The 62,442-nt window shown below is 40.8% G+C and overlaps 3 protein-coding genes across 4 annotated transcripts in view; 1 reads left to right on the top strand and 2 right to left on the bottom strand.

Moving 5' to 3' along the window:
• Positions 1-20,451: 20,451 nt before the first annotated feature.
• On the bottom strand, positions 20,452-28,041 carry jcadb (junctional cadherin 5 associated b). Its single transcript, XM_030074888.1, has 3 exons — positions 27,716-28,041; positions 21,485-25,386; positions 20,452-20,505 (listed from the first exon to the last, which is right to left on the bottom strand). The coding sequence occupies exons 1-3, from the start codon at positions 28,039-28,041 to the stop codon at positions 20,471-20,473; spliced, it is 4,263 nt and encodes a 1,420-aa protein (XP_029930748.1). The 3' UTR covers positions 20,452-20,470.
• Positions 28,042-43,001: 14,960 nt separating this feature from the next.
• kcnj9 (potassium inwardly rectifying channel subfamily J member 9) lies at positions 43,002-59,303 on the bottom strand. The gene is made up of 8 exons (XM_030074889.1): positions 58,871-59,303; positions 57,529-57,960; positions 53,168-53,381; positions 50,336-50,537; positions 48,734-48,926; positions 47,543-47,740; positions 46,247-46,377; positions 43,002-45,019 (listed from the first exon to the last, which is right to left on the bottom strand). The coding sequence occupies exons 2-8, from the start codon at positions 57,827-57,829 to the stop codon at positions 44,753-44,755; spliced, it is 1,506 nt and encodes a 501-aa protein (XP_029930749.1). The 5' UTR covers positions 57,830-57,960; positions 58,871-59,303; the 3' UTR covers positions 43,002-44,752.
• Positions 59,304-59,815: 512 nt separating this feature from the next.
• eif3f (eukaryotic translation initiation factor 3, subunit F) overlaps positions 59,816-62,442 on the top strand; it is a 16,615-nt gene continuing 13,988 nt past the window's right edge. For both annotated transcript variants that reach the window (XM_030073843.1, XM_030073842.1), the window contains exons 1-5: positions 59,816-59,970; positions 60,410-60,480; positions 61,583-61,662; positions 61,754-61,891; positions 61,983-62,074. In XM_030073843.1, coding sequence (XP_029929703.1) covers positions 59,859-59,970; positions 60,410-60,480; positions 61,583-61,662; positions 61,754-61,891; positions 61,983-62,074 — 493 coding nt within the window. In that variant the 5' untranslated portion in view covers positions 59,816-59,858. The remainder of the gene's footprint in view (positions 59,971-60,409; positions 60,481-61,582; positions 61,663-61,753; positions 61,892-61,982; positions 62,075-62,442) is intronic.

The following is a 62,442-nucleotide window of genomic DNA, read 5'->3' as shown; positions in this document are numbered from 1 at the left end:
AAAAACTGCTTGTAGTTGCTTTAAGCTTGCTCTGGATGTAATGCTGAGACTGTATCCTGCAATGTTCTGACATCTTGAGAAGGGTCTACAGACCGAAACATCAACTTAATACAAATACAATCAACACATGCAAGTCTCCAGTCTGTTCTTACTTCTTTCTTTTTGATATATGCCCTACATGGAGACTGCACCAAATAAAGGGCTGTAACACCCCTTTTCCATTTATTAATGAATTAGATAGTGCAGCAAAGTAGCCTCGTAATGTCATATAATGTCATAGCAAGCTCAACTCTTTAACTGTCTAAAAAAAGAAAAGAAAAAAGTGTAAGGACTCCCCACAGAGAGCCTAAATCACAAAGACAATGCCAGCCAAAAGATCATCCTATTTCCCATGTAGCCCACTGGCAATCACACAGCATGAGCACAGAGGAAAAGCAGCTACATATGCAAACACTTGGAGCAACATCACATTGCTGCAAAAAGGGCAGATTGACAGCAAACACAGGAATTCTGCACCGACTGACAGAGTGATGTTTATATCGCACTACAGTCACAGATACTTTGCTAACAATAATGTTTGGCTGACAATGTAACTGACAGAGTGGAGATGAGATAACTGTCACAGAAAAAAATGGTTAAAAAAAAAAAAAAAAAAAAAAATGGTAATGTGATGCTCTACACTGACTAGACCAGACCGCTTCATAACATAAGCACGCTGCAACTTGATGCCTTTCATCGTCCCGAAGGAAATTCACTTTGCCAAGGCCGGCAAACACATTCCCATCAGTCTTGACAGCAAAACAAAATCTATCTATATCTGCATTTATTCAGATCAAAACAGTCCCATGAGATTTTTTTTTTTTTTTTTCATAAAATCTTTACAAGGTGTATGTGAGACACTAGATTATGTTGTTGTGGAATGATGTTTCTTCAGTGTTTCAGTGTTTACAGTTTTTGCATTACTCACTTGGTCTACCATAGTCTCTCTCTTGTTCATTCATTCCCTAATATTGATACTGGTAACCAGTGATCTACTGGTGTATACAGAAGTGGGTAAGCAGTGGCCACACCTACACGGATACAGGTGGTTTTGAAAATGAAACTTTGTTTCTCTTTTTGTAGAAAACAAATCCATCCACATACGAGTATTTTTGAAAATGTCCCACACAACACAGCACAGAACACAAACATGCACAGGTTATGTGTGTACAGCCAAAGAAGCTCAGGAGTGACTGAAGCGCTTGGTCATTCGTTGGGTTACAAATTCAAGTTCAAGTTCTATTTCTGCGAGTCCACATGCTGTTTTGAAAGTTTGATATTGCTTACAGTGATGAATACTATAAGTTCAAGAGTCATGTCAGATTAAAACTATAACAAATGCAACATTAGATAAAATCCCTGCTTGTAGCGCTTTATTTAGAGAGCAGGCTAGGGGACATTTATAATAAAGACTCAGTCCAAGAGACACACTCCCCCATTCTCTCTTTCTCCCTCTCACTCACTCACACCCCCTCTGTCTCTCTTACACAAACTCTGATGCTTTTCTCACCCTCCCCTCCCCGTCCTTCCCCAGTCGGCCTCCGCTCCCTGTAGACGCCCCTAATAAGGCAACATGTGTTGTGAGTGGCTGCCTGAAGGAGAGGTCACCCTTTCAGCCAGCGGGCCTGCTTGTGTTTACCAGGCAGCCGTCTTCATTTGCTGCATTTCCTTTCCCACTCTTTCTCCCTTTCAGTTCTCATGTGTCTCTTTTCTCATCCTTACCATCCACCTAACTCCCCACCTTGCCCCTTCCTTTTTTCTATGAACTGCCTCTCACTCCTAATCTCTCTCTCTCTCTCTGTGCATTCTTCATCTTTCATGATTTCATTTCTTACGTCTCCACTTGTTTCTTCATATGTCTTTCTCCATTATATTTCTAATCGCTATATTTTCAGCAACCCCCCCACATGCACACACACACACACACGCCCCCACTCCTGCCCCCAAGCCCCTCTTCCTGGCAGCTTTCACAGCAACAAACATGATACCCCTTCCATGTTCCCCCACCCACACACTCTTTATCTCCTTGCCGCCTACACGTAAATTTCCAATTTCAAAACAGGCGTCACGTCATTCACGAGGGTCCTTCTTATAAATAAGCCACGCTAAAGTCAGCTGGGATGTGTTGCTCCCTCAAGACCGCTGCAGTAAACAAGTGGAGGTGGAATATGAGGTGGAGAAATCAATGAGATGACAACAAGGGAACTTGTGTCAGACGTCATGGGCCCTACGTAGAACTGAGGACGGATTGTGCAGAATTTGTTATTCAAGTTAACAGCAATTTGTTGACAAATGTTTAGGTCATGTGGGAATGGAGGGGGGGGTTATGGCCCCATGGGTTTTTAGCATCTCACTTGCACAATATGCTAATTTCTCTGCTTTGTTCCTTGTTTATCATAAGAAAAGTTTATTTTTTATGTACAAACAAATCTTCAATAAAAAGCCTGTAAAGGTCTGAATGCCAATAATTGAGGGTGAATGCAAAGTAGTGGGAGGATGGGGTTTATACACTTTGGCCTGAGAGTGGCGCTAAAGGAAAGGTCATGAGGTCAGAAAAGTTGATAGGGTTCCTCCTGTGGGGAGCATGATCATGCTTTCAAATTTCAGTGCAATCTGCTCAATAGATTTTAGGTATCAGTTTTGATATTACTGAAGTAATCAACATTGAGAGGAATTGTTCCTTGGGGTGCATGAATACACTCGCCCAATGTCATGGCAATCCACTAATTAGATTAGTGATATCTCGTACGCAAATTTGACACTTTGGCCTGAGGACGGTGCAAAAGAGAGAATTTATCCTCTGAGGAGCATGAATGTGCACACCACATTTCATGGCAATTTGGCATTAGATTTACATATATGTCGCATTAAAGTAAAGAGCTAAAAGGACAGACAAATGAATGGATGAATGGAAGGACTGAAAACCATTCTTAGGTCCCACCTGGCACTGGAGCAAAAATCTCAGTCATATTAAAAGGACTTATAAATGTCTCATTGCCATTTTGGTGCAATGTGTAACCACTATGATGTGAACACATCAGTGATAATGTTCAAATTCAAATCTATTCCTGTCTGAGTGACACAGTGGTGATACAGTCTGTTACCATTTTTTGTGGGGGTGAATAAACAACCGCCATACGTTGCTTAAACAGCTGTTATGCTTGCTGAGGCGTGAGCTGTGGAGCTCAGTACGTTACTACACACAGAGTATATAGACTGTGGCATTTTCCTATTGAAACCTTATGCCATATGATCCTTTGTTCCAGCCCATCTTCATACACCACAAGCTTTACTTGTGCTTAATACTGCGTGAGCATTATGACTGAGTGGCGTCAAGGCCAGCCCTCTGTTTGAGCCTGCTGAGCTAAAACCACCGCATGATCTCACAGATCAAACACAACGCATCAACATACAGACAAGGTCCGTGCTCAGAGAGGCAAATTAACACTAGCCGCCAGCCAAGTGCCAGTAAATTTAGCTTAGGAATGCTCTATAATTTTTATGACCATTTCTATTTGGATGGTGAAACGGTAAAAGTGGTTGAGAGGTTTCTTCTGTCAGTAACTCACCTCAAGCCAATGACCTAGAAAATCAGAATAACTATGGTGTTCAAATAAAACTCTTCGTAGAAGGGGTCAAGCCATTTGTCTTAGAGGCATAGAGTAGGTATATAATTTATATGCTGCTGCTGGTTAGCCAGAGAGATTTAAAAAATATACATGTTTCTCTTGCAACCTGATATCCTGTTGGTTTGCACTTGTGATCTTTCCCTGCATGATGTCCTGCCCAGTCCTGTGTCGACAGGAACAAGATAAATCAAGAAAGTAAGAGTCCATTTCATAAAACTGATAAATGGTCAAATGGTCAAAACATAAATGGTAACATAACCAAAACTAGTGTGACATGCATTTTCCTGTTCTACAGGGGTAGAAACAAAGTGACAGTATACAGTAGCATCACATACTGTAGTATCACTGATATACATTATTGTGCATGACATACAGAGGAGAGTGGACTGCACATATCACTCTGCTCTCCACAGTGCTAACAGAACTGTCAGCCTTGTTTAACCAAGACTATGATGAACCCACTGCAGTCTGTTACTGGTTGCTTGCTCAGCACAGTCTTGTGGCCTTGAAGTGTCTAGGGGGAAGATGCTGTATGAGACGGTTCATTCAGTGTGAACATGATGGATGATGCTGAGAGCATGCAGCAGAGAAATATTCCTGCCTGGTTTTAGAATTTATGACCAATTCAGACTCAGGCCAGTCTACCGTACATTGCTCAGGCAGTCCTGGGTGGGAAATTAACACGAATAACAAGGTGGCCTTTTTAGGAAGGCTTTCCTAATTGTATGTCTTGCTGCCACCTGCAAACACATGTCGGTCTCACGTATGAGTCCAGAATGACATATAAGTGAGTAGAATATTAGTAAGAAGAGGTGATTTTTTAAAAAAAAAAAACTTCTGATAGGAGTGTCATGCCATTTTTGAAAAGATCAGGGCTTGAGAATCTTTAAACTAAATGTGTTTTGTCCTAACTATGTTAGATTACAAAACTGACCAAAAAAAAATTTTGGTAATGCAAAATTTTTCCTTTGGTTTATCTTAATTTGTGCCAGAATGGAGAGAGTTATCACTCTACACATTAATGGTTTACATTGTTCAATTCATTATGTAACTATAGAGGCCAAGATCATGAATGTACACCTAACAGTTAAGGGGGTATTGTTGACTTTTGGGTACATCGTTGCTAGAAAGACTTGATGGACATATGATTTACAGACATGTGCCTGAACACTGGTTGAGTGGAGGATCAAACTTGCAATCTCTGTGTCAGCCTTCCGCCAACAGCTTGGAAAACAACTTGGCAATAACTCAAATACACAACAAAATGACTGAATGAAATTAGCATATTGTGCAAATGACTTTTCTTAGTCTGGATGAAATTATGGAGGTTCACTTGGTAAACTGGAAATAACAGTCAAGTTTTAATGTGAAAAAAAGTTCATGTCGTACAATATGACGTAAGGGGTGAGTCAGCAATGAATGTATCAAAGTCTGCTTTTTTAATTCAGTCTTGTTTGGAAGGCAGCACTTTGATATTGTAAATGAGATTTCAATTACCTCTCAGTGCAAGTTCAGTCAGAAAGTCAGAACTTTCCCTTGCTGTCTTGGGCTGTCAGTTGGGACAGATCAGCGGTTTGCGTCGCCTGGTCATATGTGTCCAATAGCGACACACCTCCAATGTTAGCATATCATGTTCCTGTTGTCTTTTGAAATACATTTCTCTGCGCCTTGAGTGTTGTCAAGCTGCCAATCAGTACATCCCATCCACATCGCATCACCAGATCCATCAGTTCCTTCATCCTCATTAATATCTTAAGAAGATATTAGCCATCTTTACCACCATCTTAGAAAAGCACTATATAAGTTCAACTTATTATTATTATTATTATTATTATTATTATTATTATTATTATTATTATCATCATCATCATCATCACTTTATCTGTTGTAATAAACAAAAATATTTACTTCATTCACTAGTCTCTCCTGATTGAAATATGTGAAAAGGTTTAGTGGTGATGAGCGGTTCTTCCTTTTTATTTTTCATTATTTTGTCTCCATATTTGTTGCAAGGCTCTCATTGTTGTCGCGTGTCTGCATTAAACTTCCTGAAGATCACAATCAAACAGTACAGACAACAGACTGTGACCTCTTTCTTCTTGGATTTTCTGTTGATGGAGTTTGAGTTTCTGTAGGTGTCACTCTTTTCTTTGTCTGTTTAGCCATGGTGGCTATCACTACTTATGATAACAATACAGTTGTTTTCTCAGGTCTGTTCATTTCAGACATTTCTCCTTTGTTCTGTTTACTCTTGAGAAAGATGCTCCAGACACATGGGTGTTTCAGATATTACATGTACAAGCTTTCATAAACCGGACATGAATTGTAACTGTCTTTTTAACGACAATAATGGGAAATAAATGGCTACTTATTTCTTTGAAAATGTTTCAGATTATTACTTTAAAGGCAAATTCTAACTTGCACTTTAAGCGTCAGCACGGCTCCACTGATACACTGTTCAACAAGCTGTTACTGTGACCTGCCTTTATTAGGAGACACTCTCTCTGTTTAGGTTAGCCTGCACAAACACACTAATGTACACTCACACATAGACACAGATACACGTGCACAGAGACATGCACACACACAATCCAAACTCTAGCTCTCTCTCTCTCACACACAGACACACGCATGCACACACACACGCACAGGTCAAGTGCGGGCCTGAGGCAGCCGAGCTGAAGCCTCTATCCAGCCTCCTTCCTTAAACATTTACTCTGGCATCCCCCTCTCCAGCTCCAGGTCTGCGTTCCTCTCTGCTGCCTTGCATCAACTCTGCCTGACACTCGACGCATGAAACTGCCTGCTCTGCTCTTATATGGGTATCGATGAGCACAGAGCCCAACACTGGAAACAGAGCTCTGCAAATCATTAGCAGAGTGAGGGAGACAGAGAGATAGAGACAGAGATCATGACAGGGAGGGAGAAAGAGGGAGTAAAAGTAAAGAAGGAAGAGGAGGATTTCATACCAGAAATGGTTACTTGACTGTCCTGTTTTAAAGCTACACTGTCCAGAAACATCTTTGCATTATATAACACTATGAGGTAATAACAATAAAGTAGGTGAGTATGTCAGATTGATTAATCAAGTCAACCCACAGCTTTCAAGTTTAATTCGATGTGACATATGCACAACAGTATGTTTCAATGTTGTCACATTGTTAAGTCTTCGCTTCTTTAGGCTAGGAAGGCAGCTATTCAAAAACAGCTATTACTCAGATATGAATACATGTTGAACAGATTCATCCTATGAGATATCCACATTCCCAACATTCACAAAACCTACTGATCATCTTGCAGACAAATAGCAATACCACCCCCTAATATTGCCAAAGCAAATCTTTCAAGGCAAAGCAGAGTTACTTAGATATATCCATGCAGTCTATGTTTCTAGGTAATCAATATTTAAGTAAGCATTCATGACTGCAAGTAAAATGAGTAATGACAGTAGCAAGTGTAATTTAATGCATACATGTGAGTAAGCCTGTGAGCGAGTAAGCATGTGTTTAAACTGATATCAACAAGGATTTATAAAACCTCCTCAGTGGTTTACATGTTATCTTTTATCTTGAGTGTTGCTTTGTATGTACTTTGTGACCACTCCTGGTGCTACTGTTTGCACACTAGGAAAACCAGGTTCCTGTTTTGTTGACATAAATGTTCTTCAGCACACCATGAGCATGGTGGTGATATGTAATACACATGCATGTGTAAATAATGTCAAAAATAAGCCTTTGCAAATGTCATTTGAGGTAGGAAATGCTTTCAGCATGCTTATGAAGCCTCAAGGACACACACATTGCGTTTTGGTGATAAATTTTGAATGGAAACAAAACCAAGGAAGAATGAACGAAGAGCACTGCCTTTGCACACTGATCTCAAATCACAAAACAAAATACGTTCTCCTCAAAAAGTAATTGAGGATGCAGTTTAGTTATATGAGAACATAAATTAGAAGCTCTTGGGTGCCTCACTGGCATGCTGCTAGCATATCTAAGCTAAACCAAACTGTGCACAAAACATGATGGAAAAAGTTGAATAGCATTTGTACTATGCAGTTATGCCCTATTACAAACATAGCGGTGACTAGGAACGTGCTAAAACACAGAGACCGATCAAGAGCTAATGTAAAGGCCATGATCCAGTCCATGACACATGTAACCACAACAGCAATCCACACATTCTGATTGAGGCTGGCTTGTTTCCAGTCCAGCAGGCTCCCAGCAGCCTCTGGAAATCTCCCTGCCCTCTGACATACTGGGTGCTGATGGTAACAGTAGACAGCGGGGACAATCAGAGACGGTGCTGAGTACAGCTCCAGGGATAATTAGTGGATGAGGCCACACTCAGCAGCTTCCTGATAGGTGAAAGTCGGTGAGCTGGAGTCAGTCGTGTCTAACATGAAAGGGATGCAGCGTGTTGAGTTTTTTTTTTTTAAAGAGGTTAATGCCAGTCGTCAAGTGCTGGACAGGGCAAAGGGTGAGAGGTGAGCACCCACTCTGAAAGGTGCTGCTTTAAATAGCAGGAGAATGGAAAGAGGAACTACAAGATGCCCTCAGTGCATGGCTTGTGTAGTCCATTTTTATTTATTTATTTATTTTTTTTAACAATTTCATTTTCAAGATTTAAGTGCTGGTGTTATCCAGAACTATGTAGGAACTGACAGACGTTCAAAGCACGATGACAGGCTGATTGGCTGTTGTGAGAATTGAACTTGTCTTTTCAGTTATGGGAAACTCTAACCACTGCTGTACTAAGGAACTCTACCAATACTTTTGCTAATTCATCTAAAAAATATCTAAATTTCAATAATTCTGAAATTTCCAAATATCAAGAGTATGGCTGAACAATATATATTTTTTTTATCATATCATTAGCTAGATATGAACACACATGATATGTGTCTCAAAAGGCAACAATATGGACAATATCAAATTTAGGGTTAGGGTTAGGCTAGGACAGTGATTGGTCTGTTCTGATCAAAAAAATATTTTGTCAAGTGACAGCATTTTCTACATCCAGTTGGAAATATTATGTGGTTGATTAAAGAATGCTTAATTTTCACTGTTGCTACACTTAAAGTTTCAAGTAGTGTGAACCCATAGTCATATCGTCTCACTATTGAGATATTTGGCATAAATATCGAGGCATGAAATTTTATCGCGCAGTCCTAATCAAGAGTCTGTATTTTTTTTTTCTAAGAGAAGTGTTTGACTTTGCAATACTCTCTATAATATTTGATATCAAAGTTCCAGGACCATAGCCAGACCAAAGCAGAATGACTAAGCAAGACAACTCTTTACTATTGAGCCTAGTTATTTTTGCATTATTTTTGGCATGATTCTTTCATTTATAATTGAGTTTTGTCATACATACTGTTTTGAGTAAGTATTAGCATGCAGAGGCAATTTTGATTACACACAAGATGATTATAGAAGAAGTTAGAATGAAATAAAATTAAACAAAAGTTGAAATATGAAAATAATGTCAAATATTACAATATTATAACAAGAAATATTGTGATATTAAACTTTGGATATCGCCCAAGCCTAATTATTAGCAAGTCATGCTGGAGGAGATATACTGTACGTGTGCACATATTTATACTTTTTAATGAGACAAGCTGACTTTGAGCACATGTGTTGGTGCTGGGTGACAGTGAATGCACTGCAAGTCTGCATGCTTATTTTATAGACAGACAGAGTCCTGTGGCAGAGAGTCAGGTATGGAGCCAGTAAACCTGTCTGTTTATTTTGATGGAAGCAGCAGGTGCAGGACACCAAGCAGCTGCAGCATGGAGCCACACACACACACACACACACACACACACACACACACACTAAGAAAACAAAACTGTGGAGAAATGAAGCCTGGCCAGCGTCAGAACAACACCCTAGCCAAACACATACCAGATATCTATCAGCTGCAAACACATACCGCTATACAGCCATAATCTGGAGTGAGGAATGCTAATACCCCTGTGGTTACTTGAGACTGTGCAAAGCAACAAGAAGGAGGCAACCCTGGGACTCTACCTTCTGTCCTCCAGGGGACAAAATTAAAATCAGACACAAGTCAAGTGCTGGCGAAGTTTGATTTTGGTTGCAAAGTTTGCCTGCTCTATCAGATACTGTAGCAGGTAAACAATTGCTCTCTTCTGTAATGCTAAATCCAGTTTGGTAGGTAAATTAATGATACTGACTACTGACTTCTGGAATTCAGTCATTACCTTGATTGGTGTGTGAGACCAGCTTGTGTCTTACATCTTCACTCATCCTGTAGACTTAAAAAATGTTCGCAAAATCATCATTTTTTTTTTTTTTTTTTTTTTTTGTGAACATGACCAGCAAATATCTATCTTTCAAGGGATTACAGATAAAACCTCAGCCACTGAGAGACACTTAGATATTTTGGATGGATTCATACTTTTAAGTAAATGAATTCAAAATATTACGTTTTTTATATTTTTCATTTTTTAATAGCCTGCTGCTTTTCAAAATTAGCAAACCACTTTCACCATTATACCAGCTACGTTAATGGAGAAAATACTCTCCAGAATAGCTTGTTGCCTACCGAAGTGACAGGTAGTAAATATATGCCCCTATTTTTCATATTTTAGATTTGTATATAATGTTTATTGTGTCTTAAATGTTTATTGTCTACACCGAGGGTCTGAGAGAAACGCGATTTCAATCCTCTGTATGTCCTGTACATACTGTAAAACTGACAATAAAGCTGACTTTGACTTTGACTAAACTTACCAGCAATGGTCAAAATCTCCTCCTTTTACTGACTTCCTATAGTACCCAGAGGAATAAAATATATGAGCTAAAACGCAACATGAGGGCATTTAGCTTCCACAATTATCTTATTATCTTTCAGTAAAGTACATGGTTTCTCTTAACTTCCATATAAAGCATGGGAAACTACAATAGCATAAAGGGAAACTGTGCAGACTCTCATAACCGAGCATCATGACTTAACAAGGCCTTGAAGTGATGTGTAGGCTTTGTAACTAACTGTAATTGTAGCAAGACTTACTGTGCCTCAGATCCAATTCAGATGACACGCTCAACAGGTGACCGGGTGCAATGCTTCACAGGTGAAGTCCATTTATCCTGATAAAAAAAACTTCAGAGCTTTGAAACCAAAACAACAAAGGGCGCTATTCGTCCCTTACAGGGAGTGCAGGCAGTGCTGAGGAGAAGGAGGCGCAGGTGTGAGAAGGTAAACCCAAACCGAGGATCCAAAGTCATCCACCGTGAAGCAGATCCAACCTCAGCAGCTGACAAATATAGCCTGGTGCTTTCCCGCTAGCTCTGCTGCACCGGGCCAAATAAATCAGTCCAGGAACAGTGCAGCACAGAAGAGAGAGGGGAGAGAGAGGGGTAAGCAGTGGAAGGGTGAAGGAGTGAGACAGGGATTGAAGGGAAGGAGGGGGGATGTTGAGAAAAAAAAAAAAAAAAAAACAATAGAGGTGTTAAAACAAAACAGTGCTTCCAATGGTTCCTCAAACTATTCCAAAAGTCCACTTTTCATGGGTTGGACTCTAAAAAGGATTCCTCCATTCAGCTCTAAAGACCAACTGTGCAGTTGTTAAAATGTTCATTCTTGTAAAGCAGGCTCAGGCCTGACAGTTCAGACTGACAGTGAGAGGCGTGCAACGCTGCTTCCACGGGGCAGGAGGAGTGTGGGCCAAAATCGGTGTGGTAACCTCATCCCACAGCAACCATGTATGGGCTGAAGAGAGCAGCCTCGATAGCGGGGCATCTGCCATAAATAGCCAGGGAACGTCGGGCTCCCAGTACAGAGGAATCGAATCAGCTGTTAAGACCATGATCCAGCAGTGCAGTCTGCTCCAGCCTCTGCAGGAGCTCCTGGACCACAACAAGAGGGCCTGACAGGACAGGACTGGACCTGCAGAACACCAAAATATTTCACAACACTTTGTAATGCAGCATGCTTTATCAGTATCGAAGTATACACTACACTTGAAAGTTCATGAGTTCATTAATATTACACAAACCATGTTGTCAGAGAGAGTGCAAGAGTTAATGCCATAGGAACATCAGTTCATTGCTCTTTCTAATTGACAGCAGCAGAACTGAACATAAAATCCTGACTTTGGACCAAATTATGTCATATAACAGTTATATTATGGGAGAAATACATGGTAGAGTGTCTTAAGTCTCTCTCTCCCTCTCTGTCTCTGCCTCTCTCTCTCTCTCTCTCTCTCACACACACACACACACACACACACACACACACACACACAAGTTTCATAAATATTTATGAAAGGTTGTACCACCATAACAATTGCTTTAATCTCCAAAAATGGGAATGAAAGGGAGCTGGGCATGCAAACAATGTTTTGCATGTTGCTTTCACACAATGTTTATGCAAAGAAAGAAAAGAAAGGAAAGCAAAGGAAATTATAAAGCTTTAAAATAAATGACACTGCAGTTTCTTCTTAGAGCAAACTGAAAAGAGGAGTCAACGTTTTAGCTGCTGCAATTCAAACTTGTCTTACCAGTAAGTTTGGACTTGTGCAGCATGCTGTCATTGCTGACAGTTTGCACTTGTGAGCATGTTTCTGAGCTCATTTGCATGGATGGATGTTGGCCCAGTTGGCACACATGCAGGTTGTATGTATGTTTGCACGAGACAGTGTGAGTGTTATGTGTTAATATATAGACATAATGCTGTTGAACAATAGTAGCTGTGATACCAGATCAAAGCAGGAGGGAGCTCCAGTTCACAAATCTCTACCTTTGGAGGAGAAGGGACAAGTTAGAGCAAACCAGACAAAATAATCTGGTTAGGAAAAAAATGTAAAATAATCTGTCCCCTCCGCATCATGTGGTAGAGAAGCAGCAGGGTCAGGTTCAAGGTTTTATGTCCCTGGACAGTGCATGGAATATCACTGCTGTTTTATGAATGTTTGTCGCCATCTTGTGGACTTTAGGCAGCTATTGCACCACATGCAACCCAAAATCTCTCACTTCCCCCTACAGTAAGAATAAAGTCTCAATGAAAATCTTTCATTAACACAGAACAGACTGGGAACTATTGAGCCTAATGTGTAAGATCTCCTGGTTTAATGAATAAAAAAAAAAAAAAAAAAAAAAAAAAGGCTGGGGGAGTGGCATATATTCTGTGCAAAGGTTATTTGGAAATGTGTAAAGTGATATACTGAATATTTATGTCTTCACAGGCTCGATTGTGTAATGACGATGGTGTATTTTGCACAAACTGCTGTAATACGTTGAAGCATCACATTGTTGGTTTCTTTATGTTCAAAACTCCTCATTTGGTTTATTGATATTTACATTCTATTGGTCCCTGCTGTATTTCCTCTCATAGATCCTGGAAGTTTCATCTCAGTTTATCGGCCTCTCACGGTTTTTAGGGTGCGGCGCCATACAGTCTGTGTGTAAAATGAATGAGGAGTGGCGGACGAGAACGACAACTGTCAGCGTTGCTTCATGCTGTATTAATGGAGTTTCTTATTCCCCAGGTGTCCCGGAGCGGGCAGGCTTGACAGGTGCAGAGTAATAACAGATATGTAGTTTACTTACCGACGGCTGGCCTGCAGACTGGCAGCTGTGAGGGAATGCCAAATGGAGAGACAGATGCCCTGCGAAGTCCAACGAGTACAGTATCCAACTGAGGAGCTCCACTCCCCAAAACTCCAGTCTGACAAAAAAATAAATAAAATAATAATAAAAAAAAAAAAAAAACACTGATTTTTCGATCTTGTTTTGCGAGCAAATGTGTTCAGATTACTAAAAACTGATAATTATGGCAAACACTGTGGAAATATTCAGTTAGTGAATACAGTATATATATATATATATATGTATATATATATATATATATATATATATATATATATATATATATATATATATATAGTATAATAGAGTTGTCAAACAGTAGCGGAATGAGGTTAACGGTCACCAATACATTTTTAATCTTTAATCCTAGTATTAATAGTAGTATGGTTGTAGTGGTGGTAAAAGTAGTAGTACAGGAAATAGTAATAGTTAGTAAAACCATACCTTGTGTAGCTTGGTAATGTGTATTTCGCAGCCGTTTAAAAAAGTTTAAAATTTTAAAAACTGCAGCATCGCGAGCTCCAGAACATCCAGAGTAACGGTTGACAGCGGATAGCTAACGGCTAAAAGTAAATTCGGCTAAAAGCAAGTGCTTTGTCGTCATTTAAGGTATTTATTACTGTGTGCATTTATATGTACATGAATTAATATGTGCTTCAGGTTAATGATATTCATGTAAAGTGATGCTGGCTTTGTCTTGAGTGGAAAGAAAATCACTGGTCCAAAATCATCAGCAGCTGTCTCTGTAGGTAGCCTGGCAAATGTTATTTCCATATTGCTTTATTGTTGTGTGATTTACTAGTGTGAGGCTTTCATGTAGTTAAGTTTGCTTTTTCAGTGGAGCAAACGATACCATTTTGGCTGCCAAGATTTTGACCTGTAAAAATAGAAAATAGTCCCAATTGTTTTGTTCCGGGGAAGCCTACAAAAAGCTAGGTAGGTACATTAGCCCAAAATGTGTCTTGTTGTTGCTTGACATGGTACTTCTTGTAGCTCTTTTAATCATTTCTACCTTCATGTCAGGGTTGCCAGGTGTGTGAGACAAAAGCAGCCAAACAGCAACTCAAAACCAGCCCAAAAACCCGCCCAACCTGGTATAAAAAGGGCCCAAAAATCAGCCCAATACCAGAACTCAAAATATGCCCATAAAAATCCATAAATGTTGCTTTTAAAGTCCAACAGCATTGCTATAATTGCAAAATGCACTATAATATCTATAAAATAACACCATAAACATTAGAGGCAATTTCCCAAAACAGTTCTTTCACCTATTTAATATACAGTATATCAGAACTTAAAATATAATATGGGATACCTTACTTCAGCTGACAGGCACTGGGCACGAGTGGTGCTGATGATGTGATTGGTCATGTGCTGACTGGCCTCACACAGCATTGGCATATTATTTGTCTGTGGAGCAGGTGACATATGTGGATAGTTTATATGCTGATCTGGCCTGGAGTCAGTTTGACAGGATTTGGGTATAAACATTAGTCATTCAAAATATGAATCTTTATTCATGTCTGCCCAAGCCCAACCCGCGGACAAAATTTGTTACCTGGAGCAACACTTAAAAAGTAGCCCAATTTGGCGGAAAAAACGCGGACTTGGCAACCCTGCTCACACGCCACACCTTGTATTTCTCACGCAGAGAAATTACCAGGATAACGCCCAAGTTGCTATTTTAGGGCCCTATAATTTCCGCAATCACGGAATCGCGGACAGAATCGTGGAATTAGCCAAATAAAACGGAATCTATTTTTAACGGGGAATATCGCGGAATTTGACATAATTTGAATGAAATGCTGTTTTTGTGTGGAATATGAACGTATGTCTGGCAAAGGCAAAGAAGATTTCGAGACCACAGCAGCGCACTGACATAGATTGTGTAACAAGCGAAGAGTTGCCACTCCGCTCTATTTTCACTGGCTAACAGCAGCACACTGGCTTAGTTTGTCTATTCAGAGAAGCAGTATCACTTCGGCTTACATTTCAATCTATGTTATCACATGCACACTACTGTTCATTCATTGGTAGCTGAATTGTTAGGTCTGTTTGATAAGTAATTTACATTTTTTAAAATAATAATAATAATTTAACATTTTGTTAAATTATTGGAGTCAAGGCTGCAATAAACTTAGTTGCTCATCAAATGAAAAACAATGTTTGAGTAAAAGCAAATTTCAACAGAACTATGCTCTTACCACTTTGACACACTGCTCATTCACTTCACTCTCTATTGGCACATGTTGAAATTTGCCTTTTGAGAAAAGTCTTCAGTGAATACAATACTATCTTTAACCTGGCGGTTGTCGCTACCTGATGTGATCAGTGCAGTCAGATGTGGTCATATTAAGGAATGTCTGAACTTAAGCATTTTCCCACAGCTAAATAAGGTTTCTGTAAGTCATGACACCACTCATCATTTCCAAGTAGATCACTGCAGCTATAAGACTGCTGCTTTTTCTTCTTAACAAGTAGAAAGCCCTTTGTTAGTTCCTCCTGTGTTCACAAGCTGCACACTCAGTGCTCACTCTAAAATCACCACACTGACTACAGGTCATACCTGCTGATGACAAATAATCGATTTGGTCACAATAATAAAAAAAAAAAAAAAAACATTTAGCAGCTGTAACCAAACCTTAGGGGAATGAAATTAGTATTAGTCTTATCTAAGATAAACTCAGTTTATCCATGTTTGCTTTTCCGAAGTTACTCAGTGGGTGATAGTGGAAGACAGTGGTTGTACTGGGCAGTGTGTTGTGAGTAACTGCTTGAATGTGAAGTGGGGTGCTGGTTGTTGGAAATAAACGTACTTGCTCAGTCAAAAAAACAGAGGAGACGAGAAGCTGTTCTCAGGGCTTTGCTGGCCTGGAAAGATAAGATGAATGAAAAGTCTTGAGCTGGGTTTTGTCTTTGCAGCCTGATCAGAATAATGGTAGAGATGAAGTCACATATAACACTTGCTGACGATTTCTAATCATGTTTTTTTGTTAAGCTGTTTTGACAGTGAGATTATAGGAATGCAACACTCTGCCCATCTAAATGGCCTGTGCTTAATCATTATATTTTATTTTATGTGCTGTCTTTGTAATGATGCACTCATTATCCTGATCCTGTATGTATAAAAAGGCAGAGTGGTGAAGTGGTTAGGCATTTTACACTCAAATTTCTCTTTCTGCCTTCCTTCTGTCTCAGAAAACTGCTCTGCCAAAGTGTCCTTGAGCAAGCACCAGGGAAGGGGGGAGGTGAAGGGAAAGTTTGCATATATGAGGATCAAAGCAGTAGCCCATCATTATAAAATACAGAGAAAATACTAATAGGACAGCCCACTCTCCTTTAAAAAAACAGACAGCAGACAGAAATTCAAACAGCGACTACGGATGGATGTCCTCCAAGCCTCGGAGAGCATGCTGGGAGGTTTTTACAAGGTTCAGCTCAAGTATTGTCTTGCCAACGCTTTGATCCAACAAGCAGAGCTCAGTGTGACAGTCTGGCAGGGTAATTGGGCTGAAATTGGCAATACACAAGTAAATATGTGTGAAAATACACACACACATGCACACACATTCTCTCTCTCCCTATAATGATTGTAGAGTTTAGACATGACCTGAAATATTAGTTTTGGGGAAAGGTGTCAACAAAACTCAACCGGAATTTTATTTTAAAATGAAATATAAACAATTTGAAAATTTGACATCACTCTGACAAATCACTCACTTGCTGAAAAGAGAGTAAAACTCATCAATTATGGTTGATGTTATTGGCTGCACTTTAACTTACAAAAGTAGAAATATAAGTTGTGTGTATTCTTAAAATCTCTGAAACCAACAACAGATGCATTACTTTCCCAAGCGGAGGTGTAACATTTTCAAGTGAAACTAGTCATGATGATGTTCCTGTAGGGCAATTGATCACAAACACAATTTTTCATGCAAAGAGTTTATTTATGAATCAGACCGCAGTATCATACAACAGTAGCACAATCATATGACTATGGATTATGCTCATATTTATAGATACAAAGATAAAGGTATGCTGTAAAAGAAAAAAAATGAATGAGTTCTCTTTTGATTTACTCTAAAAATAGCTTTTAAATACTTGGCATAGTTTTGTAAATCAAATTATGAAACATAATGTTTTGCCCACTGGTTTTACTATCGGAGTACCAAATGCAAATATACTTTATGAAAAACATTTTTTTCCTCCTCTCTCTTGCATTTCATGCAAGGAAGAAAAAAAAAGATGTCAGTGAGTACAAAAAGCACTTAAATCTCGTATGAAAATAGAAAATATTACAAGTGTGCATAATCACTTCATGTTGCACATAACCTGCAGTACAAAAAGTCAAATGACACCATGTTCAAGTGTACCTGACAAGCCAATTAGTGGGGGGGCGAATGTACCGAAATAGCCATTTTAGTGTAGTCAGGGGCAGTTTACATACAAGACTGAGATGAGGCCTGTCAGTCTTAAAAATGAATTGAAAATGAAATGTTAGTAATTATGGGTGTGCCAGCTTGTCCTCCCTGTGATGCTGACTATGGGCTTATTTTGAAACACTGAATCTTATCCTGTTGTCAATAAATGTATGCTGTTAGCACTGTTTGAAGTTCACAGTTTTGATTCAATGTTCCTACAGATAAACAGCATGAAGGGCAGACACTATCCACATTGCTACTGTACCTCTCCAGCTTGAGGAATGGCAGAACAGTAAGTTGTTTGTAAAAACCTAAGATATGAAACAGTGCTTAGTAAGTTAATATTTGGCATTGCCTGGAGTATAATGTAATGCACACATAATAAGGCGACATGATTATTCCAAATTTACAGTAAATATGTCAGTTAGAAATACTGAGACAAAAGTCTGAATTGATAAAATGCTACAACTGTAAAATGCTACATAACAATTAAGTGAAATTTGATCCATGATTGAACAATGAGGGATTCATTCAAATTGGCTGTTGATACGTCACATTAATGCAACACTGCTGTTGCCGAAAAACCACGTAACTGCAAATTTGGTGTCATAGTTTTTCCAACCTGAATTTGAAGTGTCCATGGTTGATAATATGTTGAGTGGCTTTGAAAGGCTTCAAGGCTTTGAAATTTGTTAAAACCCCATTATAGTAATCCAAAAAATGCATGGGGCTCAATTAGAAATTAAGCAGTTTTCTTCATACTTTTCGCAAATACGTGGTTTTTGTCTGAAAATATCATAATGCATTGTATCCTTGACTGGCAAGAAGTGTTACTGACAGCAGAGCAGTTTACACAAAATGAACACGCTTCAGAAAGAAAGAAAGAAAGAAAGAAAAAGTTTTCAGGAAGGAAAGAAGGAAGGAAGAGAAAGAAAGATTTTGGCTGCATGGATAAAACAATGTATTTTCCCAATTTTATTTCTAAACATGTTGCTATGAACCAACAACAAAACAGTACATGATTTGGCTTGGAAGACATACAAAGACAAAAATAAGACACAGGCCATGTCTGACCATCAACATAGGAAATACAGCTGAGATGGATTGATGTATCAAATATCACAAGGAGCGACCAACATCAACTCTTCTGTTAGCATATGAAAAAGCACTATCAAATAGGAAATCATGGCACAATCAGAAATTTTCCATCAAGTCAAGACTCGCAATGATGAACCCTATCGCTCACTAAACCAAATTGTGTGGTAAAGGCACACCACAGGGCCATCCCTTCTTATACCATTCTTTTAGTTTTTAAAGCACTAGAAAAATTATGTATACTCTTAGTATGATAGGCCTACTATACAGACATATGATACTTTCAGCTTGATATAAGTGTGGAGAAATAAAATTTCATGGCTAAATACAAAATATCTCTTAAAATATTTAAAATATACTTTATTTTGTACATTATGCAAACTGATTAACAATTCAATGATAACAAAAATAAATATTCGGTGAAATGCCGTCTCTTTTCGATACAGATGTATGAACATAGATATCTACCATGAAGTAAGCACCCACCCCACGCCCATATACCCTGACACGATTTCATATCCCTGTAATATGATTTGAATGACATGTTCACATTAAAACTCCTGACAATGGTTCCTACAGGTAGCTCCACTATACCACTGAGCTGTTTGTACAATATTGCTCTAACTTTTTTTGTTCTATATCCATATAAACCTCTTTTTTTGTTTTCAAAGTTGCCAACTTCCACTTCAACTCAAACAGTGCCATTATTGCTTCCTGAAATTACCTGGAAATGGGAGCTATACATCAGATTGATCTGTGAACTAACCAGACACATAACCTGATCCAACCGAGAAGCACACATCTGGATACAGAAGGCAACTCTCCCTCTCCCACGTAGAACCAATGTGTCGTAGAATACGTCATTGATCTATCATGTCATACGGTATAGAGTCACTCTTCATTGAAGAGCTCCATGGGTTATGGTTACAGTGTGTTGGAAAGCAATGAGCAGGGCACAATGTCATAAATAAAAAAAAAAAAAGGCTGATTGATCTGGTCTGAAAATCAAAACAGTTCTTGAGCCAGAGACAGTGATGTCCAGTTCAAAAACAACTGTCGCTTCACCACGACAATCAAAAATGTAGTTAATTTTGGTGTAGTTTGAATGCAACAGAACAGCTTTGCGACAGTAACTCTCCTATGTCTACGTTAAGTAAAACATACGTGCTTACATTCATATTCTTAACAGCTCGCCCGTAAACAAACAGATTCGCTCGTTATGCAGAGAATGACTCGACTGTATTCACTATGGACATTTCAGAAGTTCTAGTATGCACGACAGAATTGCATAATGTCTGCCAATGAGAAAAGCATAGGGAGAATAGAATAGAAAGGACAAGCCGCTACAAGAAGACTAACTAGTAGAAACCCTATAAGAGGATGGGTTTGGGGATGGGGGGCAGATGGGGTGGTCAGTTTGTTTGATTGGGGTGGGGTGGGGGTAAGGGGTGGGGTGGAAGTTGCCCCCCAAGTTGAGGGGCACCTCCCTTTGGCAGTGGAACAGCACTCTTAGTAGTCAACGCGGCGCCGAGGGTGAGGGTGTACACAATGCTCTTGTCGGACAAGAAGGCCATTTCAGTGTCAGGATGAGATGAAGGCATTCTAGTAGGCAGCCAGGTCACAGTGTTGGAGCTAAAAACCTCAGATGGAGATGATGGACGCAGTCTTTCTACACTCTCTCCTCTCGGCTGGGGTCATTGGGTTCTGGGACATAAACAAGAAACATTCCTTCAGAGAAAGTGGCTTTTAAATCTTTATAAATGTACAAATAGAGGCTTGATGTATTGAAATCATAAAGGCAGACTGAGGTGCATGCTCATAAAAAGCTGCTGGAACAGCAGTTTGAATTCTTACAGTGGAATAACGAATTTGTTAATTTTTCAAGCGTGGTGTCCATTCTTTTTTATTTAGTTGTCCTGTGAAACAAATGTCAGTGATGTGGTCAGTGCGTTGTCAGTTCACTGAGTAAAGTGCAGGACTTGTACTTCAGGCAATGGCACCATCTTGTGGAAATACCTTTAACAGCAAGACCTATGTTACCAGCTTCTTCCAGTTTTGATAGAGCATAAATGAAAAATTAATCATATAAGGAAAATTCCACATACATTTTGCTCCCATACCCAAATGAAGCTTCAACTCATATTAAGGTTTATATTTTGGATGATTAATATTGGACTATCCATAGGACATTGTTTCAACTGTCTCTGATAATGCAATTTGATTACTTTTATAGAAAAAACAAACCCAGCATGAAATTTTAGTGGCATTTGCCAATAGATGATACTATGAGAACCTATTAATTTTCCAAAGAAGCCCTCTCGTTATTGTTTCATACTAATGTTTATAAATATTTTTCAAACAAAGAAATAAGTTCTATAAACTTATTTGACTTGTCAGTATTTAAACGTAACTGTTACATTCAGCCGTTATTTAATGGGAAAAAGTAATGAACAAGTATTTATATATAAATAAATATAAATAAATGCATTATGATTTTTTCTCTTTTCACCGGATGAAATCTGTTCAGCCTCGGTGGCTAATAACGACCTGAAGATAAATTTGTCTTTTACTTTTGATGCAATCCGAATAATTTTGAGATACACATAGCCTAACTCTTTATGCTTTATATAATTATAAACACTATTGACGAATTTCATCTTGTCTTATTTTTATCTCATCTTACCTGAGAGAGATGACGCCTCCTCATCTGGCAACACTGTCTCTTCAGAGACCTGCTGAGAATGGGTGACCTCTTGATCCTCCTCCTTGTCTCTCTGGGGAGCAGAGAGGGACTCCTCCGCCTGTCCACCCCTAGCTTCTTCCTCTGCATCTGCCTCCCCCTCCCCAGAGTCAGTACTCCTGATGCTGAGGTGCCTCATACGAGACACAACGTCCACCTCCTTCATCCGTGCCAGGCGCTCAATTGCCATCCGGCTCGGTGAAGCAGCCAGCTTGTCGTACAGGGATTCTATTCGCGAAGGCCCCCTGCTCCTTCTCTCCCCCTCCAAGCTAAGAGACAGCCTGCGGTCTGGGTTTGGGGGAACCGAAAGCGGCAGTCTGTCCGGCGGAAATTCTGGTAACCCTGGATGGTCTCGTCCCAGATGGGTGCGTAGAATGAGTCTATGCTCTGGGATGGCAAATGGCTTCTTCTCTTGCTCCTGCTTATTGTCAGGTGCCGTACAATGGGAGTCCTGTCCCTCACACCCATCTTTCACTTCAGCTGTCTGTATGTCTGCGCTACCTTCAGGTGTATCTCCTGTAATGGCTTCGCTCTGTTCTGATTCCACTTCCTTGGTTACTGGTTCACAAACACTCTGGTCCCCTGTTTCTTGAGAGTCTACAGGCACATCAGTCGCTAATATGCTGGCTGCCCCCTTTTCTGTAGACTCATTCTCTGTTATGCTCTCGGCAGGTTTAATCTCACATAGGTTGTTTAGGTCTTCTGCCTCAGCACTGTCTGTTTTCTCACCCCCTCCTACATTGTCCTCTGTCAATGAATGCTGCTCCCTTGTTTCAGCACACAAGTCAGACCCTGACTGATTTGAGCCAGACTCATTGGACTCCTTTGTTTTTGTATCCTCAGCTGGACTTTCTAACGCAGCACACTGTGGTGGACTACCATTTTGATTGGCTGAGCTGTCCGAGCTGTTCTCCTCATGGAGTGGAGGCAATGGACCCTGTCTCATCTGATTCTCAAGTTCTCTTTTACAAATGGGGCACTCCTCCTCTGATTCAACACTCAGATCTTGTGGAAGCTCTGCATCATTAGATTTGGAACTGCCTGCAGACACTTTATTGACATCCGTTGAGTCTCTAGACTGACGCAAAGCCTGGCATATGTCCTCATAATCAGGAGGACTTGTAAGCGTGGAGGCATCCTGCATGGGCTGTCTATCTGCCCAGGGCACCTCAGCTGCTGTGGTGTGCGTTGTTGGGCTAAAGTCACAAATTGGTGTCTCAATAGGCTCATCTGGCAGGTCTAGTTTGACTGTCCTACCATCGCTGCTCCGCCTGCGCGAAAGATGCGCAACAACCCTGTATTCTCTGAAACCTGTCTCCCGAGGCGGGACAGGTAGCTCCTCCCTAAGCTGCTTGCTGAAAGTTACTGACTTCGTTGCAGGTCTGGAGAACGCACTCTTGACCTCCCTGTACTCTGGGTCAACAGACCAGCTTACTGCACTGCGCCTAAGGCTGCTGGGCTTGTTGAGGGGTTCTGACGTCAGTCGAATCTTGATACGCTCAGGGATTTGCACAGAACCATTGGGGACTTTATTGCTGGCAGTGCCTAGCTCCAAGATATCTTTGTAGGCCTCATTGAGGTCCTCGATGCACTTGTCAACACTGGGCTGTTTGCTGCTCTGCTGTTTCTGATCCTGGAGTTCTTTGTTGATGTTCTCTAGCTCTTTGACAGCATCCCACGGTCGCTGGCTAGCCGGTTTCAGCAGGAACTGCCCGAATGCCTCCTGCCCACTGCCTGCTGCTGGTTTGGCCTCCTCCACATTTCCTGAGGGTGGTGCTGCTGGCGGCTGAGCTGTGCTCTTGTTCAGCTGGTTGGAGAAAGTGGCGGTTAGGGAGAAGGCGCTGTTACTGGACAGTTTCAAGCTCTTCACCCCTTTTATAGGAAAACTGAAGGCAGTGCTCACCACACCACTGCCATCATGGGGGGCATCAGTGCCTTGGGGGACAGGGTCTTGTTGTGCTTCCTTGTTTTCAGGCCCTGGAGGGGCAGGTTTTCGGGCCTCTGGGCTAGTTTGTGTCTCCTGGTCTCGATACTGGTTTGCAGGCCAGGATCCCGACAATTTCAGCTCCTTGTAATGGTTTATTTTAGGGGGTCTACAGGGTATTTTTTTCACCACTTTGCTGCTCGCTCTGCTGCTTGTTTTGCTGCTCGCTATGCTACCAGTTAGTGCTTGCAGCTCAGCCTCAGCTGAAGATGTGCTTTGGAGACTTTGGTTTGTTAAGTGGCCAGTTTTGTTCTCAATAGGACTGTCCGTTCGGTCTGGTGGCTTCTCATTATTGTTATTCTGGTCACGTGGTGTTCCACTGAGCTGTGGGGTAACAGGGACAGACACCAAACAAAATATTGTCTCACTAAGTTTCTTTTTTAGATTCTTGGATTTATCTTTCTCTGGTGGTTCAGGCTGCTCTACCTTTTTTACTTCTGTCACAGTTTCAGACACAACCTGGTCCGCCGGCTTACATGGGGGAGGTGGTGGTTTACCCAGAATGGATGAAGGAAAAAACTGACTACGGCTTTGTTCAGGAGCTACACTGTCACTTCCTTTATTTATTCCCCTGTTGGACCATCGATTACTGCTGTCGTTGTCATTGAGAGATGTTTTGCGGCTGTCGGTATTGAGAGCTAGCCCCTGTTGGGGGGGAAAGGCACTATCATGTGTAGATTGTCCTAAAACCTTAGCGCAGGGAATCTCTTTGTTGATGTTCCGGATCTTGTCCGAGTCAGTGAGAGAATTTCCGCCAGGCCCTCCTGAGATTTGCCTCACTCTTGGGTCTTCAATGGGTAAATAACGGGCATGACCCGGATGTTCTTCATGACCAGAATATACCTGTTTCCGATAGGATGCACCTCGCTCCCCATAATGTTCCAGCCACGAACCTCCGGCCTGTCTAGAAAACCACCTTCCAGGGTCTGAGCTGGGCATCTGCATGTCTCCCCTCCATCTGAAGTTTGCCATTTCATTGCGGTTGGTTGGAATTGCTCTGGGGGGTGGGGCTCTTTTATAAGATGGGGGTGGGATGTAGCCAGGGGGCTCCATACCAAAGATGGCAGAGTGTTGTGCGAAATAGTCTTGTCTCAGTTCCCCACCCCTCGGATAATAGACAGATCTGTCTTTTTGTTTGGCACCCTGGTCTATAGCAAGCATTTCTGCGCTACCCCTAGTCTGCTGGTGAATCTCATATGACGGAGGCTTTAAAGGCCTGCTGAACCTGGGCTTTGGTAAAAGTGCAACATGGCTGCTTGGCCAGGCATTCCTCCCCCATCGGTCCCTGCCAACAGCACCACTATAGATATACCTACTATAAGGCCCAGAGAAGACAGTGCTGCTCACTCTCTGTCTATCAGGTAAGCTTGGCCTGGATGGAAGTACGTCTTTGCGTTCAGTTCCATCAGGCGATAAAACTCTGGGGAGAGACTGCGACTTTGCTTTAGTTCTGGGGTGGAAAGAGCCGTCAGTAGTCCTCAGGCGGTACAGATCCTGAGCCCACCTGTCTCCTTCCCCATCAGACAGCTGCCTTCCCAGGCCCACAGCCGGCTTCCACTCCTCTGTGCCCAGGCTCTGGCACTTCCTCTCCCCGGTCACCCTCAGCTGACCAGGGGCTGCATCAGGATCCCTCAGCCAGGAAATGTCCTCCCATAGCTGCTGCGCTTGCCTCTCTGCCCTGTGTTCATCTGGTCCTATTAGGGCCTGCGGCCTCCATGCTGTAGCAGAGGCCCTCAGCTCCCTGCCATCAGCATAGTCCAAAAGGACGCTGAAGTCCTGGCCTCGCCTTCTCCAGTAGGAGACGTCCCTCTCTTCATGGCTCAGTGGCTCCGAATAAGTCAAACTAGGAACATCATAGAACCTAGGAGGACAGAAACGCTTGGTGTTAGCAAAACAGTCATACAGAGTGAGAAAGGTGTATTTCTCATTTATAAAATGAATTTGTATCTGTAAATTCAATCAATAAAACTTTGAGTACAAAAAGCGGGATAAATAATTTGTGAAAGAGTTTTGTGCAAATCGTCTTAATAGTTAAAAGTGTGACATCACATAACAGTGAATGGGGGATAATCTTTCACACAAATATAGAATATTAAACAATCTGTAGTCCTCAGATTGCATACGTTTGACTAAACATCTTGATCCTCAAAGCTCAATAAAATGAATGGAAAGGTTAATGAGCATTCCCCCAGATCCTATGATAAAACAATCAATAATACTATCAAACTAACATGATCAAATCAAGAATATTGATAATTATAACATTTTAGAAGAGACACGTCTGTCCCAGTAAAGCTTTAGCTGTTTGAGTATAGTAGAATTAGTCTTTCCAACAAAACCTAATATAGGAGGGCCAGCACATATAAGACGGAAGTGCTTAAGTCAGCGGCTCCCAAGTCCCTTGAAGACACCATGAAATTGTGCGGCTACTGCAATATGATCTGCATATTAAATTGTGCTGACCTTATTCTGAAAGCTGGTCATCTGTAAAGCGGCCGAGGCTCTTAAAGTCTAAGCAAAAATTGGATTTGTTTACAGGGTTGCCATTATACTTTGCAATGTGAACTGATGAAACAGAAGAACTACTTCTTCCTAGTGCATTCTGTCTAATTGATCTCATGGCTGAATTATAAAGATCAAACAGTAAAAGAGGTTTTATGAGAACTATAACATAGCTAAATCAAAATAGTCCTTTCCAGTACAAAAATCTGAAATTATTATTTAATTCAGGAGAAATTGAAAATAAGAAGCCTAGAGGGTCTTTACGATTGCCAGGCTAAGGTCAATATGTGATATCTAAAACCATTGTAATAATTTTCTAAAAGGTTGTTGGAACTGTGGATTCCTACTGTGTGACATATGACTCCTGGCAGGTTCATGCCAGTAGTTATGTTATGTAGCAATGGTGCCTGTGGGAAAATTAAAGTTTTGGTTCCACATATGTCTCTGTTTAGGTCAAGATGTGGCTCTAGTACAAGCTGTACTACTTAGAATGATTTCTTAGGATTCGAAATCATAAAAGAAACATTAACTCCAAACATTAAATCTTAATTTATTTGTGTTCAAGAGGGGTATTTTGTTAAATTACACAGTATTACACAGTTATTTTAATTTTCTAATTTTCTCAAGTGGTGGTGGCAGTTTTCTTGTTGTGGTTGAGTGAATCCAGAGGAAACCCTGAATATCGCCCCTGAATATCTCCAGGTCATCTGTCACATCCAGGAATTTTTTAAGCCCTCCTGACAACAGTTAGTGATGGACGCCATTGCAATGATGTAAGTGATTGTGGGGCTCTAATCCTGGTTGATAGTCATGAAATAATTATGATGAAAATGAATTCTTTAAAATAAAGAATAAAATGAATACTGCTACTCTATCAAAGTATTATTCATATTTATTTAACTGCCACCCAAGGTTGGTGATATGCAGTCAGCAGTCTCTCCTATCTGACAAAACAAAAACACACATAAAAATAGAAATGAATAAAATGTCCAGTCTAATAAAAGATAAATGATGGAGAAATCAAAAATGAATCAATTACAATTAACCTTTCAAGTGATCCACTCATCTGTACTGAAATGAGAGGAAAAATCAGTGCGTTAGTCACTGAACTCATTCATTTAAGCAGCGAAGTCAATGGATCATCCTCAGCAGCATATGCTACTGTATGGCTGAGGGGAGCCGCGCTGTGCACACTTGCCCAGCAACATGCTTACATCACAGAGCACGTGCTGGGCGTGATTCAGTGTGCCAGTGTTTACAGTGGAGTGATTACGCGCCTGTCTTGAGGCATGTTCAGTCCTCCTCAGCTCACTCGCTGTCTAGTGCTGCTGTTTACATCTGCCTGCCTGGAGGAGGCTTTGGAGACGATACTGGTGCATGGGTGGGCTCCACAGAGAGACAAGCCAGCTTTTTGTTCAGGCATGTAAACAAGTCAAATGTGCGCAAAGGCACCTTTCATAATTTCTCATATCCCAGCATAAGATAAGGCAGTGGTGCTGCTGCAGCCACGGTGTTCTGCAGCTCTGGAAGGAGGGGAAAGGGAAGAGGAGGAAAAAAAAAAACCCTGCGCAGTGCAGACTCGGCTTTGCATGCAATACCAAAGGGCCCCAGCGATGGGAGGGTGGGGGGGAGAAAAAGGGAAGGTATGGGGTGTGGGGGATCGCAAAAGGGAGGGGAAAAAAACTCACCCACTATCTGTGGCGAGAGAATCACCCAAGGGCTGAGCGTCACCTAGGTTACCGCTGCCGGCTTCTTTTCTCCTTTGGTTCCTTTCCCCACTCTCGTTGTCTGTGGAGGGGTAGCCCTTCCCCAGTGCCTGCCTGCTGCCATAGATGCCAGTGATAGATGCCCCCCGGTCCGCCTCATACCCGTTTAGCGTCCCACGGCCGGCCCTGTTGTCCACAAGTTCACGCTGGCAATCAGCAGGGCGCTTGTCATAAGGCGTGGCAGACGGAGGGCCGCTCCTGGGCAATTTATATCCATGCGAAATGAGGAGGTCCTCCACACTGTACATGGTGGTGTCTCTCGTTTCTGGGCAGGAGGGCAAAGGTGTGTGTGTTGCCTTATGCGCAGTGCTGCTGGTGGAAGCTGGAGCTTGGTTGCTCAGCAGAGGCCATCACTGAGGGGAGCACAGGGGAGGGAAAAGGCAGCATTTGCACAAATTATTCCTTCATGCACGCTTCAAAGAGGATTTCCACACATCAGTGTGTGTTTGGTGCTGGAAAACAGATTTGTGTTACTTTTTGAGATATGTTAATGTGTTGCTGTTAACAAGTGCTATGTAGAAAGCTCAAAATTAGTGCTATCCAAAATTGAACGAATGGACATGTTCAGACTAACACATTCTTTTGTGCAGATATTACTGTGTGTGAATCAACTCCAGACTTGCAACATTTTTTTTAAACAGGAATAACATCAAAGATATATTACTCTCATTTAGCACAGCCTGATTTATATATTTGTGAACATGAAGAACTTCCCCAGACCCAGAAACCAGAAAACCTAGATCTCTGTTATCAGCCATACCCTTTGGTGTTCCCTCATCTATACCATCTTCCCTATCCATTGTCTAATATAAGAACTGTTAAATTGAGTGCTGTCTCTTTCTATTAAAGCTCTGTCTGCCTAACACCCCTGTCATCCTTTGTCTGGGATGAATACAGGGGAAAGCAGTCAACTTCGACACAAATGGGTTTTCAGAGGTAGAAAGTTCATCAGTCAATATAATCACGCTTATTGTTCTCCAGGGATATTCAAAGTGCTGTCTGGGCAGATGCTCTAAACTATAGCTGTGTTCAGTCGCATATTTACAATAGCAAGAGGGACAACCGCAAATGTCTTATATGTCAGCAGACAACAAAGAACCTGAAATGCTGCAATACCTTTACATACCTCACCAACTATTTGGTCTCTATCACATCACCTAATCTTCGAGTAATCTCTACCTAAAGAGTTTGCATCATACTATTGTTCTGTTGGTCATTTCCTACAATTTTTTCTAACTACACTGTATGGCAAACTACTACACTGTACACAAAACTTGGATATTAAACATGATGCCCCTTGTACCTATACCATTCAGTATGTGTCAATACAACAACATTGTAAAAATGCTACTCATCTATTGGCATCGCTTGGCTATCCAGGTTTTTCTAGTTCTGATTATCAAAACCCAATTGAAAGTTCATCTCTGTCTTGTACTAATCACTTCATTTCATCAGATGGCTGACTGCTATTCCCATCACAGCTATTATAGTCAACAAAACCTGAAATTAACACTGAATCTGGCTGTGAAAAGACTTTGTTCCATTTGACAAAAGTCAAATGGAACAAAACCGAAGCAAAAGTTAGTGGAAAAGCTAACATTTTCCCTATGCAAGTAACTGAAACTCAGCCAAGTAAAATTAATTTCAGTTCGTCCTAGAACTGAAATTAATTCAGTTTTTCTTGATTGAGTGACATTTTCATGTGATATTCCTGACTCAACTCATTCTATTTCTAAAATATACAATAAAGGAAAGAAAATTTGTTATGTTTTATGTGCCACTTGTTTCAAGACACCAGGCATGCCAATAGGCAGATGCTGCTCAACAACAAAGCATCCAAACTATGCTTAATGTTTTCAACATTCCTCTCTGACCATAGCCACAGTGTCATTTATATTTAAGGCAAATAAGTTCAAGTTGTTTTAACAAGGCTGCTAACATTACATTCTTGAAAAATAATGCAACAAGTAGTTAAAAAGTTTTGCAGTGTGGCTGCATGAGCACAGAGCTGTAGAAATTAGTTAATTCAATGTCACAAATCTATTTCCTACATTGTTTGTGTATGCTTGCGTGTATGTGCGTGCGTGTGTGTGCACGCGTGCATCAGGCTGTGCGTACGTGCATCCATGTTTAACCAGCCCAGCCTGTCTGATATATTAATTAGTGGCTATCACAGTCTGTCCCGCCTGGAGATGACAGTGGATGGCTTATAAAACAGTAACGCTGTGATCAAAGGCTTTGCACACATTAGCATTTTGGCTAATCGGGTTTGGACTTGAATGGTGGCTCACCGTTCACTTTCCATTATAAAGTTGTCACTTAAAGGACAAACTATGTTGTTGAATCAAAGATGTGACCACTGGAATAGATGTGCATGCTGCTACACCAGTTAAGTTATGGTGATGTTTTGCCAAAAGTGATCATGGCAAGCAAACTTCTATATTGATGTCCTTTCCTTGTCAGTGAAACCACAGTATTCCATCCATATTATTTTTCATGAATAGATGAGATTATAACATGTTTATGGAAACAGGAGAGAAGTACCGTAATATTAGAGAACTTAAAATAATTTACAAGTGATTGCTTTGTTGATATATTGTATGGTGAACTCTTGACCATCCAAAGATACACAAAGAGCTGAAAACTGTATCTACCGTAAAACACTATCCATTTTGAGTACCTAATATTTAGGAACAATCAGTGATTTCAACTTCACTAGGCCCAAATAAACCTATACAACACATATCATCTGTAATTGGTATGCCTTTGTTTTACCTAAAAATCTATTAAACATGATTTTTTAACTCTTTTCTGTTAGTTCAATGAAAAAATACACTAGTAATACATTATGCCGACATAATGCATTTTTCTAAAACAGTGTTTTAGAACACTAGGATTTTCAGGTAAAATAATCCCCTCTACTTATAGTAGTTTTACACTGCTGGGATCATAAATACTGGTGTGACACTACAACTTGAATTTGTATTATGCAGTAACTCTGCTACAGTCAATCAGTAAAATAACATGCAAATGCTCAACTGTCACATCAGTGGAATATATTAACTATAGTTTTGAAAGCAGCAGAAAAAAAAGTTGGACAAAATCACCAGAAAAAAAAAAAAAAAAACATTTTTGAGCCATTTACATCAATTAAGTAAAATATCTATACTAAAACAAATGCTTCCTTTTAAAAACCTTTAAAAATTCCATCCCCTTCTCTTGACCTTAAGGTGACCTTAACAGTCATTACTCCATAACTTTGTCCACTTTGCCGTTAGGAATTACCCATGATCAGGGAGGTTCTTTTGTACGGTATGATTCATTGTAAACCTATGGATCGGCCTATAGCCTGGAGATAATTAATGCTGTCCAGCTGTATAAAGCTCAGCAGAAAATCTCCACATCACAGCTAGCCTGGGTGTAACTATCTTGTCAAGGACAACACATGTGAAAATGGATTAGCCAATCATGAATGTCACTGTAACTTCACTGACTAGACAAAGAGTTGCGGGTAACATCCAAAAAATCAACATCCTGAAATCACAGGGCTTCTGCTGAGGAAGTCCTTCAACTATTCATGGTTTTTCAAGTGGAGCAAATATCAACAGCAGTAAATGCAGCAAAAATCAACTCAAGGGCTTCTTGAATTAGCCAAATCCAGAAGCAGGCATAGCATGTTAAGATGGACTCTGAGAAAAGTAGCTTGTACTTTAACTCAGAGTTTCATTAGAGGGAACTGAACAAAAACAGCCACTGCCCCTTTTCACAAGGTCATGACTTGAGATGATTGCAGGGGAACTTTTTGCATAGCAACAACAGAACAGACATAATTAATTACAACACATCTAGTTTTCCGCATGCACATTAGAGACTCAGTGCAGAATGCAATGGTTTTGTGTGGGGGTAAAGCTAAAAAAATAACAGCAATTGTTGTAAAAGTCCTGTTTGAGGTCATTCATAATCAAATAAGCATTGAGAATTGAGCCCATTTCTGCTTGCAGAGACATAGATCAATTTTTATATGGAGCCCCCTAACAGATAACTTCCCAGTGCAACAAAACATGCACAATTTCAAGTTGGGAACTGAGTCTGAATTGACTTTAAACTTGCTTCTACTGACCTGTTCCCTCCTTCCCCTCCCTCTTCTCCTCACTGTGCTGAGGGAGGGAGGCCCCCAATGTACAGCCAGGCCTAGCAGTCTGCATGCACAGGTAGTGGCCACTGTAACACATCAGCACTAGCAGGCAGCACCACCCTAACTGCTAAGGGAGTGTACCTACGTCTTACCTAGTGACAGGGAAAACAGAGCGCCTCAGATCAGGGTAATCAGGATAAAACTGCTTATCTAAACTAATTAAAAGAACAAGTTCAGCATGTCTATAATTAAAAGGAGTTTGTGCTTTAAGTCCACTTGATTCTCTGAAAAACATCCTCATCATCATCTCCCATGGATAACACACTGTATGAATGAATAATGGTGTGAAATAGATCTATTATATCATAGCATATGGGTATCAATAATATATCATTACTGTTGGAATAGCTGTGTATGCATGGATACAGTATGTGGTATGACCTACTATAGCCTTGTTATACTGCAGTGTTATATGGCACAGCCTACATAAAATTGACTGCTATGAAATGATTTTTCAAATCAGCTTTGCTCCCAATACCATCTACCCTGCTTCGCCCAGTGCCGCAAGTCCAGCGCCTAGGAAGAAAAAAAATCTCTATACCTGCACGCACTGTAAGTTGAAAATATAGTCAGCGGTCATGTTTTGACGAAAGCTGCCTGGCCAAATCATAACCCCGTTGCAATTTGACATCCTCCCCGAGAAATGCACGCAGCACATCAGCGAGCACACATCCCCGCCACGCCACAAGCAGCGGCTCGGCGCTGATCTGTCGAAGGGCGAACATTTTGAGGTGTGTGCAACTTGAAGCGCGGTTAATGATAAGGTTTTTGCAGATGCGTCTTCGCTGACTGTGAGTGTTTACCAAGACCCGCTGCCCTGCGCTACCGTGGAGGCTACGTGAGGCACAAAAAAACACAATCAACCCCTCCCTAGAAATAACCCGCTGTCGGCTGAGAGGGGAAAAATCTTGCAGCAAGGCTGCCATAACATTGCAAAACGGCTGTAAGGGCGTAGTGACAGAGAGACGCATACCTGGGAAGATGCTTGGCGCGGCCGTCGCAGTTCCCCTGCGCCCAGCTTCAGCTGCTGAGACTGAGAGCACTGCACAGAGCCGGAGTCGAGCATGCCTATTGGTAGGCAGAGACGCGCTGGTTGCTGGCTGCCTGAACTGGGCTCTCCTCACTACAGCTGAGGTGGGGTGGGCTCCTCATATGCAAGCAGCTACAGAGAGGGATGTCAAAATGGTTTCTTCCAAACTGTTTCTCAGAAGTTTGCTTTTTTTTCATAGCAACAGTCATTTTTTTCATTGATTCTGGCTTACTGACTTGAATGATAACTGCGTATATGGAAAGTAGTTAGGGCTGTTTCACTCTTTCACACACATACATGCAGGCATACACACATTCAGTATTTCAGATCTAACAGGACCCCTTCTTATTTCAGCAAGTAAGGTCAGCCATCACTTGAGCACAGTTTCACTGCATTATTGAACTGAGATGTTGGTAGAAACTCAGCCGCTCAGGGACAACATTCTAAATAAATTAGCATGTGGAATTGTTAAGTTTTTAGATGTACAGTATGGCAGCAAGCAGCACCGCGCCCTTGGTGATGTTGATGACTCGTCACTGTTTGTGTCCCCCCTCCCATCCAATGCCAAGACAGCTTGGCTAATTAAATGTGCTGGGCTCAGGCCTTCCTGTGCCAACTGTGACATGCTGCACTCTGAGGGATCCCTCCATCAGAGTGACAGAGCAACGCCATGACCCAGAGATCCACTGACTGCTGAACAAGTGCTGAAGCCTGACTTCAGTGACCACTGCACAGCTGATCAGTAGAACCAGTTTTCTGCTGCAAGTGATTGAGCAGCTCACAGGGGCCATTGGAGGTTGAGTGCCTTGCTCAAGGGTAGAGCATTGTTCATTCAGTTTCTTGACACAGATTTTCCCTGCTGGTCCATGAACCAACACCCTTGCAATTAGAAGTCCACCTCTGTGACCTTCAGGTTATTGCTAAACCCACTTGTCACTAAGATGGAAAATGCAGGGGGTAAGTGTTGGTCTGTGTGTGTGTGTGTGTGTGTGTGTGTGTGTGTGTGTGTGTGTGTGTGTGCTTGTGTATGTGTGTGACGGTGTGGCTTTGTGCAATATCAGAAGATTGATAAAATCAGGATGATACCTAGTTGCAACTTGGAAGTGTTGTGTTTAACACACATCCAAAATCACTTGAAGTGTTTCAGTTTAAAAGCAGCCATAAACAAACTGCAACACATTCTATTTTCTTTTTTAAGTTAAATTGATTTTATTAGTCTGAGTATAAGTAATAATTTTGATTTCAATTACCTTGGACTGCTGACATTGGCAGATGCGCTGTCATGATTGTTGCATTTGTTGACAAACATCTGTAGGTCACAATGCTAAGTAGGACATTTACATACAAAATAATTTCCACGTTCTAACTGTAAACACCACTGGGAGGTTGTTGTGAATGTTTTTTAGTAGTTGGCAGCTCTAACAGTGAATCCAATATGATATGAATGTTAGCTGAAGTGAATAAGTAAGAAGACCCTCTTTTCACTCATTACAGAGGTCAAGCTGCCATTGGTTGATGGCTTGTATGAATTATAGATCTCAAGGAAAACGTATAGGATTTTTGAAGTGTATCATGCTTTCATACTGGCCACTTACTGTATGTAGTACACAGGTTGGTTTCATTCTGGCAGTAGCCCTTCCTTTTCCCCATACTGGATAGGTGCCTCTGCCTCCTGATTCTGACTTCTGTGCAAGTAATGTGGCACAAAATTCAAAATCTTTGTGCAATACAAAAACATATTCTACATTTCAGTTTCAGTACAGTTTTATTCTTCTTTCCCCTTCCAGCATGGGGAAAAGGAAGGACTACTGTGAGAAACCAACACATGAAGGTCCAGTAAGGGATAGACTTCAAAAGTCCTCCACTATTCTTTTATATATCTTAGATTCAAAAATCTGCCTCTGTGAATTCTTTCTGAACCTGATTTCTGAACTAGTGTTGTTAGGTTCATTTATCCCCTTGAATTTACAGCTTGGTCAGATCCTCAGATCCCCAAATCCACTGGGCTTTTGCATGTCAATTGCAAAGTCACAGATTGAGTTGCTACAACAGCCAGTGGGTTCCTCTATCGCCATGACAATGAGCCCCTAGCTTCTTCCAGGTTACTCCTGCAGGTTTGTCTCGGAACGATGACGATTCTTCTGTGTCTGATATGGCACGTGAGGTGCTTTAGAAAATCAAACCCTCTCCATTCCATTCCCTATATTATCACACTCCCAACGTAGTAACACAGTAATCTGACTGGTGTTGTGTTGGATGTCTGGTCGCATTAACAATGTTGTCAGCCAGGAATACCAGCTGAACACAGGCCACTGTATCAGCTCTTCTCCTCCTGCTGCCTGCCACACCAACAAGGCACTGCCAGTGATAGCCATCTCTATGGTAACATAACATATGCCATTTGGTGGATGCTTTTATCCAGTGCGCCGTATAGCACTGTGGGTGCGTGTGGGTTTTTTTAGAATGTGTGGTCACGAGGGGAAGTGAACCCCTCAGTCTGTCATGACCAGAGGAAGAGCCATTTTTAGTGATTAGGTGTGGAATATTTTAACAGAAAAACTGGTCTGTCTTTTTTTATTTAGTGCTCCTCTCTGCAAATTACCAGCTTATTTCAAGGGACATCAGATACTATTTAGTGTCCAGTCCAATCTTGGTTTTGAGTCCAGACAACTTGGACTTGTCCTGGTCTTGTGCTAATTTGGACTTGAAGCTGTATCACAGCCTCTATTTTGTCTTTTCATTTTTATGCACATCTGAAAATATGAAATTATTATTTTGAACTCATCACTACAAACAATTAAAGGGATTTCACCTGTAGAAAGTTGTGCAAGTGGGCATCCCAGTGGCTCACTTGTTGGGGCATGTACCACCTATCAAGGTCCTTACTGCAGCAACCCAGGTTCGATATTGAGCCAAGCCATTTGTCTCTCTGCTATTGCTACTGAATAAAGCAGAAATGCCAAAAAATCTTTAAATAAAAAAAAAAGAAATTTGTGTATCTATGCATAATTCCTATGCATTGGCTTGTAGATGCTGAAATTAAGAAACTCTCTCATGGTCATTTTTATATTTAGAAAGACATGTACTTGCTCATGAAATCAGCAGTAAAAATAACACAATGTTTTTTATATGGCAAGCTTTTAGACCAATGAACAAACAACATGGTAGGTGATTAAAGAAAGTCAAAGTTGTTGCTAGCCCTTTTTCATTGTTTGTTTTTAACATTGGCAAGCTTGTTAGCATTAACAAGCAACAGCATCCATGTTTTCCGATCTTATTGCTCGAATGCATGTATGTCGGTAATTCCTGCCCTCCGAACTCTCATATCCGACTATAATCGAATGCAGCAGTGGTGTCTAATCCCTTAGGACCTGGTCTTGCATCAGACTTGTCTTGTCTTGGCATTAACTGATTTGACTGAAGGGGTATTGACGACACCCCTGCAGCCTGGTCTGTAAGTGTGGAGATTGTCTGACATTAATATCTGTTCTGTGGTAACGCATACTTTGATGGCTTTCTTGTTAGTAGTGAGAAGTGATTTCTTGGGCCTCACAGTGATATAGACGTGTTATTTGACAGAAGGAAAATGACTTTGCCATTTCCATAGCCTGTCACGTGACCTGCTACATGCTGACATGGGAGGTCCAACATGCCAATAAAAACAGGCATACTTAATGGAGCGGAGGCTTTGGTTCTAATTTACAGCCTTGGAATACTTGACTGAAGTGTTTCATGCAAACTGAAATAGGTCAAAGGAAAAGTTGTAGTAGAAGCCACTGTGGGAGTCAGGAGGCCTCCTCTGCATGATCTTGGAGTAGTACTTTTTACCTTTTGAAAACATCTACAAGGGAAAGGTGGGAGAGTTCTGCTTGGGGAAATTTTTAAGTTTGAGCTTTCGAATGTCTGCAATAAAGAGGATCTTTTCTGTAAAGGAATTTTCATTTTTTCCACCAAGGACTTAAGTTACCTACTTCATGTCAAAGCCTTACATAAATCATTTTAATTTTGTGCTATCATTCTTTTTCTGGGTGCAGCTGTTATATTTTCATGTGGTGGACCTTGGAATAAAGCTCTTTACATGTTCATGAGGTGTTGCTGTGTGGTTTGGCCATTAGAAGTGCGACGGAAACAGAGACCTGAGCAAGTTGTTTGATAAAGTAGGCGGCTCTGCTGTTTTCTTCCAAGCATTAGATGATTATTGTCAAGCCTTGTGGTTCAACTAGTAAAGAAACAGTTGTGAAACAGATTAAAAGCAGCAGGAAAAATAATCAGCCTGCGGACATCAAAAACCTTCTCGCTATTACGGAAGTCACTACTACATATAATCATTTCCAGATGTGGTTCATATATTGGTTGCAACTGTGCATGTCGTACCATGACATCAGGAAAACTCAGATAGTGTCAGGTAAGTTTTAAATCACAGAAAAGTACACTAAATTGCCATACAAAATACTTTGCTGTGATTGTATAAACTTTCTGGCACCAGCCGTGTTGCCTGGCACTAAAATAGGATAAAAACCCCAGAGATCATTTGAATTTTTTATTTGATCCAGGACAGTTGAATTCTACTGCTATATGTCTTTTGATCTTGTTAAATAGTAATCTTCTTCTATGTGTTTATTTGAAGAAGGCTTATGTGCTTATACAACAGAGTGCTAGCATGACAAGTCATTTTTAGGTGCGCAAGAGATTGCATTAGCTGTTATGTTAGATAACCAGTAAACCTGAAAGGAGAAAGGAGAAACTTTGGTAAAATCATAGATTTTAAAAATAGCAGTTACTTTTTTTTTTAATTTGTTCATTACCACATCAAGGAAGAAGGTTCATAATATCAGTTCATATTAGTTAGTCTGAAATACTTGTTCACCCATTCAGGTTTATGTCCAGCAGTGAGATTATCTCTGCCTCCAGAGAAGCTCTGCCTCCAAGAAATGTTTGCATAACTTAAACTGCAAACTGCTCTCCTATATCTCCAGTCACCACATATAGTAGTATTAAACACCTCTCATATACATATAATACACCTTAGATTTGTGTCTTATAGGGTCCAAGCCAGCAAAACATGGTGTCACTCATGAATTGGAGACACTATGCAGCAGAATATACACACCTGTCAGCTTCAGTGAAGTATGCTGGTGGGATCTCTGTATACAGTATACTTCTCTTTCCACAGTAATATAGCATTTATTGGACCAATATCATACATTTGCAGAAAAAAAAACCTCAAATCGGTTTGTAAAGATTGTATCTTTTCCAGGGACACTTGGACAGGCTGGTATGAGGATTGTACCTGTGACATTTAGGCTACAAGATGGTCTCTTTAACCAGTCTGGTACTCTACTAGCTCTTGACAGGGCAATAAAATAAGATTTTCTCTAACCCAAAGACCAAATGATCATAATGAATCTGCAGGGGGTTTGATGGAGCTGTTGATTAATTGCTTGTTTGTAGATGTCTGCTGCATTCTGTTCATTTTGTGCCTAGAATGCCATGGGAGCAGGGTTGGGTAGTAATAATAGTTATAACAGTGTTGCTTATTATATGTACTTAAAAAAATGCAGTGTGAGAAAATCAGAAGGCCATTTAAATATTGAATGGTGTGCTAACTTTACAAATTGTGGCAGATAAAAAATATTGTGCTTATATGCACACCTGAATGAAATTTACACTCAGATCCCTTGGATTGAGATAACTCATAACTGTAATGGAATAGGTCTTCAAAGTAACCTACCTAACCTTAAACGGAAATAATTAAGTTATAATGCATATGACAATAAAGCTGAACTCAAACTAGTATTATTATGCAAAAATGCTTTTCACCAACAGCATGTTAAAGCCCGTTGTTATTGTGATTCTCAATTTGGTTTAAAATTTGGACCCAGAGCTACTCATTTCACAGTGTATCAAATAATACACTACTATGCTATTCTCTCATAAGTTATTCTTTTCCCAAAAAACATTTTAACAGCCAATTTTGCGCCCTGATCCACTTTTCATAAACACTGCCATAGCTGCATAAATGCTGTAGAATGTTTTTTAAATGGATCATTGTATTTGTTTGTAATAAGATAGCATGCGGCAATTTTTCTTAACTTCTAATGTTAAATATTTTGAGACTGGATGTTGTTTGAATAAAAATCATTTGGTAATTGTGGGAAAAAAACTGAGATCCAGTGCAACTTGTTGTTGTAAAGGTTTTATGTTTATGTTTTCTCACCAATATAGCTAGTCATAATTGTAATTGCAAAACTGCACCCTATGTATTTCGGCCCTATGGTCTTCATGAGAGTATATTTTATTCCTTCTCTCTATCTCCTAGGCTAATTCTCCTATTCACTCTCTGCCTAGACTCAAACTGTCATGACTTCTTTCCATCAAGAGAAACATCGGTTTTAGCTCAGCAGGGTTCATGCAAAACTGCCTCTCATTAAAATCATAATTAGTACTTGAAAATGGCACATGGGGTTCAACTCTGGGGTGAACTCAAAATCAGTGGAAACTACCAAACTGTCACTTGGACTTACACTCGCAAACAAAATGGGTCTGATCTAGGTTATAACATGAACAGTAAAAACTTTAATGTTAACGCTGATGGAGCCTTATCACCTGGGTGATGTTTATTATATTGGACCATTCTATTTTGTCCAATCCAGAAATTTTCAATGCTTCTTTTGTAGACTCAAGTATTGTACTGTTATGTGACATTAGTGTGAGCTTCATCTAGACAGGCAAACAATATAAAAATCACGACAGTATACATCATGCCTTCTTTTTCAATGTCAAGGGCATTCATGTTTTACATCTGAAGGTCATTACTGTGCATTGTCATCGCCTCATACACATAAAAGAAACTATAGCATGATATTAACTCTCGTAAAACTCCCTTATCTGGTGAGGAGCTCTACGCTTATCTCCATGCACTCACATACACTCACATACACACACGCACACACACTCTGCCCTCTCCCTGTCCCCAGCCCTGGTTGCCTAGGAGACAGCTGAGATGGGGACCCCTCTCATTATAGACCAATAGGGCTGTGACTGGCTGGAGGAGGAAGCGTGGGATCTTTATCGCCATCTAGCAGCCAGAAGAGAGAATGACACAACCAGGGATTTCTCCGCCAAGATTCTGCCTAGTAACCCAATATGCTGACTTCTCCTGGCACTGAGATCCAGCCCTGTATGTCTAATGAGATACACCGCACTGTGATGATTTACACAGGGATGGGGAGTTTATGAGACACCGTAAATGAGATATCTACCGTCTGGAAAAAAAAGCGGTATGGGCTCCTCCAAAATGATTAATTACAAGGAATTATTTTTTTGGAAAGGTCAACTGGTAGCTCAAGTTCATGGTAGAGAAAATGATGACACTTTCACAGACTGGATGCTCTATATTGCTGATGTATTGATGATTAAGAGATATTACATGGCAAACTGCATGTAGGAGCCGCATATGTAAGTTTCTTGCATATTCATGTACTTAGTCTTTATGTGCACACTGCATTGGCGCTTTGTGGGTGTGTCACTATGGGTGTGTACAACGGGTTTAGTACATGCAGTCACCTTTTCATCGTGCTGGGCTTTGATGGGCTGAGGAGTAAAATTTTCTGTTGACTGCATTTTGACATTGTTTTGTGTATTTGTGTATTTTTACTGTGCCGTTGCCTTTTTGGTTTTTTGCACTGACACATGGAGACCCACTGTTATGTGGAATCGGTCATGCAGTGCTGTGATATGGAAAATGAAAGGGTAAAAGGCGTCTCAGAAGTGGCATTGAATTTTTTGGTGTTTGTGTCATCAGTTTTCTCCCATCTTTTGTCTCTGGTGGCTTATTGTTTTTTTATTAGGATAAGGATAAGGATATTTTTATTGTCATTCCAGAGCATGTTATATATTCATTCCATTGACTGTGATTCCTATGTTCCCATTCCTATGTTCCCAGGGTCCTTTGTTCCCCAGTTTCACATATGTGGTTTCCCAGGGTCCTATGTTCCCAAGATCCCATGTTCCCCCAGCTCCATATGGCACATAATGGGAGCATGAAAAAGATAAAGATAAATATAAGTATAAAGTAAGAAGAGTGTGACGATAGTGTTTAATTGTATTTTAATTTTAGGATATTTTATTCTCCAAAAGGGATGTAATGTTTACCACTGGTAGATAGATAGGTAGATAGATTGTCATATTGATTTATAATGATCATATTTTATGGATTATATGTAATGGAAGTCAATAGAAAACCTGGAACTAATCCTTTGATGGGAAAAATCCAGTTAGCAGATGTGAGATATCATTGAAATCACTATTAATATTCACTAAAGTGGTTCCCAAATGAATGACCCAGAGTGGCAATTCTGAGCAGCGGTTTCACCATCCACTGTTATTTCCCCACCTACAGGGTAAATTCTGCACTAAATCATATCTAAAAATAAACACCTCCCCAGATGGGATTCCCTGGCTTAACACACATTTCCAGTATTCAGGGGCTTGGGCTCACAGTTTTGAACAACACAGCCTTGATGGAATGCATCAGATTCTAGACACAAACACAACTTCAACTAACTTTAAATAAATAATGAATGATGATTAAAATCTGTATTATGTATTATTTGAGATTTTCCTTGCTGAATGAAACATGCTCTTAGTAATCAGAGCACACCGCTATTGTTGATCAATACCAGTCAATCCACTGTTACCACAATATCTGCTGAGATTTTGAGCTCTGAAATCCAGCCGGTCCTCTGTTGTTTTGTTTTGGGGGGATAAAACAGAACATGGGCCCTGACTTGCTGTAATGGTGAGTAGATGGGCCTTTCAGTGGAAAACGTTAAATTCTTTGATCCAGCATCACTGACCTGAAGTTTAAATATATAATTTTAATAATTAGAAGTGTAATTTAATTGTCATTTTTTAAACTTTTTTGTTCTATTTCTCTGGTTATCATCTTATAAGTTTTTTTTGCATTTTTTTTTTGTTAATTTTCTGGTATTTTTCATTCATTTGCTAATCACTTTTTCCCCATGTTTTTGTCGACCCAGCATCACTGATCTAATGTGCAACTTGCCTGAAGTCTGCAAATTGAGGATCTGTCTTCTAGCGACAGTTGCAAACAAAAAGAAAACTAACTACTTCCACTTTAACTTTCAATCTCCGTGACCATCATGACCATTGTTGCATACACAGTATGTTGCCTAAAATGTGTGTTTGCCTTATTTCCTTTGGCTGTGGCTTGACCCGATACTTAATGCAGCTCTGACTTTATGTGCTAACATACTGTATGTTGTATTGTGGTATAAATAGCCTCTGAAAAATGAAATAATACCTAGCTTGTAATTGAGTCTGTATACAAACATGGACAGCACTCGCTGCTTGATGGTCCTAAAACATCTTAATATTATATGCTTGCCTTTAAATTAGGCGCTTATTCCATGTTTATTGTCAGCTCAGTCTTCAAGGTCCCTGCTTCAACTCACCAGTTTTGCTTTTTGCACATTTAAGGGGACGGTGAACTAAAATATAGAAATTTTCAATCGAAAGTTTTGCAACTTGGAGGTTAGAGTCAAGAAACCTTAGTCTGCCTATCTACACTGGAAGTATTCAACAACATGGAGTGTAAAGCTGATATAGGTTTTAATGATTTAGACTATGTGCTGTCTTGCATGCAGATACAGCATTACTGAGAGGTATTAGCCATATGTTTAATTTTCCAAACCTTGGCACATTTCTCAGCAAATCTCTCAGTGAATTGCACTAGTTTGCTGGAGTCTGAAACATGACACCAAAGTTTAGTAATTCTTTTATTTTACTGTTGTGGGGGGAAATGAAAAATTTAATCTCACTCAGCTCAAGTAAAAGGATATTTATGGCCAGCTGTTTCAGCATGTATACACACACTTTTATGTGCTTTATGTATGTAGCTCATTTTCAGTATACCATCAGAAAGAATATTTAATGAAACAACAAATCGGAGACAGTTTGTCTGGAATATACTGTAGTTTATTAATTCTAGTTGATGTGTTATATTAAATATTAAAAACATCAAGTAAAAATGCTCACATATGTACACAGCAGCAGAAGCAAGAGATTGGGCTGAACTGAGCAGGACACTGTTGTGCTTTTAATTTCTACTCGGCAGGGGACAGAAAACAAAAATAGATTATTCCTTGTGCTACACACATCATACGTGGAAAAAACGCCACAAAAACACTCAGGAGAGTAAAACCAGTCTCTATGTTAAAGGTTTTTTTTAGATTTTATACCCTATTCACCATAGTGTGTGAGTGCAGTTAGGAATGTCAGCAAATCCACATTAGTATTAAGAACATTAACAAACATAATACTCCGTATCTCCAGAAAATAACAAATTGTTTACACCCAGGGCAGGAAAATAACATTTTTGTCCACTGGCCACAGCGGCAGTCACACCCTGCCACATTCCCTTTTTTTATCAGCCGATTAAGTTTTTGGAACAGTTTTCTAGCACCACATGGCTAAGAGTCTAGTGTCGTAGATAAACGTGCCAGTGGATGCGTTCCGATGTTAATTTCCTGCCCTGTTTATACCTGCTGGATGGACAATAAATCTTTGAACAATCTTTGTTTCTAAAGAAATTTGAGGTTACTACCATTTCAGTCTATTCCTCAATATCATCTAGTGATATTCATGCGCAGGTGAAAATAAAGCGTCTATGCACGGTACCTATCTAGACGTAAACGATCCACACACTTGACTCTATACATACAACCACCTTGTAGAGAACCTTTAGCCCAACAATGTACACCTCTATTATGTAGCTTACATTCTCAAGACAAATGACTCGTTCCTGTTTAACGTCAAGGAATGTGTAAAGTAAGAAGGGACAATACGTCACTGAGTAGCCCTACTTGGTGCTCAGTGTCAAAAAAAAAATCAGTGTATTGTTTTGAATGGATTTGCAACCCCTCCATTAATGTCTTTTTTGACAGGTTAGTTCCCTAGCCATGTGTTTGAATTATGAGAAATATGTCTAGTGCTAACTAGCTCATATTTGACATAAGGGATTGTACATTTTAAACTAGCATGTGGCTAACATTAGCATGGCTAAGAACAGGGATTCACTTTAGGCTTTATGCAGCTGTGGAACAGACGCCTGATGTTTTGAGACCTGTAACAAGGACAACTAATACACACAACAGACAAAAAAAACACCAGTCTGAATTATGTAATGTGTGTTGTGTTATATAGTTGAATCTCAGTCAGAGAGCAAACGGCTGCGGTGTCGTAGTTTATAGTAGGATTTTCCAGGACGGATTTGCCTGTCCCATTGACTTCGGTATCAGTGGCATCAAAGTCTGGCACCAGTGCAGATTTGTAACACTGATGTTATGACATATTGTTCCTTCCACCTTTATAGATTCTTTGTTTAACCTGCAGCCTTGGTCCACAGGTTATCCTGTTGTCAACCCCATCCAAAGCATAGTCATTTAAATGTAGATATAGGCAAGGGTGATTGGAGCTAACACAACGAAACATGAAGAGATAGCACACACACACTTATAGTAAAGATCAACAGAGAAATAAAAAGACAAAATACCAAGAAATAAATGCCGTCATGTGGTAACATAAGATATGGCATACGTAGAAGTGAGCCTAATTGAACCACTCATTTCCCCCGCAAAGAAAAGATTTCAAAACACACTATCATATGGTGATGATATACTGTAGGTCCTCGTCTTTGTAAACATTCTCTGATCTAGGCCTCGGATTCTGATTGGTCGGTGGTGACGCTGCCGTTCAGCTCGCCCAGCCCCGATTGCTCCTGGATGTCGGTCATCTCTCCGACGATGAAGGTTGGCGCCCCTCCTTTGCCGTTGGCTGAGCCCCTGTCCGGCTGCTTTCCTGTCGGGTTATCTAGGGTGGGCTCCTCGTCCAGCCTGCTGGAGATCGACCAGTACAGGTGAGCCTCGAGTCTCGCTGTAGCCAATGAGAGCTCTCGTGCTGAGCAGGAGGGCGTGTCCACCTAGGAAAGAGAACGTACGAGCTGCTTTAATCACAGCTGAGCACACATAATGAAGTTATTTGCATCGTCATCACAAAATGATCTTGGTTTGTTTGTGTGGGAGGAGGGTGCAAGACAGCAGGAGGAAACAGAATTGATCCTGACGCTTAAAAGTTGAAGTCCAATCTGTGATACTTTTACACTGTTATATCATCAGTTTGTGATGTTAAGTGTATTCAAGGAGTTGCTTTATGATGGAAACAATGTAATTTACTTTTTTGGTGCCACTTTCCACTTGTGGTGCCATGTCTTCTATGTGATCTATGAGCCTTCCAACTCTATAAATTTTGGATGAAAAAACACAAGCCACTGTGTTTCATTCTCTTTAAAACTAAATTTGTCTATATAGGCAAATTTATTTGGTTTGGTATTGTCTGTGCTTACTGGTATGTTTGCTAAACCCAGCAACTCGGCGTTTAAGTATCTATGACCAATGGCCATGGCATGACAGTGTGAGGCTTTCTCTATATGGAAATGCCTCACTCACATGTCTGCATTGCATTCTGGTCTCCTGAAACTTCTGTCAGTGTAGAAACTGGTCTCTTCTTCTGCAGTGGACTTTTCTCTTTATGACTGTTGAATGTCAGTGAGTCTAGAAAGAAGGCAATACTGAAATCTGACATTTTCCATTTATCTTTTAGACAGCTGAAAAGGTCTCTGCCTTTAAAATATGTTGTAGCTGCACAACAAATATCTCAACATGGCGTTGTATTTGACCATTTTGTCCTTGTGAATAAAAACATACATGACGAAAGAACTAAATGGATCCAAAATTACATTGCCATTACCTGTTTTTAACAGTGTTTAAGTAGATTTTTCTTTCAAAAATAAAGGAAATGGGAAACACTGCAGAGGCATTTGATAGGCAGGCATTTGATAACATGCTCTGAGCTGCCCTCTCACAGATTAAGATGCTGTGCAGTTAACTTGATGCAGAGCACTTACAGATTAGACACACATTTGACAAATCATAGAAAACCAAATAGTTTTGATGAGGATTCATTTAAGCATGGTAAATAACCATAAATGCTTTGGGAAGTCAGAAAATAATGCCCAGTTTATTTTTTGCCCCTGGCGTGCAGTGTCTTAGCATGGATTCATCTCTACCTCCTGTCAGACAGCTCACCCAGGTCACTGAATCAAGCACCTCGTGTTAGTCATCATCACACCAGCTTAGGGAGACGTTACCTCAAAGGTGTGATGGAAAGCCCCGTAGTCAACGTCAAAGAAGCCCTCGGCCAGTGACATCATGGGACTGAACCTGTGACCCCACAGCACCTCCTCTGCGAGGTAGGAGCTCCTCGCCTGGCACGTCATCCCTGCACACGTACACACACACACACACACACACACATGCAAATACATAAATCCATGTGTATATGTCGGCTTTCATGCCTCACAACATTTGTATGGACCCGTGATGGTTTCACATGCACACAGACACAAACACAGGACCTACAAACTCTCCACAGCGCTCTGACTAAGGGAATCAATATTTGGAGGAGGCAGAGAGGCCACCTCATAGAGACGCATCATGAATAGCTTTGATACACTGAGTTCTTGCAGAGACAGTTCAGTTTATAATTATCTTAAAATATGTTTGGCACAATGAAATATGAGAAAGCATAAAGGAACAGGGATAAACATGGCCGATCCATGTATTTGCAGTGAGGATTTAGCTAATTGAGTATCGTTTCTACCAGTTTCTACCAGTTATGTGCACTGTGTAATTATCAGACAGTGATATACGCTATAGTTGATACAGCCAACGTCTTGGCACACTTGCAGAAATATAGCAGATGTTTAGATTTCTTTCACTGGCAATCTGGTTTGACTCTGAATCTATATGCAAGGATGATGTTCTTTTTTTTTTTTTCAGTTTTTCTGCTTAGCCTAATTTCTCCGTCCTGAGATATGGATGACTCAAAAATATTTTAATCCCAGGCTAAACCATATTAGAAGTTATCAAGTATAACACTCCCCATGCATGTTTTATGCTTCCGGTTACCAACAATCTCTGTAACATGTCACCATCTCATCCAAATATGAAAAGAATACCTTTTAACCTTCTCCTTAAAAGGAGGACACATCATCGTGAAGGGATGAGAATATAGACACCAAAATAATCCATTCGCCCCTGGTAGATCATTTGCTCAGGCACTCCATGTGAAAATTTTAGGACTCTGTCACTCAAAGTGACTGACAGAAGGCTGCTAGTATTGTACAGAGTTGGAGTACTAACCTTTTAATAATAAAACAATCATGAACTAAGATCATATTTCAGAATCATTTAACTTCCTAAACAAAACTGACAGATTTAGTCATGTTTAAGATTACTTTCCAGTTAGCTTTTGCTACTACAAGTTAGTGTGCACTGACAGGAGCAAGCTGAATTAATCCCCCCACCTTGTGTATTCCTTTAAAGTGGCAGTTTTTAACCTTTAGCTGTTAAAGGTTAAAAGAAGACTTTGACTAATTCCTCACCAGTGGCCTCCACCATTCCCTCCAGGATGACCACAATCTCGAAATCCTCCTTCTCCAACTGGGTCTGTGACATGTCCCAGAAGGGCGAGCGGGCGTCTATCTCATGGGAGATGACAAGCGGAGAGACCAGGAAGAGACGGTCATCGCCCGTCTCAAAGCCCACGCTGATGTCTGTCTGGTCCAGAGGGATGAACTCACCTGGAAAGAGACACAGAAAAGGAGGGGAGGGGAAGAAAAGAAGACGAAATGAGAAGATGAAATTAAGTTATCAATATTAGCTTATTAAACAGTTACTTAAACCTAAAAATACACTTTGAATGATCATTCTTCTTCTCTAAACAAACCACTGCTGTTAATGCAGTAGAGCACATTTAAAGGGCCTCATCACTTGTGGGGGGAAGCCCTGACATTTACTGAGCATTTGCATTCATGATGCCCTGGGCACAGGAAAACACAACATATATAATATTATTTTTACTCTTGGTAGTAGCAGTAGTAGTAGAAAAGGTGGCATTATATTTAGTTCTAGTAGTAATAACAGTAGTAGTACTAGGATTATTAGTAGTGAAAGTAGTGGCATAATTATTGGTCTCAGTAGAAACAGCAGTAGTATTAACACTAGAGCCTGATATTGACTCATTAGTGATATATCAGTGTATATGTTGCCCAATACACAAAAACAGAGTACATGTAGTAGAAGACAACACATTAAATCATTTAAAAAGAGTACTGACCAGCTACAGTACTTTGTATGGCAGAGACTTGGCAGAGCAATCAATCTCTGCTGAGCAGATGGCAATGCGGACTGTGTTAAGAACTTTACTGGTCAACTGTAAAATATCAAGTCTCCAGTGCCTATCTTTATTACAACCATTTGATTACCAAATCTGAGGATTTCTTGCTACAAATGTGTGTTTTTATGTAGAAAAAGTTTGGCCAGTTTATTGACATTGAAATATTTTTACTTCCAAATATTGATACTGGTGTCTGTCCAAAAAATCCAGCATTGGCTGGGATCTAATTGAAAGTATTAATATTATTATTAGTAGTAGTAGTATTCATAATTGTAGTGACGGCAACCATATTAGTAATTGTCATAGCATCACTATTATTGCTATCAATATCATTATTAGCCTTATTTAATAATTAGTAATAGCAGTAATAATAATAGCAGTAGTGTCCCAGACTCACCCTCCTGGGTCTGTTTGGACTTAATGAGCTTGGCCCTCATGTTGGCTCCTACGATGTGGGAGCTGCGCAGGTCGCCCACCCTGAACATCAGACAGAGCTTGTCGTCTCTCAGAGAGATGACGGCGTGTTTGGAGAACACCAGCGTCTCAGCTCGCTTGTTGGGCTGTGAGATCTTCACAAACATGCAGCCGACCTGGACACACAGAGGGGAGTGGGAGAGTGAAGCAGAGGCTAAACATGATTATTGAAAAAACAAAAACAAAAAAACAAACAAGCTGTTTCTTTATTCAGCTAAATAGTCACGATGCTGATGAAGTCTGCACCGCCTAAGCACATTCACTGTGACTGCTGAATATAGACAGATTTAGTTCATTTTTACCAGTGCTTGCTATTTCCAGTTTTCAATATTTAACCTCTGACTCAGTCATATTGTTTACTATGCACAGTGGAACGCCCTGCATTTCAGTTGCACATCAGTTGTTAATGTGGCATGTTTCCAGCTCAGGAATATGCATAAACATGATTCTGCGTGGACAGCTGAGTGTGGATTCATTCACATCCTCATCAAAGGAGTGCTTACTTCCTGCGGAAAATGTAGCCCCATCAGCACTTTCAAAGTGAATATTCTCTCTTTCTGGAGGCATACCATCTGCACTGAAATTAGTGTCATTTCTTCAGCGCAATATTCACACATTTGCTCGTCTCTCAAGGCTTGGCAAGTTCTGTAAATTCACTTTTTGTTTTGATTAAGCCAAGCTGACAGGGGGTCTACCTCTAATCAAAACAGACCTGGGTCAAGGAGTATTTGCATGGTTTAGGTGGGCTTTGCTACATGGGACTATAATGTGCATGTCAGGGAGAGAAGGGAATCATAACAAAATCCTTGAAAGCCAATTTAGTACACTTTTCTGTGGTAACACTTGAGTTGACCTAACTTGTCCTGATGTGTTAGGCTCCACCTATCTCTCATTGCATGCAGATCAAACAACAGCTATGAATTATTTGCGAACACTATCTGACCTAGCTTTGAACCACATACACTGTGTTTTGAGAACACAACAGGCTTAAGTGTCATCAAGACTGGGGTAAGTTCAGTGTCAAATTACTAATTTAAAACGTGCATAAATATTAGAATAAATTACGCAGACTATTTTGCAGGATTATTATGTCAATTTCAATTAATGTTTCAAGATTATTACATTCTGTGTCAGTTATTTTCAGTCAAAGGCTGCACAAATAATCAGGTCATTACATAATGAGATGTTAGTTTCTGTTCATCAATAAACAGGATATGACTTTATTTTTTATATTGATAAAGGGAATCTATATCAATAAACACTGTCATTTTCTTAATTTGTGATGTCTACTGCCAATGCATACAGAACAATAAAATAATCTTCTTCCTCAAATCATCAAGACTAATAACTGGAATAAATTTCACAGAATCTACCACAATATTCTAATGATTTTAGCAATATAATGCGCATATCTAATTACTAGTTATATTGAGGCGTAGAAGATACCATTTCCCTGTCTCTCATACATGTTGAATGCATATTGAGTAAACCAAGAAAAAAAACTGATTGGAGTCCTGGTGCTCACCATGAAGGCATTAACCATGGATCCCAGTATGGCTTGCAGCAGCAGCAGCATGGTGCCCACTGGACACTGGTCAGTGATGACACGGTGGCCGTAGCCAATGGTGGTCTCCGTCTCAATGGAGAAGAGGAAGGCTGAGATGAAGCCGTTGACGTTGTTGACACACGGCGTCCACGTCTCGTCCTCCAGATGGTCCAGATCGCCCCTTAGGAGGAAGGAGGGAGAATGTGTGAGAAGGGGTGGGGGGGGGGTGTCAATGTAGGCGTCAAGAGTGGAAAATAGACAGAAGGCGAGATGATGTATATATTTAGAGTAGAGGTGCAGAAATACATGGTGTGGTGATTCATCTTTTTTCCTTAAATCCTCTCTCCTTTCATCATGTCAAAAAAATTCTGTTTGGTTTCCTGCATATTCCTTCCACTTTTTCCAATAGTAATTATATTCCCCATATTTTCCAATAATGATAAAAATCACACCATGATATAATGCGATATTTAAACTTTCACACTTCTCTCCTGACTGCTCCTTTTTCCATCATACAGCAGTGAAATGTACTATAGCTCTGACGTCAGCAAAGCTCCCTGCAAGCCAAATCTTTTGCTACGAAAGAGTCTGCAGGCTTTCATTAAAATCAAACACAGCTGAAGTTCACCTTCAAACTCTTTCAGCAGCCAAGGAAATTCAACATTGACTAGTGTTTTTGTCATAAATAGGTAAAACACAATGATGAAACACACTGTAACATCAATCATAATTCTTTGTTGTTTTTGCTTCTAGGTCTAGGACACAAGATTTTTTTTTAGCTTTCATAGCTGAAGACTTTTCCAACACTGGACACTCTCTCATAGCACAAGTCCTCCATCGTTGAGCAGCTGGTAAGTGCATTTCCCCCATGCAGCGTGCTAACACACACTGAGGACAAAACAAGGACAAGGACACTCCACCAGGGGAAATGCATTTTTTTCCTTAGTGATTACTCCTGGAAATTAGCTGCTGTAAAGTTTGGCCGGTATGAAGACATGCATCTTCTGTCCTCCAGTCCTCCTGATAATGACTTCATTTGTACAGCACTGATCTAAACGATGTAACGAAGTTGGCAAGATAAAAATTTTAAAAAAGGAGAGGATAAAATACAGCAGTAACTAGGCAGAAAAGGTAAAACAAACCAAGAAACACAAGCTGAGTGCACCAAAAATATATAAAACTGACTAATTGAAGCAGAGAAGTAGACACAATACAATGACAAGACCCGTAGAACAAAGTGAAAAGAGGAACAATGTGGGAAAAGTGAAAACAGCTGAGGTCAAGACATGAAGAAGAAGGCACTCAGTTGAGTGCAGACCTCTGCTAAGGTCCTACCTGGAAGTTACGAGTTGGTTAGTGCTAAGCCCCGCCCCTTTATGCAAAGTTGTTGCTATACAACATGCCCCTTTCAGCAAATCAGTGTGAAAGGTTGGCCAGTGCCTCCTTTACCTTGTGGCCACGAGTCCTACCTAGTTTTGTGTTGTTACTTGGATGCATTTGGAAAATATGACTATGTACAGTGGTGGAAAAAAGTTTTCGGACACCCCATGCATTTGTGAAATATTGCATTAAGAATCACTCTTAGGTCTTCAAGTGCAATTTCTTTTAGTACAGTCACAGCCAAAATACTAAACAAATCCTAAAAAAGCCATTAAAAACTTAAAATTGATTGGTTCCATAAAAATACATGAGAAATTTGAGTATTGGGTCATTTTGGTACCAGTGATGAAGGTCGTTCTTTTTATTAAAAGACACAATTTTTGTTGCCAAGCTTGGTGTCTATATAAAGCCAACACATTTGAAAGTTCTTCAGACACAAAAATGGCTAAAACAAGGAACCTAACGCAGGAAACACGCCTGAAGATAAAGATTCTCAGCCAGGAAGGGTACAGCTGCCGCCAGATACCCAGGAAGTGCAGATGCAGTCCTTCAGCAGTTGGATCCACTCTGCAGAAATACAGACAAACCAACAGCTTGGAAGACAAACCAAGATCTGGGCGTCCAAGGGTTTCTTCAGCAAGAAATGACCGCATCCTGATCTGCATTTGCAAGCAAAACCGCCGAATGACATCACAGGAGCTTCAGCAGCAGTGGTCAAACCAAACTGGTGTCCAGTGTTCCACCCGCACTGTACGTGGCCGACTTTTAGATCATGGCTTAAGGTCCTACAAGGCTATCAAGAAGCCCCTGATCAATGAGAGACAGAGGCTAGCCCGGCGTTGTCGAGCCCAGGCACACAAGAACTGGACAGCCAGGAATTGGAAGAAGATTCTGTGGTCAGATAAGTCCAGTTATTTAAAATGTCAAGAATTTAGTTTTGTTAGTTTTTCTTGTAAACAATAAACAAAAAAAATATATAATTTGTATTTGTTTGTATCTGTCTAATGCAGCCACACCTTTTGAAACACAAAAAAGATTTTTCCACAAATATTTCATGATAACATTTGAGATTGTGTAAAATTTTAAGTGTCCGAAAACTTTTTTCCACCACTGTATGTGCTAAGACACGCCCACTACCACGCCCCCTTTGAGGGCGTGGTAGTGGGCTGACTGACCTGAACTGGTAATCATGTATTCTTTGGATCATGACCAACCTTCCCACTGAATTTTATACAAATCTCTCCTGTGCTTTTTGAGTTAACCTGCTGATAGGTGGACAGATGGATGCACATACACGGGCAATGGCCTGCACAGATATACAAAGTATAGTAAAACAATCAAATAAAATGCAACAATGGAACAGTGCTGGCAAGGATAAAATAGAAAAAAAAATGTCCAGACTCCACTGCTCCACCAGCAGCAGCACCTCACCTGCAGTAGGCTATGAGGTACCAGATGGCCCCAAAGAAGAGCCATGTGACGGCGTACGCCATGACGAAGACGAAGAGCGAGCAGCGCCAGTTGAGGTCCACCAGCGTGGTGAAGATGTCCGTCAGGTAGCGGTACGTCTCCCGCATGTTGCCGTGCTGCACGTTGCAGCGGCCGTTCTTCTCCACGTAGCGCTGCCTCTTACGCCGACTCCGGGCTGATGGAGGGACGGAGGAGAAGGGAGGAGGTGGACAGAGGAGAGGAGGCTCCATGAGGTTAGCAGTTAGGGTTAGACAGGTGTGAATTAAGGCCAGCCAGGGAAGGGGGAGATAAAGAGTGGCGCCCTGATGTTGCAGAAAAACCTTGCGGCTTCAATTTTACAGCGTTTTTATGCTTTTACTTGAAATGAAGGTTAACATGATTTTTTATGGGTATTGCAAGTTTCATAACCCAAGGGTCCAAGAAACCCATTCAAAAACCCATTAGATTTTTTTTAAATGCATGGCTATTGGTCTGAAAATAAGGCTGCTTTTCTAAATTTCTAAAAAAAAAAAAAAAAAAAAAGTTGAGGTTTTCTTTTTGAAGATGCAAGGTTGACTGCCACAAAGGATAACAGATGAATGTATGCATGTAGAGAGATTGGAGGATAAATGGAGAAAGGTGCCAGGGGGACAAAGCTACTCAGAGAGATGCAGTTAGGCAGAAGAAATAAGAGAAGAAAGGCAGGCTGGTGGAAAAGAGAAAATAGAAATAAAAACAGACAGTTGAGGAAATGAGAGGATGAAAAACAAGGAAGAGGCAATATCATCAAACACTGCGTAGAAACGATGTAACATCAGACCTTTAGCAGCTATACAGCCTTAAATGATAAGCGATACAATGTTGTACTGTTTTTCTGAGGGCACAGATTGCAATACATGCACAGTACAAGCTTACAACATTTCACCTGAGAGAGTATGGGAGCAAAAACTGGCCAAGGCAAAACGTATTTATCAGTATGCATCCTTGTACACTCTTGTGTTGTCCCAAGACATCTGTTGAGCCAAACTGTAAAGGCCTGAGTACAACCTGAGAGCAAAACCGCCAAGGTTAGAGGACTGATCACATTTCCAGTTATTGATTACAAATATCAAGAATGGAGTGGAATTCCTACAACTGAGAAATATCAGTATCATCCCCCTCCTGGCTTTTCCTTAAAAAAAAAATAGAGACAAACATATGAGGTGCTAGAGGGGGTGAAGAGGTCACAACAACATGGATGCAGTATGGTGCAGTCAAGAGTCTTGCTCCGGTTTGCAAGTCAGTCCAGTTATTCTGCTTTTTTTTTTTTTTTTTTTTTTTGATGTACCTGCGTTTCTGTCAACTTCGGGGCATGATTTCCTACATTTCCCAGCATGACTTTCAACAACTGTCAGAGAAGAGGCAGGACGCTATTGCATTCAGCTGTGGGTTAGATGTGTAGGTGGAAAGAGAGACAGCGTAGTTTTCCAGTCAAACCGTCAAACAAACTGACACAGGCTGGAAAATGTGCACTTTAATTTACAGTTAAAAACATTTTGCCGTGTGTTTCAGCTTCTGTTAAACTAACAGAAGCGATCTCAGCTTTCAAAATAAAACCTTTGTCATTGTGCGCTTCTCATTATTATTAACAAACAAAATTGGGACTTGTAAATTACGGGAGATTCCCGGGAGAAAAGACAAAGGAGGAGATGAGTCTAAAATATGGGAGAAACCTGGGAAAAACGGGAGTGTTGGCAGCTATGGCCAGATACTGCGACAAATACCCCCCACAATCTGACTTGTTTCCTTAACTGTAAAATCGGGAGATTAGCAGGAGAAATTACTGACCGGGAGCATTGCGGGAGAAAGGGTTAAAAATCGGAACTCCCGCGTGAATCGGGAGAGTTGGCAAGTATGGTCATTCAGTGCAAAATAATTAGGTCAAAAACGATTTAATATACTGCAAATACTAGTTGTTTATGTGTATTTATAACTCATTTAGGCGGACAAGGCTACCAGGTAGGCTACTGCCCAGTTAATTAATCTAAAAATAGTGGTACAGGGCTGTAGTCAACCGAAGATTTTCTTTGGTTGACTACAGCCCTAATCTGTATCTTTTCCTCTTCCAGTGACTTAAAAAAAAGTTGATGCTGAAACCCTGTGTAGGCCTACTTATTTCCACACACAAAACTGATAAGGAATTAATAAGGTAGTTGATAAAGAGTCCGACCAATAAGCCGAATCGATAATGACATTGCTATCAATAAAATCTTATCAGTTCTCATCCATAATGCTTAAGTTTCCCTTGTGCATCCAGTGTGGTTTCAGAGTTAGGGATCTGTCAACCTCACGTTAAAGGGAGGCTGCCTGGTCTTTGGTGGCAGGTGATGTCACCGTCCACAGAGCACAACAGGTGACGATAAGGCATTCTACTTTTCACCACTAGAGGTCGGGCTTCACAGGGATTTGGGCTTGGGGTCTAGCTTCGCTTTAAATAGTTAAAACTTTCTGCAGTCACATGCAGCTGCACTTAAAATATCTCAAGGTGATATCAAGCTGTCTACGCCCGGCCATGAATCCACAGGAATAAGAAAAGCCCCTCCACGATACAACAAAATGGGCTCAGAAACTACATGATGTTAAACGGCAACAACTCAGGTCAATCGTTTTCTAAGTGCTAAAATTTTAGGGTGGATTTTTACTTTCAGGAAGATGTAGCATAAAGGGACCAGAAATGAAAGCAAACTGAGAGCACTAAGGGAGAGGAGGCGTAATGAAAAGTAATGTGCAAGACTGTTCAAATCACTGAGGGGTGAAGCACTGCAGCACAGTCAGAGAGGATTCACAACTATTGCAGGAGTAACTGGGGAAGGGGAATGAAGTGAACAAGTTCGGTCAATACACAGTGTGTGAGTCTAGAGGAGGGAGAGAGAAAACGTAGATCCACAGTCAGTCAATAGCTCCCTATCTCTGGGGAAGTCAGATAGATATCACAGGAGTCAATACTGAAAGACCTGCCTGCAACCTTCATTCAGCTTTGGTTGCAGTCCAAACTTGACCAAAGTAAGTCGAGAGCAGTCATGACACCTCCCCAACATTTCTTTTGAACAATTTATCATGAAATAAGCAAATTAGTCACCATCAAACGAGTGCTGTGTGGTACATGAATGGAAACTTTTTGAAAAATCTTTGTAATGAACTGTGTGCTGAATCAACACCTTGAAAGATTTGTTCATCATGTGGCATTATATAACACTTGCATGCAGGTCAAGGCAAAGGCAGTCTCATCCTGTCAAGAGTGAATAAAAAATCCTGCTTCAGTCATACTCAGTCAGAGAATGAACTGCTGACTATGTTGTACTGACAAACTGTTGAATATAGATGTTAGCAGATGTCACACATTATCGCCTCAATATTTCTGAAAAGGATACTGGCTTTGGCTATTCACATGTGCATTAGAGTGCCTGAAAACAGCTGATTTTTGGTGCTACATTTGGAAATTCGCACTCTACTAGCTGACAAAGCTGTAAATACAAGCGGTCAATTCTGGCAAGCTCCATGGTACCCCAAGTTTACAAGCTGTGACCTATCACCTTGGCATCTGGACAACTTGAAAACAATGTAACAGTAATATACATTTTCATATAACAATCCAGTGACCGGTCCTATCAATAAGCAAGCAACAGTCATCTTAAATAAGGTACTCTTTTGTTTATATCTCTTGACATCCAATGGACATTCGATAACCATCCAACAGCAAATACCTGGTAAATACAAGTTGGTCATATGACATTTTTTCTGACTTTACCCAAGTCAAGGTATAATTGTCAGTGATTGGTTCTGATGGGACACGCAAAAGCACGTTTGGTCACACAAGTGTGAGCCATTGACACGGTCATCTTACAAACTCCCAGAACATTCCTGCAAATTTTACTACATTTTAATCAGGAAGATTATTGGAGCAGAATTTTTCGGGAATAGACCGGCAAAGACTGCTCCCGGTCAAACTCCACCATGTGCCATAAAGTTGCCCAAACCTTGCCTGTGTGAAAGGGGTTTATAAGTACTAGCGCAAGTAGTGTGCTATCATAAACAGAAGGAATAAGACCACAGGATTATGTGAGGTAAGACACGTTTGCTGTCGTATAATACTGTTAAACTAGAAGTGAGATGAACTGAATTTGCTTCTGACCGAATCAGCGAAACCGACGACAGACCTGCGAGGAAGCGGAACTGAACCAATCACACAGTCAGTGATTTGAATCTTTGCAGTGAAAACATCTCGAATCAGCAAAGTGGCTCATAATCACCACCGCCACATGAACCCAGAGGGCCATTAGGCAGGCACATGTCACATCGCTCACCCCAGCCGAAGCGGCCCCGCTCCTTCTCTGTCCCCTGGGTCTTCTTCCTGCGCTGATTGGCGTTGGCCTCCCTCTCGGCCATTTTGGACTGGAATGACCTATTGACCTTGGCCGAGGTTGGAGGGGGTGGCGTTGTCTCCGTGGTAACGACGTGACCCAGCTCCTCCGATAGGTTGAAGACTCCCGTGGAGGCGGTGGCCTCGGTGGCCACCTCCACTTCTTCTTCCCCTTCCCCCTTCTCCTCCACGGGAAGGGAAAGGGAGTCCGGGCGGCAAGGGAAGATCGAGTTCTCCAGCGCCATGGTGTATATATGTGTATGTGTGTGTTTGTGTGTGTGTGTGTCAAGTGTATTAGCCTGTTATTGATATCCTCCCTATGGCAGACTCTGTCCAATAGGTATTGATTGTACCATTTGTTTCCTTGACTGGGAGCCTGGAATATAAAGAAAGAGCATAATGGTCACATGACAACATGGAATTGATTAGCTGCTGCTCAGTCACATTGATTTACCTGTAGATTATGTTTTGGAAAAAAACGCTCAGGAACCTTTCTGCTCCTCTTTCCCTTTAATTTCTGCTGAGCCCTATAGGATGTTTTTTCAGCATTTGGTTCCATGACTCTTTTTTTATTTTAAATTACATAAAAAAAACAAGGCCTGTGGAGCCCTGTTTGTTTTGAGCACCCATGTCTGCCTCACCCACACGCTATAGGGAAAATGGGTGAAAGGGGACACTGAGTTATTCAATTAGTCACTTTGTTTAGTCTTTGAGATGTAACAAGAAAGGCAGAAAGCTGTGGGCTACTTTAATGAAGATGATGCTGAAGCGCAGTGTGGCATGTGCACATCAGCACCACTTTCACTGTGTTACATGTTGCATAAAGCACCTTGGGGTCTGTGTGTGTATGCGTGTGTGTGTATGTTTAAGTGCACTTTCTATCCGTCTTGTTACATTTGGTGGATTTACGCCTCATATCACAGGCCTACTGAGATCAGGCTGTTCTTACATAAGTGCTGTAACTCTAAGAAACTCAGAGGTGTGTGTGTGTGTGTGTGTATCTGAGCAACTGGCCACAGTGTCACTCTCAAAAGATTTGCTCAGTAAAATGGAGTCCTGTAGCCTTGGATGCGTGTGAGCCCATTTGGACAAGGCAGCGGATGAACGCAAGAGGAGACTGATGGTGACAATCAAGATGACGCATTACGCATGATGGATGGATCAGAAATAGCCCCTAATACACTGTGGCTTGTCGGTCAGCCAATTGGCTACCAAACACAAAAGGCTAAGCTTGTGCTTTATTGTAAGAAGACAGTGGGGGGAAAAAAATAAACAAAATCTCTTACCTGTTCAGTTGAGCACCTTGTGAATGTCAGGCTTTGGCTCGCTTGGTGTTTTATCGGGAGAAAACGCACAAAATCTGGTCCAAGAACGAACCGGGATTGCCACCTCTGGTTCGATGCCACCCATTTCTGGTGTTTACCAGCGACGCAGCATCAGTCCACTCTTGTTCGCTTTTCCAGGAAAAACAAAGACAATCCCGATGCGACCAGTCCGCGTTTCACATAAAATGTCTGCAAACTCACCAAGTCGAACAAGCGAAGGAAGGACAAGGAAACAAAAACATCTAGGCACCCCCCCCAAAAAAAATTCATGTAAAATGATCACGGCATTTGTAGGAGTACATGTGTCAGGATGGGAGCGTGTGAAATGGTGGCAACAGGATAACCCGGCAGCGCGGAGAGCTCCATCATCTGTGCGTCTGATGGAGCCAGTCAGGTGTGGAGCCACTGAGCGGCAGAGGATGCTGTCATCATCCAGCCCCTGTCAACCCTGCCCCAGCCGCTTTGCATTTCCACAACACAGGGGGAATTAATCTCCATCCACTTGTGCACTCGTCTGCCTTTCCAGCAAAACCCCGTGGCTCACAGATGAGGGAGGCCCTTTTATTTATTTATTTATTTGTAATTCGAATGAAACCACAACGTAAATAACATATTTGTAACATTTGGTCAAAATGATGTATGCGCTAATACGGACTAACAGTTCTGGAAATGGATGCTTTTCTCTTAAAGACATAAAAAACACAAAGGCTATCCTGAGTTTATGGCATTAATCTGACAGAGCCTTGTACTCTGCTGGATCCAATAAAACATGTCCTGCTGCTATCACACACACAGCCTAATCGCGTTATATTATCGTTTCCATCATTGACTTCTTCCAGCTGCATTAAGTAGCCGCTGTTCGCACGCCAGCCTCTAGGGGGCGGTGTATCTCCTCACCGTGTTGTGTCCTACCAATGAAAACAGACGGCAGGGCCAGTCCTTTTCCAAGATGTCGGTGTACGGGCCGGTGGTGAAAATTCACCCTGTCGTTCTCGCCTCCATTGGCGACTCGTACGAGCGGAGAAATGAGGGAGCGAGTCGAGTGATCGGGACCCTGCTGGGTAAGTGGAAACCTCTCAAATTTATATCAACCGCCAGTTGTCGGGGAAGTGATGTTTAGCTGCCTGATGTTAGCCCGCCTGCTAACCGTGCTAACGCATGTTCGCAGGTTCAGCCCGAAACATCTGCTAGCGGCTAGCTGCGTTAGCGTTAGTAGAAACAACCAGCAGCATCATCACCTGTAACAGCTGGGCGTATATTGTCATTAATTCCGTTCATAACTTTAAAAAATTGCCGAGTCATCCATCAGTTTTGGATGAGTTTGTTATGTTTTTATAAGCAGACGTTAGCCACCGGGATGTCGTAAGTTAGCTTGTTGAGCGGTGACGACCGTTGCTGGGTGCTTACTATGCTCGGCCAGATGTCAGCTAAAAAGACGATGACTATAATATCGTCAAAATAACTCAATACCTTCTTAATGCTAACATGTTTCCTCCCCAGGTACCATTGACAAACACTCTGTTGAGGTTACCAACTGCTTCTCTGTGCCCCACAATGAGTCAGAGGATGAGGTATGTATTGTTGTCCACCATGGATGGAAATGCAGGATTTATTTGGGCACTAAATGGATTTAAATGTCCAAATGCATCGTTTGCAACAGTGACCTTTAGGCATTCTTCAGAAAACAGCATAATAACACCAAATGGATGTAGAAAATGCAGTCACTTCACAAATATCTTTCATTTTACAAAACAGCCATTGATCCTTTATTCCTACTACAGAAGAAAGCCATTAGAATTGTCACCAAATCTGACTTCTATGCACCAACCAATCCACTATTCATTGAATTAAAAACCTTAAAATTACAAGATCTAGTTGAACTTAATACTGCAATTATGATGTATAAGGCACATAATCATCTGCTTCCGTGCTGTATTCAGGAGCTGTTCCACCATAGAGAGAGCCGGTACAACTTAAGGGGAACTGCCATCTTCAAACAAACTAATGCAAGAATAAAAAACAAATATAGATGTGTATCGGTTATAGGGGTAAAAATCTGGAATGGACTAGATAATGAATTAAAAAATTGTAGTTCAATTAATAAATTTAAAAAGATGTACAGATCAAATATAATAGCCAGATATAGAGCAATAGTGTGATATACATAACGTAAAGGCTAGTTTCTAGTACTTTTCTGTATTTCTCGTTTGTAAATTCCAGTGATATATTGTTTCATTTCTTTTTAGTTTTTTTTTTTTTTGTGTGTGTGTTTTGTTGTTTTTGTTTTGTTTTGTTTTGTTTTGTTTTGTTTTGTGTTAGTCTCTGTTTACTGTTTGTTTTCTGTTCTTGTCCTGATTGTGTTGTTGTATTTTCTAGTAAGAAGATATTTAAGGGTTTAAAGGGTAGGCACAATAAGCTTAGGCTTCAGCCTACACCTTTTTGGTCTGTTCTTTCTAAGAAACTGAAAGAAAATTGTAGTGTATTAACTCACCCTCAAATGACCAAATAAACTACTACTACTACTACTATTTTGAGATATTCATATTTCGCATGTTCATGTCTAGGTAATGATTCAGCATTCAGCCCTACCTTCATGTATAGGACTATACTTGAAGGAAAGTCGTGTTCTGTTAGAAATTGGTCATATGACACACCTGTCCTCCCTACCAACAGGTTGCCGTGGACATGGAGTTTGCCAAGAACATGTATGAGCTCCACAAGCGGGTGTCACCCAGTGAGGTCATCATTGGATGGTACATCAACAGCTCCAATCAAACGTGAAAGTTAAAATTAAAATTGCAGTAACCCATTTGTTTCTCAGCAGTTTTGTGTTCTTGATAACAGGTACGCCACGGGCTTTGACATCACAGAGCACTCGGTGCTGATCCACGAGTACTACAGCCGCGAGGCCACCAACCCCATCCACCTGACTGTGGACACGGCCCTGCAGAGTGGCAAGATGAACATCCGCGCCTACGTCAGGTCGGCTCATCTGCCTGTCACTCACTCCCCGTATGACCAATAGGAGGCGGACGGTGTCTGACTGTCTCTGTGTGTCCCTCTTGTCCCACAGTGCACAGATGGGTGTTCCAGGAAAGACAGTTGGTGTGATGTTCACCCCCCTGAGTGTCAGATATGTCTACTATGACACTGAGAGGATAGGCGGTAAGAATCCAAAGAAATGAGAAAATGACAGTCATGTGTGATCCTAAATGAGCAATTTTTGGTGTGTGTTTTGGATGTCGTTATTATAGAAAACTTACTGTGCATTTTTCCCAAATATTTATTCCGTCTCACCTGTCTGAAATTAACTGTTTGGTTTATTTCATTTGGCTGGTTGACTAAAAAAATGTACTTGTCAGGTATTTTTTTTTCCCCGGATAAAATCTATTTTTGTACTTTTGGCTGTTTTCAGTGTTATTTATAAAAAAAATAGGGGCTAATTTAGTAGATCTAAAGCTTGATTGGAAAACTTGTTGCCTCACTTTAACAGTGGTTATTTGGTGTTTTGTGGCTAATAGTTTCAGACCCTA

The sequence above is a fragment of the Myripristis murdjan genome, chromosome 17 (genome assembly GCF_902150065.1).
Source record: "Myripristis murdjan chromosome 17, fMyrMur1.1, whole genome shotgun sequence".
Classification (NCBI taxonomy): domain Eukaryota; kingdom Metazoa; phylum Chordata; class Actinopteri; order Holocentriformes; family Holocentridae; genus Myripristis; species Myripristis murdjan.
The sequence above is the reverse complement of the archived record's forward strand: the minus strand, read 5'-3'. Positions and strand labels throughout refer to the sequence as shown.

Bases quoted from the DNA above. Each gene is read 5' to 3' on its own strand.
- jcadb (XM_030074888.1), bottom strand. From the start codon at position 28,041: ATGTACAGTGTGGAGGACCTCCTCATTTCGCATGGATATAAATTGCCC. The intron at 25,387-27,715 runs GTGAGTTTTTTT...CTGTCCTCCTAG, and splicing joins TCTCTCGCCACAGATAGTGG to GTTCTATGATGTTCCTAGTT. The intron at 20,506-21,484 runs GTAAGATGAGAT...TTTATGTCCCAG, and splicing joins GGAGGCGTCATCTCTCTCAG to AACCCAATGACCCCAGCCGA.
- kcnj9 (XM_030074889.1), bottom strand. From the start codon at position 57,829: ATGGCGCTGGAGAACTCGATCTTCCCTTGCCGCCCGGACTCCCTTTCC. The intron at 53,382-57,528 runs GTGAGCGATGTG...TCCCTCCATCAG, and splicing joins GCGGGGCCGCTTCGGCTGGG to CCCGGAGTCGGCGTAAGAGG. The intron at 47,741-48,733 runs GTGAGTCTGGGA...GTCTCTTTCCAG, and splicing joins GTCCAAACAGACCCAGGAGG to GTGAGTTCATCCCTCTGGAC.